The sequence below is a fragment of the Cololabis saira genome, chromosome 1 (assembly GCF_033807715.1).
Source record: "Cololabis saira isolate AMF1-May2022 chromosome 1, fColSai1.1, whole genome shotgun sequence".
Classification (NCBI taxonomy): Eukaryota; Metazoa; Chordata; class Actinopteri; order Beloniformes; family Belonidae; genus Cololabis; species Cololabis saira.
This window is the reverse complement of record NC_084587.1, coordinates 2,721,174-2,786,135: the sequence shown is the minus strand read 5'-3', so window position 1 is coordinate 2,786,135 and position 64,962 is coordinate 2,721,174. Positions and strand designations below refer to the sequence as shown.

General features: G+C 41.2%; 4 protein-coding genes across 8 annotated transcripts; 2 read left to right on the top strand and 2 right to left on the bottom strand.

The window, feature by feature from the left end:
• Positions 1-10,836: 10,836 nt before the first annotated feature.
• LOC133449686 (zinc finger protein 239-like) lies at positions 10,837-47,153 on the bottom strand. The gene is made up of 5 exons (XM_061728786.1): positions 47,081-47,153; positions 44,233-44,342; positions 31,210-31,332; positions 14,595-15,168; positions 10,837-11,039 (listed from the first exon to the last, which is right to left on the bottom strand). The coding sequence occupies exons 1-5, from the start codon at positions 47,151-47,153 to the stop codon at positions 11,026-11,028; spliced, it is 894 nt and encodes a 297-aa protein (XP_061584770.1). The 3' UTR covers positions 10,837-11,025.
• On the top strand, positions 33,383-39,320 carry LOC133447318 (uncharacterized). 5 transcript variants are annotated; one of them, XM_061726218.1, is made up of 16 exons: positions 33,384-33,634; positions 33,873-33,979; positions 34,025-34,096; positions 34,351-34,567; positions 34,655-34,730; positions 34,961-35,220; positions 35,300-35,389; positions 35,708-35,778; positions 36,261-36,346; positions 36,562-36,765; positions 36,956-37,042; positions 37,278-37,537; positions 37,761-37,886; positions 38,026-38,166; positions 38,289-38,412; positions 38,772-39,320. In XM_061726218.1, exons 1-16 carry the CDS (start codon positions 33,587-33,589, stop codon positions 38,987-38,989), a joined length of 2,187 nt encoding a protein of 728 aa, XP_061582202.1. In that variant the 5' UTR covers positions 33,384-33,586; the 3' UTR covers positions 38,990-39,320. The 5 variants fall into 5 exon arrangements, with proteins under 5 accessions (XP_061582057.1, XP_061581999.1, XP_061582274.1 ...); XM_061726073.1 differs by having other exon boundaries at positions 33,383-33,634; positions 33,873-34,096; XM_061726149.1 differs by having other exon boundaries at positions 33,384-33,979.
• Positions 38,767-42,205, bottom strand: LOC133447738 (uncharacterized). The gene is made up of 6 exons (XM_061726499.1): positions 42,053-42,205; positions 41,768-41,813; positions 41,175-41,266; positions 40,665-40,775; positions 39,972-40,245; positions 38,767-39,278 (listed from the first exon to the last, which is right to left on the bottom strand). Exons 1-6 carry the CDS (start codon positions 42,178-42,180, stop codon positions 39,063-39,065), a joined length of 867 nt encoding a protein of 288 aa, XP_061582483.1. The 5' UTR covers positions 42,181-42,205; the 3' UTR covers positions 38,767-39,062.
• A 3,075-nt stretch (positions 47,154-50,228) lies between the features above and the next one.
• On the top strand, positions 50,229-63,063 carry LOC133449670 (zinc finger protein 665-like). Its single transcript, XM_061728785.1, has 3 exons — positions 50,229-50,242; positions 50,627-50,726; positions 61,562-63,063. The coding sequence occupies exons 1-3, from the start codon at positions 50,229-50,231 to the stop codon at positions 62,912-62,914; spliced, it is 1,467 nt and encodes a 488-aa protein (XP_061584769.1). The 3' UTR covers positions 62,915-63,063.
• The last annotated feature ends 1,899 nt before the right edge of the window (positions 63,064-64,962 follow it).

Genomic DNA, 64,962 nt, shown 5'->3' with positions numbered 1-64,962 from the left:
CCCAAAAAAAACAAAAACAAAAAAAAACTCACTGGGTTTGTATGTGTATATATATGTATGTGTATGCGTATGTATGCGTATATATGTATATATATTAAATATAGTAATAATGCACATATATGCCTTAGGTTTTTACTGGCATGGTATCAACCATTAATATGTGTGCAGACAAGGTAAAAAAAAAAAAGGTATGGACACACTGCTGGGTGCTGCTGTATGTAATACACTGCTGTATTTATGTCGAGCTTGAGTTTGGTTGCCATAGTTACTCATGTATTGTGGTTAATGTGCAGGGGCAGCAGTAGCTCAGGTTGTAGAGCGGGTCGTCCAATGATCGGAAGGTTGGCGGTTCAAATCCCGCTCCGTACCAGTTTGCTGTCGTAGTGTCCTTGAGCAAGACACCTTACCCACCTTGCCCCGTGTGAATGTATGAATGTTGGTGGTGGTCAGAGGGGCCGTTTGGCGCGATATGGCAGCCATGCTTCCGTCAGGTAGCCAACCGAGCAGCTGTGTCGGTCTGTATTTAAGTTAAATGAAACTTGTATGAATGTAGAAAGACTAACTCTATTTTATTTTATTTGATTCCTACATAGCTCTTATGGTGTGTTTGCCGTGTATTTACTGTACATCCAAGGAATAAAAACATTGTGAACCATCAGTTTGAGAGTCAACCAATATCAGTCGGGGATGCTACTGAAATAATTTTTTCTCTTTGTGCGGCCCGGTACCGAATGACCCACGGCCCGGTACCGGGCCGGGGACCGGGGGTTGGAGACCACTGACGTAGACTGGTATAAAATCCATGCAGGCACAGTTTTGTTTTTATTTAAATCTCATTATACGGCCCCTTCAAGTGGTACCAATCAATCACATTAATTTTGTGACACAGACGGCGTCGGCACTCGTCCTCTCCCGCCCTCACTCTCCCTCTAATCCCTTGCACGGATCCACGGATGAGGGCACAAAATGTCGGCGAGTTCGTCAGTGGTTAGATTTGGTTTTACAGACAACACAGAGTTCTTTTGCCACACAAATAAAAAGAAGAAGCATGGCGTGGCTGCACAGTCTGTCTATCATCAGTTTTTTAAGGAAAGGTTTATTTACTGCAACTTTAAAAACATGAGATACATATCCTAAGTTAAGGGATAAGTTGATCTGGTCCAGTATTGTCGTACCAATAGGAGAAAAAAATATGTACATCATTCTGTGCAAAACATCTTTAGATAAATGTAAATTACCTTTTATGTTGCATGTGCTTGGCAAACATCAGAATGTAACATGTACACTACTGGGTATTGGTCTGATGTCAAAGGTCTGAATAAAAAAATCTGAACAGAAAAAGTTTCATTTTTGTAACATCAAAGATGAAAATGTCACATCTTATCTGCCTAAAGTGGCACACACATACGAAGAAACTAACTGTCCTGATGTGCAGGTGTGAGGCTTGTGACTTCCTTCTGACTAGAAAACACAGTCTCTAGAGTGATGACACTTGCTGGCTGGAAAATCCCTCCTGTACTCACAGCTGATGAAAGTAGGGTGTCTTGGGCAGGATGTGCAGAAACATCTGCCTGGAGATGGTGGCGGTTCCACCTCAACGCTGCTCCTTGATGGTTAATGACCTTGGAGTCACACACTCTTCTGAATCCACTGCTGGTGTCACCCGGGCCTTTTCCTGATCCAGCTTGATGAGGACTGTTTCTGCGGGTCGTAGTGGTGGAAGAGGTCTGGCTCCATGTCTGCCATTATAGTAGAAAGCTTGTCTTGTCTTCTCACCAGCATCTTTCTGTTTAACAGTCTTTCTGTTGGGCCACTTAGCTCAAACACTCTTCTCTGATGTGGGGAGTGTTGTTCTGATTTTTCTCCTGAAAGGAGAGGGATTTCCAACTACAGACCTGTATCCTTGCTTCCACAATTTTCAAAAATATTAGAGAAATTATTTGTAGTTATGTTAGATAAATTTATAGACAGATACAATATTTTAAACAATGGTCAGTATGGATTTAGAACCAATCACTCCACATCAATGGTACTTATGGAATTAACTGAAGAAATTTGCACTGCAATTGATAAGAGACATTTTTTTTTTGATACCATAAATCATACCATACTTCTAAAAAAATTGAGCAAATACGGTATCAGAGGGGTGGCACATCAATGGGTCTCAAGCTACTTAGAGAATAGAAATCAGTATGTGCAGATAAATAATGTCAAACCTGAATCACAATTTATTAAGTGTGGCGTACCTCAGGGGTCGGTTCTTAATAATAATAATAATAATAATGCATTTAACTTGTAACGCACTTTCCATTCAATGAATCTCAAAGTGCTACACTTAGACCATTATTCATTCATACACATTCTCACTGGTGGTGGTAAGCTACATTTGTAGCCACAGCTGCCCTGGGGCAGACTGACGGAAGCGTGGCTGCCATTCCGCGCCAAACGGCCACCCCGACCACCACCAACATTCATACACATTCACACGGGACAAGCTGGGTAAGGTGTCTTGCCCAAGGACACTACGACAGTAGCTGGGATGGAGCGGGATTCGAACCGCCGACCTTCGGATCATTGGACGACCTGCTCTACCACCTGAGCTACTGCCGCCCCGGTTCTTGTGCCAAAACTGTTTATTTTGTATATTAATGATTTTGTTTATGTTTCCAATCTGCTCAAATGTATTTTGTTTGCGGACGACACTACTTTATGTTATTCTGGGGAAGATTTAACATATGTGTTGAATGTGGTTAAAAAGGAATTTAAAAAAATAAAAACATGGTTTGAGGTAAATAAATGATCAGTGAATCTTGAAAAAACAAACTTCATGATATTTAGTAACAGAAAAAGAGAAACGGACACTTCAATTAATATAGATGGTATTGAAATTAATAGAGTAAGAGAAACCAAGTTTTTGGGTGTCATGCTGGATGAGAATTTGAATTGGAAATCACATATCAATTATACAAAGATAAAAATATCAAAAACAATTGCTCTGTTACACAAAGTTAAGGATTTATTGGACAACAAAGCATTGTACATTTTATATAACACTCTGATTGTTCCATATCTGACCTACTGTGTTGAAGTTTGGGGAAATGCCTGTAAAACATATATTCAATCAATTTTCATTCTGCAAAAAAGAGCCATAAGGATAATTAGTAGAAAACGATATAGAGATCCAACAAATCCATTATTCCTTCAGTTAAATTTGTTGAAATTTCATGAACTAGTAGACCATAGTATTCTGCAAATTATGTTTAAAGCTCATAAAAAAACTTTACCAATCAACATTCAGAAAAGATTTGAAAAAAGAAAAAGCAAGTATAACTTAAAGGAGCTTGAGGCCGGATTGTGGCAAGATTTATGAAAAAAATCCATATACATTTTAAGTTTTCTAGTAATAATGTCAGATGAAGCATTCCAAACCCAAAAGAAAGAGCCCTCTAGTGCAGGGGTTCCCAACCTTTTTGTGCCGAGGACCAGCAGAAGTATAAACAAAAAGCTCAGGGACCGGTTGACAATTTATGTCAATTTTAATAAAAATTTTAGAAAAAAACAATGCATTTTAAAATGCAGGCTATCATTGTTTTACTAACTTTACAATGGTTTCAGGTGCATATATTTATCCACCAACAGGTGGCGACTCATTTTACAAAAATAACAGCCTATTTCAATTGCCAGACCGCTGCGACACTTTGCCAGCTGCTTTTTCCCCCAAAAGTTCGAGGCAGATGTCTTTTGCAGCGGGCAGTATTAGCTCCTCTCCAATTGTAAAGGGCTTTTTAGCTTTTGCAATCCGGTGAGCAACGAGATATGAAGCCCTCGTTGCAGCGACGTTAGCTGATGTTGTGGCCTTTAAAACTTGCTTCTGCAAATCTAACTCACGTTTTTTCCTTTCGAAAAAATCCTCTGGTTTGTCTTTGAGAGAAGGATGTTTTGTATTTAAGTGTCTTTGAAGCTTGGATGGCTTCATTGCTTCGTTGCCGAGCGTTTCTCCACATAAAATACATAGTGGGTTTGGCGCCTCCAAATCGCCAATTGCAACAAATCCATATTTTATATACATAATGTCGTACTTGCGATTAAAGCTTTTGCTTTTCTTTTTGGTAGGATTTTCCACTTGTTCATGACTATTTCTTTTACTCGAACAACCAGTAAAGAAACGGCTCATGGAGGTTTGCTGAGGTCCGCTCATCTCTGCAGCTGACTGTACCTAACCTGCATACAGCACCTGTGCATGGCGCTGTTCAGTCCAGTCAGGTACCAGAACGTATTGTCCGCCAAGCCATGACAGGGCTGCCACTCAAAGAAACACATTTCGATTTATACAAGTTTTGGATGAAATTATACAGTATGACAAAAAAATGCTTCAGGTGAAGAATATGGTGTAAAAGTTAACTTATTTCAATAATTCAACTAGAATATGGTGTAAAAGTTAATCTATTTCAATAATTCAACTAGAATTTGGTGTAAAAGTTAATCTATTTCAATAATTCAACTTAAAAGGTGAAACTAATATATTACATGCAAAGTATGATATTTTGAACCTTTGTTATAATTTTGATGATGGAATTGTTTATTGATTTCATAAAATATTCTCTAATTTATTTTTTATTTGGGGTTTTCAAACTGTGAGCCATAATCAGAGAGCAGCGTCTTGCTGCTGCAGGTAACTGCTGCACAGAGATGAGTGACGGACACTAGTTGATTTATGGTTCGGCGTTGCACCAACGCAGAGTTTACGGGGTAGGATACGTGGGGACGCGAACGTACGGTGCGCGTCGCACGCGTACCCATCGCCGTAGCCATGCCGTCGATTTAACGCGGAACCATAAATCAGGCTTAACGCGGGCGCATTGTCAGTTTTCTTTTCGTCTTTTCAACTGAGCACTCAAACACAAACTGAGGGTGCAATGCTTGCTTATGCACCATCGTAGAACCGGGCCTGGCATAATATATGTCCGTATTGGTTCAATACGGAACTTTTAATTCCCAATTCCCAACTCCTACCTGGAAGTGAAGCCCAGGTCCTCCCCGCAGCGCTGTCACATAGAAAGATCTGGGCACAGACGCAGCAGGTCCTGTTGTCCCGCTGTCATAACCCTGGCTCAAAGGCCATGACAAAAGAAGGGGAAAGGACGCAACCTACTAGTAAATTAAGATATTTATTAAGGTAAATCAATAATCACAAATAAGATAAGGAATGGGATGTGTAAAGTCAGTAAAATCAGTAGTATGCATGTGGATGTGTGTAAATGTGCTGTATGGTGTTGTGTGTGCAAAAGGCTCAACAAAACCAAAAGGAGTGCTGCCAGGATGAAGAGAGAGAGAGAAAGACTGAAGCCCCAGCCTTTTCTCTTTCTGAGGTGCACCCAGCCCAGGTGCTCCAGATCTAACAATCAGCTGGCTCCACCTCGAAGAGGAAAACAGAGAGAGAGGGACTGAGACACAATATAACATAGGCCATCACACCCCCACCCCCATAAAGTCAATGTTTCCCATGGAACCATTGGCCCCCACCCACAACCAAAGAACAAATCACACTAATGACAAAACATAAGCCTATCACCGTCATCCTGCCTGCAGCCCACCACTGTGCCCCATCTCAGCAACCCTGGTACCACACCCTGGTTTCCCCCCTGCAGCAGGACGGCACCTGCTCCCACCTGGCTGGCGTCCACTTGGAGCATAAATACCTGGTCAAAACATGGAGCTGCTAATACAGGAGAAGAACACAGTAAAGATTTTACATTATCAAAAGCTTGCTGGCATTCAGCTGACCAGACAAATTTAGCCTTGGCCTTTAACAATTCAGTCAATGGGAACACAACAGTGGAGACATTTTTGCAAAAACACCTATAATAACCCACTAAACCCAGGAACCTTTGCAGTTCTTTTTTCGTAGTGGGTTGTGGATATTTGGCCACAGCCACGACCTTGGCCTGGACTGGGGCCACACAGCCCTGTCCCACCACCCGGCCAAGGTACGTCACTGTAGCTCGCGCAAAGACGCACTTGGCAAGGTTGACAGTAAGGCGCGCTTCAGCCAACCGGTCAAACAGCGCCCGAATACGCTGAAGATGCGAGTGCCACGTATGGCTATAAATAATCAGATCATCGAGATAGACTGAGCAACCCTGCAAACCAGACACTATCCGGTTCATTAGTCGGAACATCGCAGGGGCATTTTTAAGCCCAAAAGGCATAACCTTATAACTGTACAGGCCAGACGGAGTGATGAATGCACAGACCTCTTGCGCACACTTAGACAGAGGCACCTGCCAATAACCCTTAAGCAGATCGAACTTGCTAACAAATTTGGCCGAGCCTACCTGGTCAATCCAATCGTCTATTCGTGGCAATGGAAATGAATCAGACTTTGTAACAGCATTTACTTTGCGGAAGTCTGTACAAAATCGAGGTGTGCCATCATGCTTGGGCACCAAAATACAAGGCGAAGACCAACTAGATGGCGACGGAGCAGCTATATTATTTTGGAGCATATACTCAATCTCCGCATCTAAATGCTCACGTTTACCCGGCGCCACCCGGTAAAACTGTTGTTTAATGGGCTGAGCATCTCCAACATCCACCTCATGCTCAATCCAGTCGGTCTGCGTGGGAATGTCACTGAACAAACAGGGATACTTACGCACCAAACATGTCAGTTCACTGCGCTGCGACGCGGACAGGTGACCCAACAACTGGTCCAAATTATCAAGCAATTCCGAATTTCTTAACCGCCCGCACAGCAAGCTTTCATCCGGCTCTGGCACACCGTCACATTCATCCGCCACCGAAGCCACAGCAAGAGCCGGGCGCACCCCGTCACTCAGCTCCTGACTCAAACTCGGCTCAGCACGGGTGTAATACGGCTTCAAAAGATTTATATGACAAAGACGTTTAGCTTTCCGCCGACCGGGTGTTGCTATAATATAGTTCAAATCAGAGACCTTTTCAACCACACTGTATGGACCTGTATATTTTGCTTGGAAAGGCGAACCAACGATAGGGAAAAGCGCCAGAACCTGGTCGCCTGGACTGTAGTCATGACGCACGGAACGACGGTCATACAACTTTTTAATTTTTTCTTGGGACACAGACAATTTTTCCCGTGCCATACAACCAGCAACAAACAATCGATGACGGAACCCGTTTACATAATCCAACAAACTGCTAGGTGGGTCAGTATCAACGCAGTCCCCCTTCAGCACTGCTAACGGACCCCGCACAACATGTCCAAAGACCAACTCATTTGGGCTAAATCCTGTGCTTTCTTGCACTGCCTCTCGCGCAGCCAACATGAGCCACGGGAGCCCCTCTTCCCAGTCTCTATCCATCTCCGTGCAATAGGCACGTAGGAGAGACTTAAGCGTCTGATGGAACCGCTCGAGGGCCCCCTGGCTCTGCGCATGATAAGCTGTCGATTGGTTCTGTCTAATACGCAGCAGCCTCAACACTTGCCCAAACAAGTTAGACGAAAAGTTTGACCCTTGGTCACTCTGAACCACTTTGGGGATACCAAACACTGAAAAAAACTGTGACAATGCCTTAACCACAGCCTTAGTTGTAATCGACCTCAAAGGATATGCCGCCGGATAGCGGGTGCTCTGACAGATCACCGTCAGCAGATATTTACAGCCAGACTTGGACGGCGGCAACGGACCCACACAGTCCACAATGAGGTGCGTAAAAGGTTCACTCGCAACCGGGATGGGTTGCAGCGGCGCCGGCTTGAGACTCTGATTAGGCTTTCCAGTTAGCTGACAAACATGGCAGGTTTTAATGTACGCGGACACATCACGCTTAACGCGCGGCCAAAAGAAGTGTTTCAAAATGTTCAAATACGTTTTGCGCACACCAAAGTGTCCACACTCATCATGTGCCACCTTCAAGACAAGAGGACGAAACTTCACTGGCACTACCAACTGGAAAACGTCACCCTTCACACACTCATTAACAACAGGGACCCACTTCCTGAAAAGCACGTCATTATGCACCAAGTAACCATTTGCAGCACTAGATATTTCCGAAGCAGACAAGGCACGCTCAAACACCTCTTTCAATGACAAATCATCACGCTGCTCCTGTACAACTTCCCCGTGTGACAAGGATAAAGGCAGTTCAGATAACAAAGGAACCTCTAGAGCTACATCACTGTTACTGTCAGGCCCTACCGGATCAGCTTTGCTCATAGCTCGCGTAATTACGCATGATGACGAAACGTCTGGCAACCCACCGGAGCTCTCCTCAGACACAAACTCAGACTGACAAGATGCAACCACAGGCGATGGAGGCAGGTCGGCGAGAGGTGTGGACGGAGTATCAGACCAAACCCGTCTACCAGCAAGGCCGTTGCCCAAAATCAAATGCACACCATCAATAGGCAACGCCGGCCGCACCCCAACAGCCACCTCGCCTTTAACCAGCTCACAGTCAAGGAACATTTTATGCAACGGAACAGGGAGAATTTTTAACCCCATCCCCCGACAGAACACGGTCACCAGTGTCAGACTCTTCAGACAAAGGTAAAACGGAGTCAACAATGTAGGAATCATACGCCCCAGTATCCCTCAGAATTTTTATGGGGACCATCACATCACTCCCTACAAGTGACACAAAACCATCACGAACGAAATGAGCATAAGCTGCCAACACATCTGGTTCACAGGAGTGAGGAACAAACACCTCCGACACACAGCAACTCTTAACAGGTGCAGCAAAGGCAGCAGGCCTAACACCAGATCTCCTTCCCCCGGCTTTAGATTTTAACACAGGACAATCTGCCTTCCAGTGCCCTTTCTCATGGCAATAGTTACAAACATTGCCACTGTCAAAACTGCCACCTGCCTTGGAGTCAAACCTCCCAAAACCAGCTTTCTTTGAACGCTGCCTCTCAAACGTGTCATCAGCCCCAGTTCCACGCCCCCCAACATCACGAGCAACAGGGCGCTCCCTGAAACTGCTTTTATGAAGCAACATATACTCATCCGCTGATACAGCAGCATCAGCAGCAGTAGTGACTTTCTGCTCTACGTGGCTATGCGTTCTGGCAAATAATTTTTCAACTGCTCCAGAATCATCAGATCACACAAACTGTTAAACTCAGTGACGTCAAGCGCAGCTAACCACCGCTTAAAGTGAGTGGACAGGTCCCTAGTGAACTCCACATATGTCTGACCATTTTTCCTCTCCCAGTACCTAAATCGCTGGCGATATGCCTCCGGCACGAGTTCGTATACTTTAAGCACCGCCGCTTTTATCTTAACGTAAATAGAGCTGTCCTCAAGGCTCAAAGACGAATAAGCCTCCTGCGCTTTCCCTGAGAGGACACACTGTAACATCAGGGCGCAGTCTGCATCAGACCAATTTCTAGCCTTGGACACACGCTCAAACAGTAGAAAAAAAGTATCTGGATCCCTTTCATTAAACTGTGGCAGCCAACGCAAATTGTTTATATCAAAGCGATCCACAGAAGACTTAGACCCCTGCTCGCCCTTAACAGACATATGCTTCTGCAACTCCAACTTTGCCATCTCTGACTCATGGCGGAATCTCGCTATTTCAATCTGTGTTTTACTTTCCAATTCATGTTTTCTAAGTTGTAACAACAAAATCTCCCTCTGCTGCTCAAAAGTTAACCCGTGTGCAGGCACAGCCACCGTAGGTGCAACAGAAGCAGTGGCCTCACCAAAATCTAAATCAAAAACCACTTCTTCCTCGCCTGACATGAGCTCAAGCGACACCAACTTAGATTTTATAGCAGTTTTAATATTATCCTTGAGACGCCTGTCTCCCACAACCTCCACTGAAAAATGACCTGCAACCGCGAGCAACTGCTCCTTTGAAAGCGCATCCAAAGCCTCCTGAGACGGATTGGCAATAAATGCGTCCACCACAGACATGATAAATACTTAGACCGAACAACAAGAACAAACTTTACGCACACAACCGGACCCGACAAGCAACTGTGCGCACCAAAGAGGAATAATCCTCCGCTCGGCTTGGAGTTCCCCCCGCTATCTACCTAACAAAAAACTTACTAAACTCAACCCTAGTCTTCATGCATGACACGACGGGCATTTTAAACACAAAACCCGGTGACGCAGTAGAGCCCAAACTGAACTCGCCTGACGCCACGGACGTGTACCCCCAGACCCCAATGTCCAATCGCGTTTATGCACAAAAATAACAAACTAAAACAAAAAAAGGTCAACACGCCTCCATGGAAACAGTGTTGCTACAGCCTACAAGGGAAAAACGCTGCACCAATTCACAGACAACTACGCACAGCCACCCTGTCCGGTCAAGCTGAAAATAGCGCAAACAGGACAGACAAGCCAAAAAGCTCCCTCAAAAGAAACAGGTAAGTAACCCAAAACTTCGTGCAAAGCCACAAACAAACTTAGTTACTTACCCTGCAAAAGCACTCCAAACTTAAAGTCCGTTCCCTTAAACAAACAAACAACCGTGCAGCCGCCTGCACTAACAAACAAAACTGTAGGCGCGCACTCCAAACTAATTACGCACACCTGTGCCAAACCAGACTGCAGCTCAAAACAGGCCCTTAACAAGCTGCTACAACTTTATCAAACCTAAAGCTGCAAGCACTAAACTGCACAACCAGGTATTAAACAAAACAATGGCGCACACTTCACTCATTAAAGCTTACCTATACGCAAAATAACCGTGAAAAACACGGCACGAGCCCCCATTTGTCATAACCCTGGCTCAAAGGCCATGACAAAAGAAGGGGAAAGGACGCAACGTACTAGTAAATTAAGATATTTATTAAGGTAAATCAATAATCACAAATAACATAAGGAATGGGATGTGTAAAGTCAGTAAAATCAGTAGTATGGATGTGGATGTGTGTAAATGTGCTGTATGGTGTTGTGTGTGCAAAAGGCTCAACAAAACCAAAAGGAGTGCTGCCAGGATGAAGAGAGAGAGAGAAAGACTGAAGCCCCAGCCTTTTCTCTTCCTGAGGAGCACCCAGCCCAGGTGCTCCAGATCTAACAATCAGCTGGCTCCACCTCGAAGAGGAAAACAGAGAGAGAGGGACTGAGACACAATATAACATAGGCCATCACACCGCCACAAAGATTTTGCTGGCCTTAATGTTTCCTGTGTTTTATTTTGTTATTATTGATCAATTTAGTGTTGATGTGTGTGTGACAGACGTGTGTTTGGGGCGTTAATGAAAATACGGGACAAATCGCGTCCCGTTTTAGTTCAACACGGGACGCAACATTTTTTTCTCAAATAAAAGGACAATTCCGTATTTTACGGGACGGGTGGCAACCCTACTTGCAAGTCTTCTTTTATTCGCCGTATCCAGGCTAAAATGCTCCCGAACATTTGAAGTTTTGTTACCCGCAGCTGCGCTGGGACGCAAAAAAAAAAGGCTGCGCTGAGACGTCCTGCAGCGCGGCTGTCAGCAGAGATTGTATGAGGTGAAGTGAAGTGAGATGCCTCACTCCATTGGGAAAAAAAAACCTCTGGTGACAATTGCCGACAATTTTGATTAACGCAAATCGTTGCAGCCCTAATTATGATCGGAACACAAGCCATTCCACGGCCCGGTAGTAACGGCTCTACGGACCGGTACCGGTCCAGGGACCGGGGGTTAGGAATCACGGCTCTAGTGTATCTCTCCTTTGCCTTTAACAGGCTGTGTGCTGCAATTCGGTCCCGATTTTCCCGCGCTGGGCTGCGGATGTGACGGCACGACGCTGCATGCACGTTCTCCCCGTTCTCCCGTGCCGGCTTCACTGTTGGCTGCAGTACCCCCAACGGCCGACGTGGTGAAGGGTGGCGCTAGAGAGTCTCATTTCTTAAAAGGAGCCTCAAGCTCCTTTAAAAGGAACAGAGATTTTTATAAAACCAAGATGCAGGACAAAATTGATGGAACGTTGTGTTTCTGTGAAAGGAATCAATTTATGGAACAATCTGAACAAAGAAAACAAAGAATCCAAATCAAACATTACATTCAAAAGAACAATTAAAACCTGTATGTTAAGGAAATATAACGAAAAATGTTGAGTTTGATTGACATACCCGTAGGCGGTGGTAATTTTATTTAATGTTATTTTAATTTTATTTTAGTTGTTTTTATTCACTTAGTTTTTTTTTAATTATTATTATTAATTTATGTTATTTGTGAAAGGGGCAGATAAGATAAGATTCTTCTTCTTTCTGCTCCCTTTTCATTCATAAGTTAGGAACATTTGTATTTGTGTTTGTATTAAATTGTTTTGTTTTTTGAATGAAATAAAGAATAAAATGAAATGAAATGAAATGGAGTAGATCTGTAGGACATGAGGATCTATTACTCGGTCTTCTTGTTGGAGAATTTTCTTTGTCAGTCTGTACTGCTCTCTCCGCATGACCATTTCCTTGATGATGGTGAGGACTAGATGTGGTGTTCTTAAATTCTTGCTATCTCGCCAGGGCCTGGAACTCTGCACTGGAGAAGTGAGGACCATTGTTGCTCACCACCTCATCCAGGATCCCAAACTTTGCACAGGTTTCTTTGAGTCTCTGAATGACTTTACTGCTTGTTGTGGATGTTACTGTACGTGCAGCACCTGGAGGAGCCGTGAGTAATAATCTGATATTACTAGGTAACTGTTCTTGTTGTGTTCACAGAGGTCAACAGCTATTCTGTTCCATGGATGGTCAGGCAGAGGTGAGTTGTGCCACAGAGGGTGCTGGTACAGTTATCAAAGAGTTAATAATAACCGAAGGATAATCATTAATCATTTTTAAAGTAGATTATTTATCAAATTGAATTATCAAAATGAATTAATCCAAACAGGGCACCACCTGATGTAATCAGGAAAATGATAACTAAACAGCAAAAATCAGTCTCAAGGTATATTATTCTACAGAATAATAGCGAAGTAAGGAGTCCACCTTTGCAACCAGCAGTTGTGACAAATATGTGCAAAATAATCACAAACAACTTTTCTCATTCAAATTAATCAGAATTTATTTTCACAAGTGTCAAAAAGATGATAAAACACTGAGGGTAAATTCTGATGCCTAAACTACACATAAAATCAACAACTAACAGTAAACACAAACTTCAGATTACGTGTTTGTGTGTGTGTGTGTGTGTGTGTGTGTGTGTGTGTGTGTGTGTGTGTGTGTGTGTGTGTGTGTGTGTGTGTGTGTGTGTATATGCATGTACATGAATGTGTATTATTAGGGCCTGAGCGCTGACAGTGCGAAGGCCCTATTGTATCTGCAGGAATTGTTCTCGTTCTTCTTCCGACGAAATTAGGACCTTTTTGCCCCCCTAAACGTGCCCCAAAAGTCACCAAATTCTGCACGCAAGCAAAGCCTGGCGAAAAATTGGATATTTAATGGTTTGCATTAATTGGCGTGGCCTAACGGCTCAACGGAAATCCAGATCAGCAGAATAACGAGAGGACACGTGGCCGCATCCTGCAGTAAAAAAAAACAAAAAAAACCCACAATACAGCTTTTTTATCTTTCCTCAAAGTCAAAGCATCGCAAAACATATAGGGCTTCATCGGAAGCTCTGATTACATTTACCATTAAGTTTACCGTTAGCGAAAAACACACTACTGTATGATTCTTTTCTAATATTCTGACACAGATGTCTTGTTGTGTTTGCAATGAGCAGGAAACTGAAATTCAGCAGGGAAAGAAAGAACTTTTTTATTTAAATGATGGAACAATGGAACATAAACTGGTGAAAAATCTAATTTAAGATAAACACATTTTTGAGTTGAAACTGAAAACAAAACTCCTGATTTCTTTTTTCCTCAGAACATAACATAGCATGTCTAAATTGGTACCTGTAACTGATCTCTCAGAGTAAAAACTGCCCCACACTGATCCGACATTTTTTTATCCGGTGTGAATTCGCTGATGACGCCTTAGATTACCTTGTTCGGTAAAAGCTGCCCCACATTGATCACATCTGTAAGGCTTATCCCCAGTGTGAATACGCTGATGACGCCTTAGATGACCTTGTTCGGTAAAAGCTGCCTCACACTGATCACATCTGTAAGGCTTAAATCCAGTGTGAATACGCTGATGACTCCTTAGACTACCTTGTCGGGTAAAAACTGCCCCACACTGATCACATCTGTAAGGCTTAAATCCAGTGTGAATACGCTGATGACTCCTTAGACTACATTGTCGGGTAAAAGCTGCCCCACACTGATCACATCTGTAAGGCTTATCCCCAGTGTGAATTCGCTGATGACGCCTTAGACTACCTTGATGGGTAAAAGCTGCCCCACACTGATCACATCTGTAAGGCTTATCCCCAGTGTGAATACGCTGATGACGCCTTAGACTACCTTGTTCGGTGAAAGCTGCCCCACACTGATCACATCTGTAAGGCTTATTTCCAGTGTGAATACGCAGATGACACCTTAGATTACCTTGTTCGGTAAAAGCTGCCCCACACTGATCACATCTGTAAGGCTTTTCTCCAGTGTGAATACGCTGATGACACCTTAGATTACCTTGTTCGGTAAAAGCTGCCCCACACTGATCACATCTGTAAGGCTTATCCCCAGTGTGAATACATTGATGACGCCTTAGATGACCTTGTTGGGTAAAAGCTGCCCCACACTGATCACATCTGTACGGCTTAAATCCAGTGTGAATACGCTGATGACTCATTAGACTACCTTGTCGGGTAAAAGCTGCCCCACACTGATCACATCTGTAAGGCTTTTCTCCAGTGTGAATACGCTGATGACTCCTTAGATGACCTGACATGGTAAAATCTGCCCCACACTGATCACATCTGTAAGGCTTTTCTCCAGTGTGAATACGCTGATGACTGCTTAGACTACCTTGTTCAGTAAAAGCTGCCCCACACTGATCACATCTGTAAGGCTTATGCCCAGTGTGAATACGCTGATGACGCTTTAGATCACCTGACATGGAAAAAGCTGCCCCACACTGTTCACATTTGTACGGCTTTTCTCCAGTGTGAATACGCTGATGACTCCTTAGATGACTTTGTTGAGTAAAAGCTGACCCACACTGATCACAGGTGTACAGCTTCTCTTCAGTATGAATCCTCTTTCGGACCTTCAGACCTGGTGAAGTGGTGAGGACTTTATCCCTCCTATCACAGCAGTAACTCTTGGTTCTCTCTTTGGCTTTATGTTTCTGTAAGGAAAGGGAAAAAGACTTAGATCCTGTTGTTGGTTGACCTGACAAATCCTTTTTCAATTCAAGTCAAGGGCTGTCTGTCATGTTCGCAGTGAAACAAAGAAGAGTTTTATCTCTGAGTGCTATGTTAAGCATGTTCTGTTATCAGGAACCACCCAACTCTTCCCCTGAGGGCAGAATAGTCTTTATTACAGTCGGGACTTAAAAATTTAATTTAAACATTTCAGTTTCACTGGGCCCTCGATAGCTCAGCAGGCCCCATTTACAAGGCTATTGCCCTCATGCAGGGAGCGCAGGTTTGAATCCTGGGGCCTCATGTACAAAGAGTGCGTAGATTTCAATGTGAATCCGTGCGTGGAATTCTTGCGTACGCAAAAGAAAAAATGAAGCGGCGCCGCCAGCCGGAATCCTGTACGCACTGTGCGTACAATTTTTTTGAAGGATTAATTTTTGGTACGTGCTGGGTCCACCGTTTGATGACAGACAAGAGGCGACTGGCCCGGGAGTTTGACGAAACGGGAGGCGCAGACCGCTTCAAATAGGCAAGAACATCATTATTTAATTTAATGACTATTCTGATAATTTTGGTGGAGCCACATCTGGCTGGGATTTTTATTGTAGCATCGGCTATCTGCTAGTTGAAACGTGTGGTCAGTTAGCCTATTTGAGTTTTATGGTGCTTTTATGATGTTCTTATAGTTCATGCGTGCTGTCCTTTTTTTTTTTTTTACTTTTTTATAGGTGCGCCGTCACCTTAATGTTTAGCTGTGTTTTCATCTGTGTTTCTGATGCGCTGACACCTTAATGTTTCTGTTTGCATCTGTGTTTCTGGTGAGCATAATAATGTCACCATGTGTAGTGCGCTGTGCGCACGTTATCCAATTTGTCACTGCAAAGTTTTGTTTGAGGAAAAAAGATCTTTGAAATACTTATTGAACTCTGAATAGCCAACCAACCTATCCTCTAACTAATGGATAGTGTAATATTCAGGCCGAGTGAGACTCTGAAATTAGCCGTATAGAGCAGTGGACGGACTGTTTCTGTGCCTATTACGAAATTGAATCCTGGCGGCGCCACTGTCCTAATGATTTATAAAGGGACAGCGGTGGATGCTATTAATCTCCAACATTATTGATATTGGAATACGTTTTATCACACAATAGTTTACCGTGAACAGCTGCTGACAAAAACACGAGCTCTTGACAGCAAACGCTCTCTTTTTCTGTTGGCATCGAGATGCAGTTGCTGCACAGACACCATTGATTTTGTCCAACTCTCGCCTCATCCCGTCTTTCTTGGTCTTCATTTGGCTCGTTTTGATATGGGTTTTCAATGTTGTCCTCCTCCTCGACCCTGCGCTCGGGTTCAAATTGAAACGGCTGAACAGATGAAATGATTAGCGTCTGGATTATCTGGTTGAACAGTCACAACAGTGTTCGGGGGCCAGCAGGTGCAGCCGTGTGACGTCACTGCCCAGAGTGTATTGCGGTGTAAACAACAATGGCGACCTACGAGTTAAATTATATTTTCAAATTTTATAAAAACGAAGATATCAAAAAGGTTTTTTATATCACATTGTTATAATTGATACCAACATTTATCTTTTAAGACCTATATGTCTTAATAGCCAGGGTTCCCTTTAAAACTGTGCATACGCCCAAATCCACGTATGTTTCTTTGAACATCACAATCAACGTGGATTTGAGCGCTCATGCTTGAGCACAACACTCCGGCCTGTCTCCTCCCTCAATAGATATATTTGAATATGATAATGAGGATAATTATCCATTAAAACCTGCTCCTCTTAACAAGAAACTTGCAAAAACAAGTAAAACAAATAAAATAAACACTCCTGTCAGAAGTTGAGGCCTGGAAAAAATAATTTATTTGGGGGCATTTCTTCCGATTTAAGCTGCATTGCATTATGGGTATTGTTGTTCTTTGCTTTGTGTTGCCTTCCGTGAAGAGTTGTTTTATTATTGTAGCGACTAAATCCAATATTTCGGCGTTACTGGCTGCTGATTGTTTGTTTTGACGTGTTCTCCGCTAAATAAGATCAACAGGATCCTTTGATGGTAAGATGACAAGCCACTTTTTATAAACAGTCTTTATAAACGTAAAAATATGTGTGAATAAAGCAGAAAAAACGTAACTTAACGCAGAGCACAGTCGAAAACTGTTTGCTTCCCCTTTCCACAGTAACACCTGTGTCAAATACCAATCCCCACGACTTTATCAACAGAAAAGGTTCCAACTCTAATTATTTCTCAAAATTATTTGTTGTCCTCCAGACAGTCAAAATTGTTATGCCAGACATTAACAGACAGCTCAGAGCACAAAACACAAACCTCCTTCACCTGTCCTAGAATTTATAAGGCATTCCAAGTCGCCCCCAGACCCAGCCTGGTAACTCCGAATTCCCCGAATTCCGAGCCCTCAAGTCCCGGACTTGAAGTAGTCTGCCACTCTCAAACTCACGGCCTCCGCTCGGGGTAGTCACATGGTCCGGCAGGAATCACCCCCCCGGCACAATACCGACTCAATAGGTAGAGAGGAGACTGTCGCGCGCAGCTTATTTCGGCCGTTTTCTTTCCAAAAAACTCACCCGAAAGAACAGCGAGGTGTTTCTGAAGCCACAGAGTTCGCTTGATGCCAATCCGTGGGGGGATCCTCTTACCCCTCCGGACATCTGGCCCTCTTCTCGACCTTCACTTGATAGGGGAGTACAAGGTTGTTTCGTGCACTTAAATCACCTTCCGACCCGGAAGAGAGAAGAAAAAAAATCCGCCCACACAATTGAGGTCCCTTCGTGGTCGACAAATTGTGGTGGCAAAAATTGTTGTTTAAAAATGAATGTCAGGACACCTCAGCTGTCTTTCTGATGCTTTAATGAAAAGAAGAAAATTCATGAACGGAGCCACACGGTCCAACAGTCAGTCCCGAGTGAGCTGAACATGTTTTGAGACAAGTTATCTTATAGTTGAGAAGCTGGGAAACTAGACAAAATATCAAAATATTCCCAAGTGAATCTTTGAAAGTTTGCATCTCTTTCTGTACATTCAATGCTGGTGCTCCATTAGCACTTGCGTCTAGGAGTTGCAACTCCTTTCGTTTTTTACTTAGTCTCAGCAAAGCTCCTTTCAGCTTGGTCATCCAAGCAACTGCAACCTTTAATCTTTGCCAGTCTGAGAAAGAAGTGATTAGTTGAGAGGTGGCATTTGTGTTGACAATCGTTGCATTGATCCTGAGATTCCCTTTCATCTCCGGGTCGTCAGCAGTCACACTGAAATCCATAGGAGTCTTTGGCCACTTCTCAAGTTCCCACAGAAATTTAGGGCCTTCCATCCATCTTTGTCCTGGTTTCAAAAGCCTTTCTTTTTTTTTACCATATCTGGGTTACTTTCATGCCCCTCTGCTACATCAACTTCAGACTCTGCATCTTCATCATTTGCCTTGGTTGTTCAAGAGTTCCTCAATTCTGTCAACTGCAATTCTGTTGGCATGAACTAAAGGGTAGCCACTCACCCAGGCTCTGTGTCAAAGGAACATGACCTCGGCATAGGAATGTTCACTTGAAAACAGGCAACAGACAGTGTTATACCAAAATCTCCCATTACACAACTTAAATACCATGGCATGACTCTGCTGTCAGTGTCAGCCTCAGGTCTCATAAATAGATACGTACAGCCCTCTAGCTGTTTGGAAGAAGAACTTACCAAACAATAAAAATATAATATGGCTCATACATGCCAGCCCCTAATTGCGTCTTGCAGAAGACAAAGCAATTAACAAATTTATATTCAAGGAGCCACAATGATGCAAACCAACCTCAAAATACACCAATATGCATAAGAGCCAAATCCATGTTTCCCATAACTTATACCAGTGGTTCCCAACCTTTTTTCCTTGGAGCCCCCCCTACTTGTGTCTAAGACCAGCCAGGCCCCGCGACCCGTACGTACTAGCACCAAAATAGTCTTTAATTGAAAAAATGAACATTAATTATGTTTTTTTGACACATTTCTCATTGTTTTACATTGTTTTACTTTATGTATACATATGACTTTGTTATTCTCCAATGTCACCAATGTATAAAATACGCACAAAAGGACATAAAAGGACGTAAAAATATTTCTGAAAAATGTCTCTTAATATTTTAACATTTTTCTTTAACAACATGTCGGAGTAAATTAAATGTTGAGTAATTATATAATAATAAGGCATGAAATTATTTCCTGGGTTTGTCACCAGTGTATAAAAAACAAAAAATATTCAAGACATTCATAAATTATTCCTAAAAATGTCTTATGAATGACTCATTCGCAAATGTAATTTTACAACTGCATAATTTCAAAGCAGACAAAGTTTTGCGCCCCCCCAGGGGGTGCCCGGACCCTAGGTTGGGAGACACTGACTTATACAATAAACCCAATAAATCACACTGCTTCACATAACAGACATATCTTTTTTTACAGGTCTTTCAATCACATTTGTCTTGGTTTGGAGACGAACCAGTTCTGTGATGGGGCGATCATTGTGCATTGCCTCAGAATCACATAGCACCTTATGAAATCCTTCATCATCTAATGTTTGCTGACAAAGCACAGACCTCAGAATCTTTCTGATCATTCTTATGAGACGCTCCCAGGTGCCACCATGATGTGATCAGATGGTGGGTTAAAACTCCACTTGATTCCTCTTTGTGACAAAGCCTTTTCAATTTGGTTATGATTTAAAGAGGCTAAGGCTTCTTGCAGCTCTCTTTCTGCTCCCACAAAATTGGTGCCATTGATCTCATGTGTGAAACCTGTCCTCTTCGACAGATGAATCTTCTCAGAGCGTTAATGCATGAGTCGGTATCTAGCGAGTAGGCCACTTCCAGGTGCACGGCCCTACTTGTCATGCAGGTGAACACCACTCATTACCGTTTCACCATGTTACGACCTCTTCTCACATCCACTGGCTCGAAATAATCTACACCAAAGTAAGTGAATGGTGGTAGATCAGGGACACTCTCTCTCCAGGCAGGTCTGCCATTTTTTGTTCACCAGTCTTAGCTCCATACCGCTTACAGAACAGGCATCTGGCTATGACCATTCTCACTGGTGAAATACCGTTTGTGATCCAAAATGTTCTCCTGACAGTGGAAAGGACATGCTTTCTGCCTCCATGACGAAGCTGTTAATGGAAATGACTGACAATAAGGTAGGATATGTGTTGGTCCTTTGATAGAATGAGGGGATGTTTTACGTCCTCAGGGATAGCTGCTTTGCTCAGCCGTCCTCCAACACGCAGAAGCCCATCTTCTAAGATAGGATCCAGCTTGTAGATGCTGCTACATCTGGGTATTTCTGGATTGCTGGAGTTTAGTGCTGCAATTTCATCAGGGAATCTCTCAAGCTGACAAAAGGCAACTATGGCTGTCTCAGCTTCAGTTATATTTTCCAGCGACATCCGTTGATTCCCAAGTGAATCTTTGAAAGTTTGCATCTCTTTCTGTACATTCAATGCTGGTGCTCCATTAGCACTTGCGTCTAGGAGTTGCAACTCCTTTCGTTTTTTACTTAGTCTCAGCAAAGCTCCTTTCAGCTTGGTCATCCAAGCAACTGCAACCTTTAATCTTTGCCAGTCTGAGAAAGAAGTGATTAGTTGAGAGGTGGCATTTGTGTTGACAATCGTTGCATTGATCCTGAGATTCCCTTTTATCTCCGGGTCGTCAGCAGTCACACTGAAATCCATAGGAGTCTTTGGCCACTTCTCAAGTTCCCACAGAAATTTAGGGCCTTCCATCCATCTTTGTCCTGGTTTCAAAAGCCTTTCTTTTTTTTTACCATATCTGGGTTACTTTCATGCCCCTCTGCTACATCAACTTCAGACTCTGCATCTTCATCATTTGCCTTGGTTGTTCAAGAGTTCCTCAATTCTGTCAACTGCAATTCTGTTGGCATGAACTAAAGGGTAGCCACTCTCACTGTTGCCATATACTTGCGATGAACCGTTTATTACCCACTCCAGTAAGGTTCTGATCGCATAGGGTCCTTCAGCCTGACTGTTGATCACTTCCCAGGGTTCCATCAGCTTGGATGCATTGGTGCCAACTAACAAGTCCATCCATCCATCCATTATCTATACCCGCTTTATCCTTTGCAGGGTCACGGGGGTCTGCTGGAGACTACCCAAGCTATTTTCAGGCAAGAACAACTAACAAGTCAACATCAGCATTTATGTGAGGAATTTTAAGATCTTTCAGATAAGGCCATTTAGCCAGCTGCTCATCACTGATGATGTTGTCGGTAGAGACAGGCATGTCTTTCTGGGTAAACACATTAGGAAGTTGATAGAAATGTTTGCCAGATAATTCTGAAATCTCCAAGCCATTAATGGAACTTGTCACTGTCTTATTATTACTCATGGTGCGGAGATGAATCTTGGCATTTCGTCCTTGAGTGTTCAGCTTATGAAGGAGTTTTTCCAGAGCAGAAAGTACCTGTGCTCCCTGCGTCCAGAAATGCATATGTTTCAACAAGCTTAGTTCCCTTTGAACTCTTCACTTGAACAGGCAAGATGGGAAGAATACCATTACGGTGGCCAGCCCCTGTATGGCCACAAGTTGAGGAAGTTGTGCAGCTTTCAAAGGCCTTCTTTAGCTGCTCTGTATCATTCCGGTTAACTCTTTCCTTTTGTCCAATGTGCAAAATACTGGGATGCATTTGGCTGCACTGTTTGCAAGTGATGCGCCTATCCCAACTCTTACTTAAGTGTCCTGTGTTCAAGCGGCCAAAACATAAACATTTCTCCTTTAGAAAGTCATATTTTTTCCGGTGTGACCTTTTTTCCAGTTGTTGACATTGTTCCAGTACATGACCATCATGTGCACAATACAAGCAAAAAGAATGGCTTGTGTTGGCGAGGGAAATATCTTTGGTCTGAGCCTCTCCAGTTTTGTAAGCAATTGGTTTACATTTATCCTTAATAGAAACATGAGTTGCAAACCTGTTTCTTTTCAGTTGTGATTTAATTTGAGGCTTACTTGGTCTTGTTATTCCTTCAACAGGTTGAATGTCCTGTATGTCGCCAAAGACTGGATCTGAGATTATTCTGACTTGCTTCTCAACGAAGGAAACAATGTCTGGGAAACATGCTCTTTGACCAGTTTTCTCAAAAATGTCACTTGCCTTTGTTCTCCATTTTTCTCTGAGTTTGCATTCTTTACAGCGGACACGTGTGGGTGAAGAAGACACAGGGGAACTTGTTCCAAAAAGAGGAGCTGTGTCGGCGGTGTGGAAATTCTTTGGTTTCAAAAAAGACGACGTCCAACAAAAGTCAATCGGATGCAAGTGTTGTAGGGCTAAAGTTGTAGCCGCGGGAAGCAACACCAGCAACTTGCTCCACCACCTCAGCCGCAAACATGTAATGGAATACCAAGAATGCATGAAGCTGAGGTCTGCGCCCACCACGTCAGGTAACACTAGACGTGCGGGAGAAAATCCCAGTCAGACAACAATTAAAGACGCCTTTGCTAGGGGGACTGCATATGAAAAAAAGAGCAAACGGTGGATTGATATAACAAACGCGATCACGGTCCACCTCGCCAAAGACATGGTACCACTAAGTACCGTGGAAAAACACGGCTTCGGGGAGTTGATAAAAACTCTGGATCCAAGGTATGAGATACCAAGTAGAAAATATTTTAGTCAAACAGCACTCCCAAATTTATATGAAAAGCACAGAGTTAAGCTACAAGCAGACGTAGCTACCGCTCCCCACTTCTCCGCAACGACTGATTTGTGGTCCAGTCGCAGCATGGAGCCATACTTAAGTCTGACTGTTCACTTTATAAGTGACGACTGGATGTTGAGAAGCCATTGTCTGCAAACGAGTTATTTTCCTGAAGACCACACCGGGGAGTTACTCGAAACAGGCCTGAAAGAGGCACTTGATTCCTGGGGGCTTTCAGAGCAGAGGCTAGTGGCCATCACAACTGACAGTGGAGCCAACATCATTAAGGCTGTCGAGTTAAACAATTGGACAAGACTCCAGTGCTTTGGACACAGGCTTCATCTTGCCATAGGTAAGCAATAGTTATTTCATTAATATCAAACTATAATAATTAATAGCTGTCAAATTATATTAATAAATATAATGTGGTCGCCTCTTCCCAGTTTTCTGTTATCTATATTATTATTATCAATGCATGACTTTTCATGATGGGGGGGGGGGGGGGGGGGGGGGGGGGGGGGGGCGTTAAAGATTAGTATTTTGGGGTTATACATTAATCTGTTGTAATCGATTTAACATGATTATTACCAAACAAATAACGTTGTTTTTACAGAGAGGGGTGTGAAAGATGACCGCATTCAACGCTCAGCTGGAGTCTGCAAAAAAATTTTGGCAGCCTTTTCATATTCTTGGAAAAAAAGGAGGGACCTGGCCATTGCTCAGGATGAACTGGGTCTTCCAAAGCACATGCTCACTACTGAGACTCCCACCAGGTGGGGGTCACGTCAGAAGATGATTCAGAGAGTACTTGAGCAGGAGAGAGCCATCAGTCAGGTTCTAAGAGCTGACAAAAAATCAAGACACTTGGTCCTCAGTTGGCAAGATGTGGATGTCTTGGAGGCTGTCAACAAGGTGTGTGGATGTTTTTTTTCTTTTATTATGTGCTCTTCATTTTTACAGATATAGCTATGTTCAACACAGCTCTTTTTTCTCTTGCTTATTTACTCTGCAGAGGATTCACGTTTTTAATTTTCATGTTATGGATATGACAATCTCTCTTTCTCTCTCTCAGGTGTTGAGCCCACTCCAGGACTTCACAGATGCCTTGTCTGGAGAGCAATATGTCAGCGTGTCATACGTCAAGCCGGTAATTCATCTCTTCAACACAACCATTCTTGCTGAGGAAGACAACAATCCTCAACTGACCAAGGATGTCAAGAGAAACATTCTCACCTACTTGAATGAGAAATTCTCAGATCCAGACACAGATGACCTGCTCGATATTGCATCAATCCATGATTCAGAACCACCTACATCAGGAAAGAAAAGGTGGAACATGTCATTTCCAGAGCAGTGGAAGAAATCAAGGCACTAAAGGATCAACAGCAAGACCCTCTCCCAGGGCCTTCTGGTGCAGCAGCAGCAGGGCCTGCTCCGCCTGAGGAAAAAAGACTTTGTCCAGCTTTTTCAAAAAGCAGAGCACCATCGGCATGGGCTGCAGCAGAGACCCACTCTCAGAGGAGGAAAGCATCAAGATGGAGCTGAGAGCCTACTTGCAGACCACAGAGGTTGACAGTGATGCAGACCCTTTGGAGTGGTGGAGATGCCATCAGGCACATTTCCCCTGTGTTGCAAAGCTAGCTCGACAGTATTTGTGCATACCTGCCACCAGTGCTCCATCTGAGAGAGTATTCAGCACTGGTGGCAACATTGTCATGTGCCACAGGGCTGCACTCAAACCCGATGCTGTGGACCGTCTGGTTTACCTCGCACAAAATTTGTAGTGGTTGCCAGAGATGCCTTATTTATGGAGCTTGTCCATAAAGTTGAAACATGTCAATATTGTTGTTTCTATGCTACAGGATAATGCTGCAAGCCAAATTGCACTTTTTTAATTTAAAACTTGAATATTGTGCCTGGGCTTGAACAATATTATTATTAATGCAAGTTGCATATTTTTAGTTTACCATTTATTTGTTTACCTCAACATTAATGTTCACTGGTTGTTTACATTGTGTAGTTCATTTTTACAAAATGTTTTTTTCAAGTTGTTTGCAAATTTTGTTAAATAAAGGGTTCTGTATTTTGACTACAACTGTCATGTATTCTGATTCCTTCACTTCATTAGAATCATAAGTGCCGCCACCTCATTGTAAACGGCATCATTTTGTGAGGCCATGCAAACCTGTATTTATACTAGTGTGGACATTAATGTTTTTCTACAATATTTCCTCCTCATGACAGTAAAATAGGCCATTCTAAGCCAATTTACTGCAGCAATTCCTTTCCAAATCATTAGAAAATGTGGTTACCACCCAGTTGTGCATGAAAAAAAAAGATACCGTGATATACCGTGAAACCCCTATAATTTTGAAAAATACCGTGATATAAATTTTTGGTCATACCGCCCAGCACTAAGTAGACGCCCCATCGAGCGCTGAGCCGTAAGTCAACGTCGCCGCCATATTGGATGTGGCAAGACTGCGCTGTAAACTAATAAAAGTAAATTGACTTATTTTCATAAAGCTCCTTTCTAGAAAGAAATTTACGTTTTACGTCTCATGTATTCGTTCACACACGCACCAATATACTTGGGAATGACGTCATGAGTTCAGAGGTCTTGTTTACAAACTGATTTATTTGTTACACACACAGCCCCGGATGTAGACAACAGGTCCTGGAAGCAGATCTAGTGATTCATAAAAGAAATGAAGGAGTTTCGCAGCAATCATGTGTTATTTAGACGCTGCATCGTCTGTGTCCCGCTGTGCCCCATCCGCTACCGTTATATAGAGAAGCGGCTCGCACAAAACCCCCTAATATCTTCCGAAGGACTCCAAATGACACCAAACTTGCCTGGGTGAGTATACGACCAAAAAAAATGCCAGAAATAAGGTCCAGGTTGTAAAAAACCGAACTTTCCCTTTAAGGGAGGAGGAATAGAGCATGAGCTGACAGGTTGTGACACAAGCGGCTTTGTTATAGTGTCGACTGTACGAGCTGTGGGGTCCAACTGCTGGCTACTGTAAGCTGCATTTAGATCAGATGCAACTTTATTTTTCAACAATGGCTCAGCATAGTCTTGCAGTGAATGAAGAGACACGTGCTGTTGTGAGGGCCGAGGCTCAAAATGTGTAGGTTGTGGAGTGGGAGGAGTAGGCTTGATCTTGGGCTTTGCCCCTTTTTTAAAATACGACTCCATTCCGTCAGAGTGCTTAAATCCAACGCTGCCTTTACTACTGCCACTGGCCTGTAGTACCGCCAGCTTATCACTAGTGGCAGCTATTTCAGTGTCCAAGTCAAGCTGTTCCTTTTGTCTTCTCAAAAGGTATTCCTGCTCCTCCAAAGCATGCTTATTCTTTAAAGCGGCAGCACGAGCCATGAGTGGAGCCCTTTCTGCCTCCGCTCTAATTTGTGCAGAGGCTGTGGAGGATCTGCTACTAGAGAAGGAGCTGGAAGTTGAATCTTTATGACGTGATGGCTTCCTGGAGTATCTTGAAGCAACATTTGAAATGCTGTCATCAGGTTCAATCTGGATCTCCTCTTCCTCCTGCCTCCTCCAGAGGCAGCTTTATTTTGAGCCTCCTCTCCATTTTGATTTTCATCATCTTTTTGATGATGAGCAGCAGCTTTATTGCCTACAGCAAGAGTTTCACTTTTCACTCCATTGTCAACCATTTCATCTTGAACCTGTTAATTTTGTTCAGTGTCATCAAGCACAACACTTTGACCTTCAGTCAACCACTTTGTTGTATCAGCAATGAAATCACAGACATTCAACATTTTACCCTGATACCATATATTAGGGCTGGGCGATATGGCAAAAAAAGTTATCACGATTTTTTTTCCCATATTGAACGATCTCGATTTTTAATCACGATTTTTAAAATCAGAAGATCCCCCGTCCCTTCTGGAATAAAATAGAAAGAAACCAGAGATTAGTTTTTTTTCTATTAACAAATAAAGCAAATAGCATGTTTTAACAAGAGCCATATAGAAAATGGCACAACAAACAGGTAGTTTTAAGCAGTTTAAAAAAGTTTCAAGTAGTTTTAGCAGACAAAAAATTTTTTTATGATCATTTAAAATGTAAACCAATCAAAACATGCGGTTGTTCACAGTTTTTCATTTATTTTGCCATTTTTTTTTCACAATTGCATAGATAAAATTGCAATGACATTTTTAACAACAAAACCAGTAAACTAATATGAGTTGAGCCACTGTCAAGCAGCTGGCGACGCGGTTGCTTAAATTGACCAAAAGGTGGCTCTCTAACATCAGTTTGTGTACTGTGCGTGACTCTGACGCTGGTTAGTAATTAAGGAGTTAAAACTCACTCGCCACTTAGGGGACTCAGTAGCCAGCAGAAACGGCAGTAGGAGCATTTATTACATTTATTAACTGTAGTACCGCTATTATGAGAGGTTATTTCTCACAGTATTAGCCTAAAGGGCTGATTTATGGTCCCGCGTTGCACCAACGCAGAGCCTACGGCGTAGGGTACGCGGCGACACGCACCGTACGGCGCGCGTCGCAACGCGGTTAGGCTTTCTTTTTAATACGAACTGATTAAACTGATTAAATTCTGTAGTGGATAGCCTGAGTAATAAGGACGTACCGTTTTTATGGTGACAAAAAAATCATCATGCTGAGCTCTGCTTGTTGCCTCCGACACATTCACTCCGCTGAGCGCGCACACACACACGCACACACATGCACGCACACACACACCCATGTCGGGGCCGCGGAGTTTCTCCCGGTGATCAGTAATTTGTGTACAAGCAGAGCGAATCACAACTTTAATGAGTGCGGTTCAGTTTGACATTATTGTCAGTCTATGAGAAAAACATTTAATTTTATTAAAATCTAAAAATAATATTTATAGGCTAAAAAAATAAACGTCATTAAAGTAGCCGGCTGGACCTAATCGAGTAGTCGGCTATATGGCCGGCGCTTGTGGAAAGCCCTGCTTTAAGGAACGGACCAGAATTATGCATGGAATGATGAATAAACGTAAAACACAGAGCTACGTACGTCTCCCGTCTGGATCCTTACCGACTGCCTCATGATCAATTAATGCAGACAGCGCGGTGCCAGGAAAGCGGGTTGTGATTGGTTGTCGTGCACTTTGCTGCAGCATGTTTTGCACGTGATCGAGAAAGTATACCCACAGCTGATCACCGTGATCGAACTTAATTTGATCGCGATCACAAATCGAGATCGTATAATCACCCAGCCCTACCATATATCATGCTTTTGTGCTTCATCATCAGGCAATAAACCCAACAAAACCTTATGCACTTGATGTGTTTCTTCAGACAAACCCAAATACTTGTTAAATTCACTTTTAACCTCATTTACCTGCTTTTTATCACTCATCAATACAATAATAGCTTGTTTTAGTTTAGACAGTTTATTTATTTTAGTCTTTCTTTCCTTTTCCAACTTATCTATTTTTTCCCAATAAAGCCTTGGCTGTTAATTTCACCTCACGCCTTTTCTCTTTCTCAGTATGTGTTTTCAACTCTCCACCCACATTAATATCAGTTTCACTGTCAAAATGTTTGTCGGTCCGTGTATTTCGCGGGCATCCGTTTTTTGTTTTGAAATGACAAAATAAAAATAGAGAAATAATCCAAAATAATCTGTTTCCCATCTTTTGTTTTGATAATAAAAAACCCTTATCCGATTTCATTGATGTGTTTGAAAATCGAAATTGGGAAGTAAAACAATTGGGGGGGACATTGCTGCCTTGGTCCTCCGTCGCTGGGCAGGGGCCGAGTGCCCCTGCGGATGTGGGGACTCCGTGACCCTTGGGGTGTCCGCCGGGGTGGCCTCGGGGGGGGGGGGTGGGGCCGGGTCCGGGGATCGGGCCTCCCCTGACCGGGGGGTGCACGGGCGGGCGCGGCGGCGGGGTGGCACCATTCCCAGGTGTCTATGTCTTATGTTGTCAGTATGAATGGGAGGATGTTGGACCGTTTCCCCCTCCGCCTGGGGGCTCCGGCGGCGCCGGGGGTGCCCGTGGAGGTACGGTGGGGCCCTGGCCCGGCTCGGAGGGCCGGCCCCCGTCTACTGGATGGCCGGTGGGGGGACGCGGGTGTCTTATCAGGGCCGGCTTTGCTGGTCCTGCTTCCTGGCTTCGGCCTCCGCTCCCCCTCCTTCCCCCCCAACACGATTCATACGCACATAGGCGAAGGGCGGGGGGTCCGGGTCGTGGGGGGCACCGTCCCGCGTGGCCCGGCACTACCCGCCTCACGGTTTTAACAGCAAAATAGACACTGCACATTCAACACTTAATAAATACATTTGATAAGGACACGTAGTTCGGGAGGGGGGGGGTCGGTGTCAATCGCTACTTGGCCCTCCCCCTCCCCGTTTTTATGGCATTAATCACATGCACTCACATGCCTCCCTCCTACTTCTCCCCTTTGTGGGGTTGCCGGTGGCCTGGGTTCCGGGCTCTTCCGTGCCGGCCTCTGGTCTCGCGGGTGGCGGGGTTGCTCCCCCCCCTCCCCCACTATAGATACACTTCAGGTGGAGCTTTGTTTGGTTTATTACACACACACACACACACACACACACACACACACACACACACACACACACACACACACACACACACACACACACACACACACACACACACGCATGATCATATACATACACACACACACACACATAGACATACACACTGGCTTGTTCACCTGCAAGCTGGCTCTCTAGTTTTTGGGTTTAGGTAGCGATAGCTTAGCTCAGACTGCGATCAGATTTCAAGATTTAGGTCGATTGATTTAGGTCGATTGTTGTTATTGTTTTGGTTGGCTCCGTGCCGGTTTCGTGCTTTGTTTGTGGTTTTTTGTTGCAGATTTCCAGTGCTTGACGTGTGTTTCCGAGTGTTCCTGCTTCCTGGATTGGCAGTGGATGTCGTCACCCCCCCCCCCCCAAAAAAATAAAAAAAAAAAAAAATCACTGGGTTTGTATGTGTATATTTATGTATGTGTACGCATATGTATGCGTATATATATGTATATATATATTAAATATAGTAATAATGCACATATATATACTTCTGGTTTCTACCGTCATGGTATCAATCATTAATATGTGTGCAGACAAGGGGAAAAAAAAAAAAAACAGCGAGTGGAAAACTCTTTTCTCTATTTCCTATTCGTTTCCAACGCGGGGGGGGGGGGGGTACTATGTTTGGTTTATTACACACACACACACACACACACACACACACACACACACACACACACACACACACACACACACACACACACACACACACACACACACACACACACACACACACACACACACGCATGATCATATACATACACACACACACACACATAGACATACACACTGGCTTGTTCACCTGCAAGCTGGCTCTCTAGTTTTTGGGTTTAGGTAGCGATAGCTTAGCTCAGACTGCGATCAGATTTCAAGATTTAGGTCGATTGATTTAGGTCGATTGTTGTTATTGTTTTGGTTGGCTCCGTGCCGGTTTCGTGCTTTGTTTGTGGTTTTTTGTTGCAGATTTCCAGTGCTTGACGTGTGTTTCCGAGTGTTCCTGCTTCCTGGATTGGCAGTGGATGTCGTCACCCCCCCCCCCCAAAAAAAAAAAAAAAAAAAAAATCACTGGGTTTGTATGTGTATATTTATGTATGTGTACGCATATGTATGCGTATATATATGTATATATATATTAAATATAGTAATAATGCACATATATATACTTCTGGTTTCTACCGTCATGGTATCAATCATTAATATGTGTGCAGACAAGGGGAAAAAAAAAAAAAACAGCGAGTGGAAAACTCTTTTCTCTATTTCCTATTCGTTTCCAACGCGGGGGGGGGGGGGGGGGGGGGGGGGGGGGGGCAGTATGTTAGAGTTCAGTTTATATTATTGATTGGACGCTGCTTTTTTTTGGATGCTGCAGCTGAACGGACTGTCACAACAGTTTATTATCACAACAGTTTATTATCAAAACAAAAGATGGGAAACTGATTATTTTTGATTATTTCTCTATTTTTATTTTGTCATTTCAAAACAAAAAACGGATGGCCGCGAAGTACACGGACCTTTGTCCATATTTTTCTCTTCCGTCATGTTGGCCGAACCAGAAGTTAATGGTTTATTAATAAACCCGTAAAAAAAAGTTGCATGAGCGCAACAGCACCTCATGACGTGCAAAGTTTATTCAAGGTAGTTGCGAGTCTGCTACCAATGCATTGGATTTACGCATGCCATACCATTATGTGTGCACACAATATAATGGCCATTCATAGACGTCAGCGCTGAACCACATACCCCAATGGTGCGTTGGCCGGCTTTGATGATCTGACGTCCAGATGTCGATGCTAGGTGTCCCGGTAGCTCCAGTCGCCTGCTCTGGCGCACCTCCAATCCAGATGCTTGACGTCCCGGTGGCTCCTAGAGCCGCAAAAGACAGGTGAGCTTTTAAATGTTCATGGACACGCAGCGTTTACTTACCACCTGTCTGCTGAATCCCACTGCAACAGGTCTGATTCCTTTCTTTCCAACAAAGTAGTTTTTGACCTAAATGTAGCGAATAAATCCAATATTTCGGCGCTACTGGCTGCTGATTGTTTGTTTTGACGTGTTCTCCGATGAAGCAAGCCCACTCACATCACTGGAAACATGTGGGGATTAAAGGTGTAATTTTTGTAGAGCAAATGTTCAGATTTTGGCTCCTCTTTGTATTGTTGTCGTCGTTTCAATCTCTTCGCACATATGTTCCATATATGAAATAAGTTGCAGTCACATTTGAATGCAAAAGATGTGTGTCTGTGTTGGGGTCGGGCTCGAAAATTCTGTTACGTACAAAAGGGGGGCCTGGCAAAAAAAGTTTGGGAACCACTGCTCTAACTCCTTGATATTTAACTTCATATGGAGAAACAAAACCCATTATCTACGTAAATCGCAACTAGTCAGAGAATATGAAAATAGTGGTTTAAGAGCCATGGAATTTGAATCGGTTGTTGCAGCTTTTAGAGTGAAATGGTTGAAAGAATGCATCTCTCATCCTCAATCTATATGGTACCATATTCCTAACACACTATTTAATAAAATTGGAGGGATTACTCTATTGCTTAAATGTGATTTTGAAGTATCTATGCTTCCTGTGAAGTTATCTCCCATTACGCCCATAATTTCTTACCTCACAATTCCATAATATGGAATAACAGGGTTATTACCATTAATAGAAAACATTTGTTTAAGACTGACTGATACAACAATGGTCTCACTTTTGTTCATGAATTACTGAACTCTGATGAATTATTGTTGTCCTTTGAAAGTTTTAAAAGGAAATTTAACACATCTACTTCAAGAAAAGGATATGATAAGATCTGCAAGGCAATTCCCATTCCTTTACTTCGCTTAATACAGAATAGCATGCAATATTCTTTTGTCTCTCCTTTGTTGCCATCCTTAAAGTGGGGGCTATAAATCTGTTAGATAAAAAATGTGACAACAAAACAATCAGCTTGGTTTTTAAGCTGAAAAACTGGGGAGATTTTAACTCTTGCTATGTCTGCGATAATATAGAAATCCCCTTAAGAAAATGTTCCTTCTCTTTTTACGTATCGTTACCAATTGCCCCTAAAATTAAGGAAACCCACTTTAAAATAGAATCAGCTATTTATCCTGTTAATGTTTTGTTACACAGAAGGTTTAAATTGGAAGTTGATCCTTCTGAGGCCGAGACCATTGAACATCTTTTTTCAATTGCTCTTTTACAAAGTCCTTTTGGTCTGACATTCATAATTGGTTATCTTTAAAAATTGATGAAATTCCTGTTTTTTCTTACAATGATGTTATCTATTATATGGATAACTTGGATTCTAAATATTCAAACATTATCAACCTGGTGATTATTTTGGGTAAATATCATATTCACACTTGTAAGTGGAGTGGAAATACTCCCTCCTTAACTATTTTTTTACAAACTATTTTAAATCTATGAAAAAGATTAATAAAAATAGGGTTGCCATGAAACTGTATTCATCTAAAACTCAGTCCTTACTCTTTTGATTTTATTGTATCTTGCTGTCCTTGTGCGTTTTGTTTGTTTTTGTTTCTTGTGTGAATCTGTTATCTTCACCATTGTTGCTGTAATTATTTCCTAATTTTATACCTTTTTCACCCTGCCTTGATGGACAGAACTCCTCCTATGGAGCTAGAACAGTCTCATAATTCACAAATGCACAGGACAAGTTTTACAAATGCACAGACCGATTTACAAATACACACACCGTTTCACACGTGCACAGGACAAGTTTTACAAATGCACAGACCGATTTACAAATGCAGAGGACACGTTTTACAAATGCACAGACCGATTTGCAAATGCACACACCGTTTCACACATGCACAGAACAATTCACACGTGCGTAGCACAAGATACACAAATGTATTTTTGATGCACACACAAATAAAACCTGATTTACACATGTTTTTTTGTCTATGAGCTGCGCTGGATTTGCGTGTGACTTTTGAGACTCCCCTGACGTCCCTCGATCCACAAATAACTTTTTTTTAACACCGAAGGATCTGCAACCAATCAGATGTCTCCCTTTATTTCAGCCAATCATAAGAGCGCACCCCACGTGGGGGACGACTTACTCGTAAACCAATCAGATTAAACCTTTCAAACCGCGCTGATATGAATTTCAGTCAAATCAACATGGCTTCCAGCAATGACAGCGGTCCGGTAAGTGAAACTTATAATTCAACATGTTTGGATAGTTAATCGCCTTTTTGTGAGGAGTTTTTGTTATCAATATTAATTGGTTTGATTGTGCTATTACCAATACAAGCCAGCCAGCTAAGCGAGTGAGCTCCGACAGTAAGCTCCGATAGTAATGCTGGTGCTTCTGCAGGCCAGCAGGTTCAGGCTCGTATCTTTCCATAAAGTCCAGTTTCTTTTGAATGAAATGACTGTTTTTCAGGGTCTGTGGCCCCGAGCCGAGGTAGCAGCTCGGTCGTTGGTGCAGTTATTGGCCCGGGAGATGTCCTCGGCCCCAAGTACAGCAGGACAGAGTACAGCAGGACAGAGTACAGCAGGACAGAGCACAGCAGGACAGAGCACAGCAGGACAGAGCACAGCAGTCAGGGCTGAAGGCAGGGCCTCTTTGTCTGGTAGCGATGGTAGCGTGAGACAGGCCATGAGAAGGTGATACCTTTAACTTACTTTTTCTACATTTGTTAATAAAGTATAAAGAGATGACGAAAAATTCCATATAACTATAAAGTAAAACACTTTACTCAGTAATATTATTCTGAAACATCTATTAATGTTGTCTGGAACAGAAATGAATATTGTTACTGTACTCTATACCTTTTTATTACATTTATAAATTAAATTATTGAAAAATAAGTAAAGATCTTTTGTTTTCCATACAACTTTTTTTTTCTTTTCCACATCAGGCAGTTCCCGAGTATGTTTAATAATCGGGATCAGCCTAGAGGAAAACGGCGATTTTCAACCCCTGCCCCTTGCATTGTGAAAAGGACAGACTTTTATGTTTATGTCCTTTCGGAACCCAGTAAGCTCACACCAAAAGGCTCAGAAGAGCTGGAACTTGCACATGCTGGCCTTGGGAAGAGGATGTTAAGTATGCCAGACCAGCTGACACACAACGAGGTAATCGTATATAATATTGTATAATGGTCAATTATTAAAAATGTTAATCATTTGCAGAATCGTGAAAAAAATATTTTTTTGTTAAAGATTGTGGCTCTACTTGAAGATGAATTTCCAAAACTCAGGACCTTACAAGGAGGTTGGATGTTTTACAAGGGTTCAGGTAAATTATTTTGAAATCTCCAGTTATGAAAAATTTAGCTTTTAAGGTTTTGATATTTAAAACCTCAAATGTGTATGGTAATATTAGGTTTAGAATTATCAGTCAGAGCCCCAATAAATTAGTAGATGACACTACTGTGATTTGTTTCCCTGCCATTATAAAACTTTAAAATATAATGATTGTGAAACTTCAAGATTTTACAGAATGTACTTCTTTTCATTTTAAAATAGGTGGTAGCGGACGTCGCAAGCTTACCATAATTCCAACTGACGCTGAGGGTTACTCCACCAGGCTTCTTAAATCGGCATCTAACAATGGGAAAAACATACTATTTGTTGTTCCACTACAGGAGAAGCTTTCTACAGAACCACTTGCCTATGATTCAGTAGAGTTTTCCAAGATGCCACAATCAAAATGCATTGCATGTGGTAGTCAAATGCCTTTGCAACTCTTGCCATTGCATGTGGAGGGATGTGATGGCTCATCAGCTGTAAGCTGTATTATGTCATGTCTCTTATCTCTAAGTATTTGTTTATTATATGCTTTTCAAAATGTGTTTTATCTTTTAGGAGAATGAATCTGGGACATGTATGGATGAGGATTCTTCCGTTCATGAGAACCCAGTCCCATCTACCATGGGCATTAATGAAATCTTGAGGGTAATATGTTTTATCTTCTATTTTGCTTTGCAGTTTAGTAAGAAAGTATTAATGAATCCTAACATAAAGTAAGCAGAGGTTTTAGTTCAGAATGATTTAATGCTTCCAGAAATATAAATGAATTTTCCATAACACATCTCAAACTGATTTTTTTTTTTTAACTGTTACACATATTTACAAACTTGAGGATTGTATCATATTTCCTTTCACGAGTGAACATAACTTGTCTGCAAGATGTGCTTAACACATTTCAATATTAGTATAGTAATTTTATGTATGACAAGTTTTTACAGATGTTTTTTTTCTTCTCTCTTGCAGATTTGCCCAATCTGTCATGTATCATACCCAGCTGAAATCATATCATTTCATGCAAGTACATGTGGTGAGAGGTAAGATGGTTATGTGTAATAGATTCAGGTAACTATTAGAAGAAAGTTTTGCATATTCTGAATCAGTTATACGGACAATACTAAAGAATGTCATTTTTCATGAGGGTATCACTTAAATAATGATCAGATTAACACCTTTCTGCATAAATGGATAAAACACAACATGTCATGTGTTGAAGTGTCTGAGGAGCTTCATTTCAGGAAACTTTAGCTTGTTAATAGTCACTATCCGATGATGATGATGATATTCAGAATTGGTTAGTAAAATGGTGCACCTCAGTTTGTAATTTTTTTTTCATGTTAATTCTGAATCGCATTTAGTTAACCTAGTCTAGTATATTAACTACAGTACAGGTTCTTAAATTTCATATAAACTTATGGTACCTTTGGCAAACTAGATGTAAATAGTCATCACTCATGATTTGGTTGTTACCTATTCTTCCAAGCACTGTTTTAATTTAATATTTTTTGTCTTTTCTAAGAATGAATTGTGCTCAACAAAACGTTGTAGCCAGTCCCCCAAGGGAAGAAGAATTGCCAGGACCCTCAGTTCCACAATTGTCAGCAGGTAATTTCTGTAAAATCACTGCTATGATGTTAAATTGTTGAAACAGTGTTGTGAAAGGAACTTTTGTGAAATGATTAATAAAAAAAAAAAATTTATATATATAAATAAATATCATATCAAAGCGATGGTGAAACTTGTGTAGTTTTGCTGGGAAAACTTAGGAAATTACATCTGCAAAGGTCCTTTGCATTAACACACTCTTTGTTAAATTACAGCTTCAACCTGGGCCAATGAAGTTGACCCCCAAAAAGCATGCCAGTTATTCAGAGAAGAGTTACTGAACCGTTTCTCTGAAAGTCCACGCCTTTCTCTGTCACTCGACATGTTTGATGCAGAAGAAGAACAGGACAGTGCAATCATTGCATTTTATAAGCTAAAGAATATTCACTGGGCAGCACCCTTCCAGTGCAGGCTGAGAGGTATTATTGAACTGTGTAACTTTTTCCACTATAGGTAGTTATAACTTGAACTGAATTGTTGCTGTAATTTAACAGTTGAATCTTTTTACACCCATTTTTTTGCTTTAGACACTACATAGTTTGCACAATAGCCATTCTCTGTTTATTTAACATTATCTTTTTGATTGTCCTGCTAATCAACCCTCCCAAGGAGATGCAGCAGTGGGTGATGGTGTCAACAGACATGTTTTGTCAATGGCCATGCAGAAATTGAAGACTGGCTTCATACTGAATTTAGGTGAGTCTGTTTGACGGACTGTGTCTTTTAACTTTACATTTTTAATTGCGCATTTCTTTGGACACTTATTTCATAGAATGAGGGAATAGTACTTGCAAACTCTACATTAAATAAATAGTATTTTATAGTGTAATATAAATAAACCTACAAAGACAGATTTGGGTGCAACTGTGGGCTAGCATGATTTTAAAAACAAAAGCTTAATAGTCTTGCCTTTTTTTTTTCTTTTCTTAAGGCTCTGCTGCACCCACAACCCTATTTGACGGGGAAAAAGAACACCGTGTTCCTTCTGCGGCTGCTGTCTTGCGGGACAGCAACCTATTTGAGATGGCAGGTCATATGATTGGTCATTCTTTCCTGCATGGTGGAATAGGCTTCTCAGGACTCAGTTTACCTGTGGTGACGGTATTGACTGGTGGGAGCAGTGAGACTGCAGCATCAGTTCTGACCCTGGAGGACTGTCCTGATATTGACCATCGTCAAACTATTGGTTTAGTGAGTAACTTGGTTACAAACTGCACATTTCTATGAATTACTATATTTTTGTTCATGTCTGTGCTGGGACACTTTTTTAATTTGTCATTTCCAAAGCTTTTGGTGTTTAATTACAATTGTTAGGGTTTTTTTGTAACTCTTAACTTTCCGTGCACTACCTGGTGACAACTTCTCATCTAAGTATTTAACTCATTTCACCTGTTTGTGAATATAACTACTTTAGCTGAAGAATGATGAACTTACTGCAGAAGAAAATACCAAAGTGACTGATCTTTGCCTGTCCTGGGATTTTCCATTTCCAACCTCCACCAATCGTGTTTGGCTTTTTCAGGAACTGCTTTCACATGCTGTAATTATTTTCTATATTATTTCGTTCGTATGTTGTTGTTTTTTAAGATTGCTGTGTAACTTGTTTAATTTGTGCCTACAGTCTTTCATATCAAATTATGTGTAAATGTTACCTTTTTTCCTGCCAATTATGTCTGCAGGTACTCCACCGTGTTAAACAGCAAATTAAGCAAATCCGTAAAGGTCTGAAGGAAACAGGAATCTGGCCAATTATTTCAGATAGGCCAGATGTCCACCCCTTAATTTTTCCAAGGGAGTCAAGCGAGAAGCTCAACCCACAGGTAAACTGCTTTTTAAGTCATATTTGGAGACATCTTTTTGCAAAGACATTTAAGAATTGTTTGGTTGAACATTGAATAAGTTTGGATCCTGGCATAAAACATGTTAATATTTGATCCCTTAGTCTTTGATCCAGGGCATTACCTGGCCACAACCAAGCTGTGACAGCGACGAGGATGAGGATGACACTGTCCCACTAGAGAAAATCGCTCTAGTCACTGGATATCTTCGAAAATTCATAGAGGAAGGTAATAAATTGTCTTACTTTGCTTATTTTTCATTCCCATCTTAATTCACACCTAATAGTTTCCTCATAACAATCCCAGTTGCTAAAATAAAATGGTTATTCATGTTAAGCACATCGATGTGCACTCGTTTCATTTCATGAAGTGGGAGATGGGCTTTACTGTTGTGAAACGGTCCTGTTTCTATCCCGGCTTCACAACAGCACAGCAAAAGAGTACAGATTAATGTGAATTTGACAAATGGTAAAGCCCATTTCACATTGAGAAAGGGAAAAACACAAACTAACAGAAAGGCTTTTATATTAGGTCATACTTTTTTTATATATTTCACAGAATCACAAGTACAATTTCCTTTTCCACAGCAACTCCAGATGTGCTGCGTGACCTGACCAAGTTTTGGGTTGGGTGGGAACGCCCAACTGGAAACATGAATGTGGAAGTTGTAACTTCTACCTATCCAGTGGCTCTCACTTGCTTCATGAAGTTGAAGCTCCCCAGCCACTACCAGAGCTATACAAGTTTTCAGCAGGACTTAATGATGGCCCTGACCTCCATAGATTCTGGCTTTGGACTTGTGTAGGGGCAAATGTGTCACTATGGGGAATTGTGGGCACAATAATTAATGTTCTACTTTAGTTCGGCCCCATGTTCTTTTATCTGGCCTCAAGAAAGTGCTGCATGTATTGGAGAGTGTTAATATAGATGTCCGCTCCAAAACAGTCAGATTGCTGCAATGGATCTATGTTGTCTTGCATAGCCATGGTTTCCAGCTCCGAAAGAGGACTGTCCAGTTCAGGGATAGTAACACCAGGACGAGGTTCATTTGTGTAGCCACTATCCTCCCATTGAATCTCTGTGATGGGTATTACCTAAAAGTTATTGTGTGAAAAAGAAATATGCATAATAAATATTTTTGAACAAATTTACAGTTGTACATTTTTTTCTAATACCACTACTAAAAAAAAAGGTTAACTGGTAATGGTGTTGGTCAATTTAATTTATAAAATGTATAAAAATAAAATGTATAATTTATAAAAACAGTGTTACAACATTAAGGTTTACTAACTTATTAAAGACCAAGTTTTATTAAAACCAGTATCTTCAACAGGCTTATTTTCAGAGGAACATCTGAAACCCTGGGACAATGAACCAAACCTCTTCAGGAGGAGGTTTACTTCCTTATTTATACTGTGGTCAAAGAACAAAGCTGAACTAATTTATATCTCAAAACACATCACATTCCAGTGACTATTTCCTACCCAAAAATGATATTGATCAATGACAGAATTATTTCCACAGAGGTCTTAAAGTCGGCATAGAATAAAAGCTAAAGACTACACTACTTTTTATAAACAGTGACTATGTGGATATTAGGCAGCTGTCAGTTGCAGTGAAAAATTGAGTCAAATTATTGTAGTAGCACTGTTTAAACTAATTGTATCAAACTGATCAATAAATAGTAATATTTCACATTTTAGTCACAATAATTGGAACATCCATATGGTAGTTAAAGTGTGTAGTTTTAATAAATTGAAGATCAATAATACTAATGCATTAGTAACCTCAGGATCCGGATCTACAACAGGGTGAAGAGCCTGGCCCACTTGCCACAACTGATTTGGGGTCAGGTTCTGCTCAGTCCTGATGGGATGGTTGTTCCACGCATCGCTGAAGACATCTAGGCTGGCCTGAATGCGCGGTAGGAAGACATAGTGGCAGCAGAAAAGGTTAAGGACGTCGCTGATGTCTAGGAAGTGTCCGTCTTCAAGAGAGTGCAGGATATTGTAATACACTCCTGTCACACTCATGAACAAATCCCGCCAGAGGCGCTCAATCCTTTAAAAACACAAAAGCAAATACATTTTATAAATAAATGTCCTTTTAAGACCCTTTGAAAACATTTAATTTCCCTCAGCCATTAAATACCGGTAAGTGGCAATGTTTGTAATTAAATCAACGACATAGGAGTGAATGAAATTGTAAAAACTTTTATAATTGTTTCATTCTTTTCATTGTGGTAAGTAGAATTTTTGGTGAAGATATTGGCCCGGTTTCCCAGATCAGTTAAGTAGCTCTTAACAGCGAAAGACTTCTTTCACAGGCTCCTTAAGATGGTTTGAAAGAAGTCTTTCGCTGTTAAGAGCTACTTAACTGATCTGGGAAACTGGGCCATTGTCTGTTATAACAATAGCTTATGGTAGGTATTTCAAGGAAAAAACTAATTATTTTAGCTTTCACAATGAAGTCTTACTCACCGCTGATTGTGTACGCTTTTCCCCGCAATGAAGCTGTTAATGTCAGTTCCACGAACTGAGAACATTAATTCAGCTATCCCCACATTTTCTCCTCCGTGATCTCCTCTCACTCTGACAATAAAACATGATTGTACAAGTTATATAATGGAACAATTGATAATTGTAGCTTTTCTTACACCTGATTTAAGAAACAAAAGATACAATATTCAATTTTGTGTGATAAATAAAATGAAACCAGAGCAAAGCAGTTTTGTTCTACTAACTGGTTTAAAAAATAAAAACATCTTAATTGACCTGTATTTGTCATGATACAATTGTACACTTCTTGCCTGCAATCTCTCCTCTCCTCAGCTGAAGCAGAGTCCAATAAAGTTGAATGACCACCAACCAAGGGCAGGTGAGGAGAGATTGCAGGCCTTGCTTTGAAAGGTCAATCAGCAGCCAACTCGAGGCATATTTAAATCAGTAAAAATATAAATAGATAAATAAATCACAATGAAATATCACAACCTCAGAGGAAATCCATGCTCATGCACAGCTTCATTGAAGAATTTCAGGTGGGTATCGGATCTGTTGTTGTCTGCTACCTTAAGATACATCATCTAAAACATACAGGAACAAATACAATGAACATTAATACAGTCCAGAATTAATTTCCCCTTGTAAAGTAAGTCAACTAACAAAGTTCTATATGGGTAAAAAATAAATGCCTAAATGACAGGTGGAAAAGTAAGTACTATTTCATCCTTAAATTCACGAAATGTCAAGGCTTGAGAGATCATGGTAACAGCTCATTTTCGACAATCACAACTTAATCTTTATTTTGAGTAAAGCTATATCAGTTCTAAAAGTCCAGTGTATTCAGATTCTTATTGAATTACTGTGAAAACCTATTACATTAATTAGCAGGATTCGGGCGAGTTGGTATGGATTGACCCAAAGCGTAGGCTCCACTACTGGGTGACAGAAAACCATAAAAGACAATTACACTTGTTTTTAAAAAACACCACCTGTTTTTACACAAAATAAAATCAAACTTATAAGAAGTCAACCTCCCTGCTTCAGTTGGGTCAGTCGGTTACATTTTGCAGTAACATTCTTACCTTTCTGGAGTACCCATCTATACCCCCAAAGATAACAAAGTTGTATCTAGGTTAAAAAAAAACAGACGAGAAGTAAGTCCAAAACACAAAACATAACATCTTCAACAGCCAAGGTCTCACAATACAAAATCTCAGAATGTAAGCAGAACAAAAACCAGTTCATGGGACTCTAATTCAATCAAGTTCAGTGTGCTCTACTATTCTGATGTGACACAATACACACAAGGGCAGATTCTTTGCTAAAAACAATTTTAAGGACTTAAGAAAGATAGTTTGCAGACATACCGGATGAGCTTATGATTGGTGTCAATGTGCACCATGTATTTTGGGTAAGGAACCGCGTACGTCCTTCTCACCACGCATCCCAGACGAGTCATCCTGGAGAGCACACCTACACTATCCACACGATGCATGGACGCATACACTCTGTCCCATTGCACTCTGTGTCCCTGTGCAAGTAGAGCACCTTTGACTACTCTGCATCCAGCATCTGGCATTGTGCTCTTAATCCCTGTGACTAATGAGTCCAATTCATCATCACTGCAGCCACTGTATGAGGCAGATATTGAAATATCATTTTCTTTCATCCTCCTGAAAAGTGTAGCTCTTGAAACTCCAAGGAGTCTGGCGATACATTTGGACGGCAATCCAAGTTCAACCTGATATGTGAGGGTCTCTACTGACACAGACAATCGTGGACGCCCAAAAAAGCCTCTTTGCAATTCAAGTGTTGCAGATGTCTGTTCATTCTCTCTCGCCTGCTGGATAACTGCACTTAAATCTGTAAGAGCAGACAGTATATGTTCTCCTACATTAACAGTCTCACCTAGAGCACATAATAAAACTAAATTCTGCTGACAAACAAAATGTAGCCCTTCCATGTCAACAGGTTGCCTCTCCAAGATGTTTAGCAGTCGGTCATGCAGTCTCTGAAGAATTTCACGCCTCAGTGATTCCTAAGGGATAGAGAGAAATAAATAATATTTAACTTTATTTAGTTGCTCACAGTTATTATTAAGTTTCACTTTAAATATATAATGAGAATATGTGAATTGGAAACCAGCTTCAGATTTGTCCTATACCGGTTTTATATTCAAGGGAAATTTCATACCCGCACCAGTGTTCACGTGCTATTATTCAAGTATTTTTTTCATTCAATTTAACTGTCTGTGTAAGAAAAGTCTGAATTAAATTCATTAATAAATGATTCCATTATTTCTAAGGACCAGGTGTTCAGAATGATTCATATATACAGTATATATACAAGGGCTATCATTAAAAAAAAAATGTATGGATTACGAAAAGAAAACTAGTCAACAATGGCCCTGCCTTCAGCCCTGACTGCTGTTATTATGTTATACATTATGTTATATTATTATGTTATTACTGCTATACTTGGGGCCGAGGACATCTCCCGGGCCAATAACTGCACCAACGACCGAGCTGCTACCTCGGCTCGGGGCCACAGACCCTGAAAAACAGTCATTTCATTCAAAAGAAACTGGACTTTATGGAAAGATACGAGCCTGAACCTGCTGGCCTGCAGAAGCACCAGCATTACTATCGGAGCTTACTGTCGGAGCTCACTCGCTTAGCTGGCTGGCTTGTATTGGTAATAGCACAATCAAACCAATTAATATTGATAACAAAAACTCCTCACAAAAAGGCGATTAACTATCCAAACATGTTGAATTATAAGTTTCACTTACCGGACCGCTGTCATTGCTGGAAGCCATGTTGATTTGACTGAAATTCATATCAGCGCGGTTTGAAAGGTTTAATCTGATTGGTTTACGAGTAAGTCGTCCCCCACGTGGGGTGCGCTCTTATGATTGGCTGAAATAAAGGGAGACATCTGATTGGTTGCAGATCCTTCGGTGTTAAAAAAAAGTTATTTGTGGATCGAGGGACGTCAGGGGAGTCTCAAAAGTCACACGCAAATCCAGCGCAGCTCACAGACAAAAAAAACATGTGTAAATCAGGTTTTATTTGTGTGTGCATCAAAAATACATTTGTGTATCTTGTGCTACGCACGTGTGAATTGTTCTGTGCATGTGTGAAACGGTGTGTGCATTTGCAAATCGGTCTGTGCATTTGTAAAACGTGTCCTCTGCATTTGTAAATCGGTCTGTGCATTTGTAAAACTTGTCCTGTGCACGTGTGAAACGGTGTGTGTATTTGTAAATCGGTCTGTGCATTTGTAAAACTTGTCCTGTGCATTTGTGAATTATGAGACTGTTCTAGCTCCATATCCTCCAGACTGCTGCGTCCGTGCGCACCACCACATTCATCATTATATATATTATATATTCAGACGTAGACAGGTTTAAAAGTCTCTTGGGAAGGTCACGTGTTTGTGTTTTCTGCTGCTCAGTTCAAACTACTGACAATGAACTAAAGTGTTTGGATGATCAGCAGCAACAGAAAGAGCGAGGAGGAGCGGGAACGTGGACCTGAACACTGACCTGCAGACCAGCGGAGGAAGAGTCCGCTTTGGTCCTGCTGCTGGACTCCTGGTCCTGGATCTGGTTCTGGTCCTGGTCCTGGTCCTGGTCCTGGACCTGATCCTGGTTCTGATCCTGGATCTGGTCCTGGTCCTGGATCTGATCCTGGTCCTGGTCCTGGTCCTGGATCTGATCCTGGTCCTGGATCTGGTCCTCGATCTGATCTTGGTTCTGGATCTGATCCTGGTTCTGATCCTGGTTCTGGTCCATCTCCTCCAAACTCGTGTCCACTACTCGAGTGTTTCCTGCTGGTAAATGTAGGATTATCGTCCCGGAGACATAGCCTATGCTGCGTTCCATTTACCTCGGAAGTCGGAATTCGCAACCGGGAGTGACGTCACAGCCGAGTTATCAGCGTTCCAGTTACAAAGTAGGTAAACAAGTTTGTAGTTCGCATATACCACATGAAACATGTAAATTACACTATAGCAGCATATATATGCCGAACAATACTTGTATACGACTGATTTAGTGTGACCAAAACTAGAATGAAGTGCTACGATTTTTTACAGAGCTCTCTTCTACTGTTTACAACCGGGGCAGCCATCTTGGAATGTGAACTCGGGGGTGGTGAAGCTTCTCCCACTTTCCCAGTGGGAAATCCCACTTCGAGGGGCGTTCCAGTTGAAAAATCCTACTGGGAACTAGGAAATCCCCACTTCCGAGGACAAATGGAACGCGGCAATAAATGTTGTATTTAGAGGTGAATGTTCTCCCCCCGACAGCGCTGTATTCACTCTAGTGTTTAATAGAGTCGAACACAAACTCACCTCTTGGTAGAGTCGGTTCGGACTGGATTCACGAAACCACGGCAGCTTCTTTTACTTTTCTTCCTCTTCTTTGGAGTTTTACAGCAGCTTGCATCCAATTAGTTGCACTGCTGCCATCTTCTGGATCTTTCAAAAGCTCACACTATATTCTCCTCATCAGCCCAGAATCAGACAAATATGTAAAGAAACTCCGCCTCCCCTTTCCTATAGATCCCACTTCCAAAATACTTCTGACTGTTATTCCTTTCATGGCCATTTCTTGCAGCTCTGCCACTAGTTCAGTTCTTTCTCTGTGGTTCCTCCTGCAGCCAGAGGTTCTTCAGTATTCACATCCATTACTCAGGTAGAAGCAGTACGCGAGTTGTAAAATAAAATCAGGGGGGATGGTGGATTTTATCATACGGGGACAGATAATTTGTGCTGATTACAAATAATATAATATATTACAAATAATAGCAGTGACCAAAACAGCTGCAGAAATACTGCAGGAATGACATAGCAGCAGTTAAATGCAGCCTTCTGTAAGCTTTAAATATCCACTGGGCTTACATCAAATACATCAAAACACAACAATAAAAAACACTTTTCTGAACTTATCAATATGACTCTGTCCTTCACAGGATAAGTAACATGGATCACTGCAAAAACTCAAAATCTTAACAAGAATATTTGTCTTATTTCTAGTTAAAATGTCTCATTTTAGTAAAAAAATCTCATTACACTTAAAACAAGACTCATCACTGGAAAAAAACAACAATTTTTACTTGTTTCAAGTAGATTTTCACTTAAAATAAGTAGAAAAATCTGCCAGTGGAACAAGATTTTATTGCTTGTATGAGAAGATAAATCTTGTCCCATTGGCAGATTTTTCCTACTTTTTGTCAAATTGTCAAATTGTCAAATTGTCAAATAAGTTATTTTTCTGGTGTTATTTTTCTGGTGATGACTCTAAATGTTGAAATAGCAGTAAAACCAAAATCATTGATGAAATGACATAATGGATGGAAAGGGGGGGTGGCAGTTTTACAGGGGGGGTGATTTTTACCGTTTTTATTTCAGGGGGGATGCCATCCCCCCTCATCCCCCCTCAACTCCAGTACTGGGTAGAAGTATAGATTCTAGAGTTTAAAAATACTCCTGCAGAAGTTGAAGTATCATCTCAAGTTTTTTACTCCAGTAAAAGTATAAAAGTACTGGTTTCAAAACTACTTAAAGTATAAAAGTAAAAGTAATGTAAGGGGGAAAAAAGCCATTAAGGACAAAAGCCATTGAAAATGAATGTATCTTAGTATAATGCAAATATATTAAAGAAGCATATATGTGTACTATTGAGCATTAACATGTGTTTCAGAGAGCAGGAGATATGATGACTAGTTACTATAAGTATTGTAATGGTGCAAAAAGTCAAACTTCATGTTCATGTTATCATTTATCCTAACCTTTATTGGAATGTACATCCAAGTTTAGTTGCAGGAATCTGAGGGAACGGATGTAAGAACAAAACTGGACAAGAACATCTGAAACAACCACAACCACATTCACTCTATCCGGATGGAGCAATTTAACTGGATAGTTTTTATTTAAAGGCCGAAATGAAATAGAGTAACGAGGCTGTTTTTGAAATGTAAGGAGTAAAAAGTACAGATAATTATGTGAAAATGGAAGGAGTAAAAGTAAAAAGTCGTCTGAAAAATAATGACTCCAGTGAAGTATAGATACCCAACATTTCTACTTCAGTAAGGTAACAAAGTATTTGTACTTTGTTACTTGACACCTCTGCCTACAGTAAATCAGTACATGTCTCACTGTCTCAGGCGGCTGACGCTCAGAACACACTCCATCTTGATGCTTAGCTATAATATAAAGAGTACTATTAAGAGCAGTATGCCCAATCCTTAACCTGGAAATAATGACATCTTCCTTTCCCCTCCCTCCTCCTCCGGTGTTTACTGATTCTGTCACTTTCCCAGTTATTGAAAACAGATGCCTCCCTTTATTTCCTTCCTCTCACTCCAGAATGATCTGTTTCCACACAATACTTTCCCCTTCACCCTTAGATAAGCTTATGTTGAGATCCACTCTCTCCTTTTCCACTGCTTTCTTGGCCAACATGTCTGCTCTTTCATTATTCCGGATACCTGAATGCATTGGAACCCACATCAGCACCACTTCATCACCTCCTTTTCACCATCTGATTCAGATCAGAATCTCATACACCAGATCGTTTTGCTCCTTGGACATCCATCCCCATCCCAACACTCTTCACCGCAGACACAGAATCACAACAGATCAGCACTCCACCATTCACCAGCTGTTCTGCCCACCTCACTGCCATTAAAATCATATAACTCAACCGTATATACATTCAAAAAATTACAAGTTAGAAATTAGAAGTTCTCTTATAAAAAATACAAATTGTGTTTTCCAATCCTTTTTTTTTTTTTTAACATTTGCAAACAGTACAATGATAACAAAACTTCACATTATGCAATTTCACGTTGAATTATAACATATAAAGAGTATAACTCAAATAAAAAAACAAAACAATAAGCACAACACAATATAACCAGCCAGGGGGGATGAAATTATAACAGAAAGCCAAAACATTTACATACATTTATGGTTTTGATTGCTTTTGAATTAGTAGAAAACTTAATAAAGTCCAGATACTGATTTAATTCACAATGAAAAGTAAAAAAATAGGGTTTTTTGTGTAAGAATTTGGATTTGTGGATGTGGAATTTTGGCAATGATAATCAACAAATTGTGTTTTCCAATCCTGCTTTTCTATCAATGCGTCGATGCGTTTTCTCAAAACAACGACTCTGATTGGCTGAAATGAAACAACGACTCTGATTGGCTGAAACGAAACGCTCCTCCCGAGAGATGCGGAAGTAAAAGAAGCTGCCGTGGTTCCGTCAGAGACGTTCTATAAAGTGTATACCATTCCATACCCTTGGCAGTAACGGTAATGCGCTATCTTGTGTATAGAGGATCTTTGGTTCCGTGAATCCAGTCCGAACCGACGCTACCAAGAGGTGAGTTTGTGTTCGACTCTATTAAACACTAGAGTGAATACAGCGCTGTCGGGGGGAGAACATTTACCTCTAAATACAACATTTATGTCTCCGGTACAGCGGCGTCAGTTCAGTCAGAGCTAAGGTGTGTTGAGGTTACGAGTCCCAGAACTGAACTACAGTATCAACCAACATGCCCGGAAAATACTAACACAGAATCTGCTATGTAGCTGATCTGTGAGCTCAAGAACATGTGAACTTTTTCAAACGCAGTCTCGCTCACATCCTGCTAACGTAACTATGAACACTGCACTTTAACAACGTGTTGATTACAAAATACACATCCGTTTTCTGCACCACGGACAGCAAGCGCCAGAACTGGAGTTGTAAAATAAAATCAGGGGGGATGGTGGATTTTATCATATGGGGACAGATAATTTGTGCTGATTATAAATAATATAATATATTACAAATAATAGCAGTGACCAAAACAGCTGCAGAAATACTGCAGGAATGACATAGCAGCAGTTAAATGCAGCCTTCTGTAAGCTTTAAATATCCACTGGGCTTACATCAAATACATCAAAACACAACAATAAAAAACACTTTTCTGAACTTATCAATATAACTCTGTCCTTCACAGGATAAGTAAAATGGATCACTGCAAAAACTCAAAATCTTAACAAGAATATTTGTCTTATTTCTAGTTAAAGTGTATCATTTTAGTAAAAAAAAATCTCATTACACTTAAAACAAGACTCATCACTGGAAAAAACAACAGTTTTCACCTGTTTCAAGTAGATTTTCACTTGAAATAAGTAGAAAAATCTGCCAGTGGAACAATATTTGTTTGCTTGTAATAAGAAGATAAATCTTGTCCCACTGGCAGATTTTCCTACTTATTTCAAGTGAAAATTTACTTAAAACAGGTGAAAATTGTCAAATAAGTTATTTTTCTGGTGTTATTTTTCTGGTGATGACTCTAAATGTTGAAATAGCAGTAAAACCACATTCATTGATGAAATGACATAAGCGATGGAAAGGGGGGATGGAGGTTTTACAGGGGGGATGATTTTGACCATTTTTATTTCAGGGGGGGATGATTTTGACCGTTTTTATTTCAGGGGAGGATGCCATCCCCCCTCATCCCCCCTCATCCCCCTCAACTCCAGTACTGGCAAGCAGCAGAGTTAGAGAGCAGAAAAAGCGGATCTGAAAACGCAATTTAACTCATTCTGTTCACTTCATTCACTATGTCAGTGCAACAATATCAACATGGACATCCCAGTTTAACTCAAAACAGTTAAAGTCCAAATGCAAAAAGGAGAGGGAGGGAGCAGGAGAGAGAAAGAGAGTAAAAAAAGTCAAATATTTCCCTTAAACAGATTTATATGAGGGTAGGGTGATTTGATATCTTACCTTAAGATGAACTTGCATAATTAATCCATCAGTGGCTAACAGCCTCGTTAATAGCCTGACTGGGGCAACATTGGACCATCACTTGCCTTCTTTTTTTGAAAAAAAAAAAAATTGCGGGGTTGCCTGCATTCTTTTCATTTTTGTAAGTTTGTGACACTGCAGAGCGTGCTAAAAACAAGATTGATAGAAACGCTGGGACATACTGTATCCCATTTCCAGATATGAGGGGGATACAAGTGTTGGGAAAGATAACAGCTAGGGAAATCCATCATGTTGTTCTGACTTGCATTTGTAGTTATTTTATAGCTATTAAATAATAGAATAATCGTCAAAATAGACACAGAGTAATTCCATAAATGTATTTAAAAAACAGACATTTACATTTTCCCCTGAAGCCGAGGTGTGGCGGCTGCCGTACCTTCATACCCAATTGTCCCCTGTCGTGCCAAAAAGTGATTGCCTGCCAGAATCTGATTTCTCCCCTGAAAATGGGTCTTTTTACCTTCAAAAATTGATTGAAGTCCAAATACAGTTAATGAAAGGTTGTTTCTGCCTAAATATGACTTGATCTCATTCTTGAGCTTCATAATCTGAAAATCTGACGTTTTAGCGCTATCGCTCAACGGGCTGCTGTGCGCGCTCCCGCGGCGAAGGGAGAAAAATACATTTTGTGTCCTGAAATGCCCTGGATTCCCAAAACACAGCTTTAATCAGCCATGCACCTGCTGTTTATTATAACAAATGGTAACAAATGCTTGTTTTTCTGTGAGAGAGGAGCTAGTTCACACGGGACCTAGCAAAGAAGAGTAATTGTGTGGGTGTCTTCTATGCAAATGCTTGCTTTTCTGGCTGGTAATAAAGGTTCATATATCATTATAGCAAAAGCGAGTGTGTGTGTGTGTGTGTGTGTGTGATTCATTTTGGTGCAGCCGACCACTTCTAGAACCTTAAAGGGAGATTTCTACCAAAACACGCGGCCAGAAATCAGATTCTGGCAGGCAATCACTTTTCTGGCACGACGCCCCTGCTCCGGTACGATAATCCTACATTTCCCACCAGGCAAGGAGTGGTGACCACGTGTTTGGAGGAGATGGACCGAGATCAGATCCAGGACCGGGATCAGATCCAGGACCAGGAGATGGACCGGGATCAGATCCAGAACCAGGACCAGGACCAGGACCAGGATCAGATCCAGGACCAGGAGTCCAGCAGCAGGACCAAAGCGGACTCTTCCTCCGCTGGTCTGCAGGTCAGTGTTCAGGTCCACGTTCCCGCTCCTCCTCGCTCTTTCTGTTGCTGCTGATCATCCAAACACTTTATTTTATTGTCAGTAGTTTTAACTGAGCAGCAGAAAACACAAACACGTGACCTTCCCAAGAGACTTTTAAACCTGTCCACGCCTGAATATATAATATATATATAATAATATATAATCTGAATATATATAATATATATAATGATGAATGTGGCGGCGCGCACGGACGCAGCAGTCTGGAGGAGTTCTGTCCATCAAGGCAGGGGGAAAAAGGTAAAAAATTAGGAAATAATTACAGCAACAATGGTGAAGATAACATTCACACAAGAAACAAAAAGCACAAGGACAGCAAGGTACAATAAAATCAAAAGAGCAAGGACTGAGTTATGGATAAGTACAGTTTCATGGCAACCCTATTTTTATTATCAATCTTTTTCACAGATTTAAAATAGTTGGTAAAAAAATAGTTAAGGAGGGAGTATTTCCACTCCACTTACAAGTGTGAATATGATATTTACCCCAAATAATCACCAGGTTGATAATGTTTGAATATTTAGAATCCAAGTTATCCATATAATAGATAACATCATTGTAAGAAAAAACAGGAATTTCATCAATTTTTAAAGATAACCAATTATGAATGTCAGACCAAAAGGACTTTGTAAAAGAGCAATTGAAATAAAGATGTTCAATGGTCTCGGCCTCAGAAGGATCAACTTCCAATTTAAACCTTCTGTGAAACAAATCATAACAGGATAAATAGCTGATGCTATTTTAAAGTGGGTTTCCTTAATTTTAGGGGCAATTGGTAACGATACGTAAAAAGAGAAGGAACATTTTCTTAAGGGGATTTCTATATTATCGCAGACATAGCAAGAGTTAAAATCTCCCCAGTTTTTCAGCTTAAAAACCAAGCTGATGGTTTTGATGTCACATTTTTTATCTAACAGATTTATAGCCCCCACTTTTAAAGATGGCAACAAAGGAGAGACAAGAATATTGCATGCTATTCTGTATTAAGCGAAGTAAAGGAATGGGAATTGCCTTGCAGATCTTGTCATATCCTTTTCTTGAAGTAGATTTCTGTTTAAAACATTCAAAGGACAACAATAATTCATCAGAGTTCAGTAATTCATGAACAAAAGTGAGACCATTGTTGTATCAGTCAGTCTTAAACAAAGATTTTCTATTAATGGTAATACCCCTGTTATTCCATATTATGGACTTGTGAGGTGAGAAATTATGGGAGTAATGGGAGATAACTTCACAGGAAGCATAGATACTTCAAAATCACATTTAAGCAATAGAGTAATCCCTCCAATTTTATTAAATAGTGTGTTAGGAATATGGTACCATATAGATTGAGGATGAGAGATGCATTCTTTCAACCATTTCACTCTAAAAGCTGCAATAACTAATTCAAATTCCATGGCTCTTAAACCACCATTTTCATATTCTCTGACTACCGGTAGTTGCGATTTACGTAGATAATGGGTTTTGTTTCTCCATATGAAGTTAAATATCAAGGAGTTAGAGCAGTGGTTCCCAAACTTTCTTTGCCAGGCCCCCCTTTTGTATGTAACAGAATTTTCGAGCCCGACCCCAACACAGACACACACATCTCTTGCATTCAAATGTGACTGCAACTTATTTCATGTATTGAACATATGTGCGAAAATCTGTCCATCTCTGTAAAAATAGATTTTCAACCTGACCAGCTCACAGAGATTGAAACGACAACAATACAAACAGGAGCCAAAATCTGAACATTTGCTCTACAAAAATGACACCTTTAATCCCCACATCCTCTCAGTGATGTGAGTGGGCTTGCTTCATGTGTGCAACACATTTCTTTTTTTTCCTTTTTACTGTACAATACAGTATGCATTACTTTCAACATATTTTTTTCCAAAAATAACCTGCTCCCTGAGGAAAAAACCCCAGCAGCAACAGCTAAACAAATAATCAAAATTTCAGCAATTGCTCTGCAAAAATGTCAGCTTTAATCCCCACACCTTTTTAGTGAGTGTGGTGGGCTTGTTTATGTTACAGATCCCCCCTATTTCCTGTCTCTCTCACTGCACATATGTATTGAAGGAAAAATCTTAAAGAAATAAAAAAATCTTAATTTTCTTTTTTCTTTTTAAATTAATCTACCTTCCAACTTCGTCGCGCCCCCCCTGCAATAGCGCCCCCCAGTTTGGGAACCACTGAGTTAGAGGATTTTATTGCTTTTGGAGAGGTGTATAGAGAATGGCAAGTCTTGGAAACCCTTCTGTTTTGGCTAAAAGGATTCGACCCAATACAGATAAGTCTCGTGAGAGCCAATGATTAAAAGAATTTTGAATAGCTATCAATCTGGGAGTAATATTAAAATCATTTCTAATAGATAAATCTTTTGTTATTACTTAACCGAGGTATTTGACCTAATTTTTAACCGGGATATTAGCTATGTTGTTTAGATCGCTGTCATGGAGAGCCAGAAGTTAACATTTATTTAAGTTTAAAGTCCGGCCAGATGCTTTTGAGAAAAGATGTATTTTGTCGATTGCTTTAAAGACCATATTTTTATTCTTTAAAAAAAAACTGCCGTATCATCAGCAAATTGGCTGATCAAGAATTCCTTCTCCAGAATAACAATGCCTCAAGTGTATAGCCAATTAATAGCTAATAGCTAAAATGAATAATAACGGGCTAATCGGGCATCCCTGACGAATCCCCCGTTTAATCAGGAACCTTCTTGAATAGCCACGGCAGAGGGAAATACTACTGTTAATATTTCTGTAAAGCATTTGAATAACATTGCAAAAGTTTGAACCAAAACCAAAGTTTCCAAAGTCGTAAAATAAGAAGGGGTGCTCTAATGTATCGAAAGCTTTAAAGAAATCTAAAAATAAAAAGAAACTATCATGTGAGATCAATGAATTATAATCAAGCATATCTAGGATTAAGCGAGTGTGATTGTGAATATGTCTCCCTTTAATAAATGCAGATTGGATTTCATCACTTATTTTTTTATCAATTTTTTAAGTCTATTAGCATAGACATGTGATAAAAGCTTGTAATCCACACAGAGAAGAGTAATAGGCCTCCAATTATCTAAAGAGAGTTTGTCTTTGTTAGGTTTGGGAATAAGTGTGATTATGCCCCGTTTCATAGTTGGAGACATAGTCGAGTTGCTTGGACATTCCTTAAAGGCATCATGAATCAAATCTCTAATTTCAGTCCAAAAATGTTTTAAAAATTCTGTTGTAAGACCATCTGGGCCCGGTGACTTTCCAACAGGACAGGTGAGATAGCTGCGTCTAGCTCTGCTAAAGGGATTCAGCTTCTGTTATCACTTTAAAGTTATCGTCAATTTTTGGGGTCCAGCCTTTTATCAAGTCCAAGAAAGTGTTTGAATCTTGATCAGAAAACTTAGAGCTATATACATTTTCATAAAACATAGATATGTGATTATCAATCACGTCCTGGTCTACACAAAAACTGCCATTCACGTATAATTTATTTATGAACTTTTTAGCCTGTCTGTTTTTTGTATGAATAATTTTTTTCTGCGTCTTCGATCCATTTTGCCCTGGAACGGATGAAAGCTCCTTTTGTCTTATCTGTATAAAAATCATCAAATTTTTACTGCAACTGATGTAATTCAAGATTGTCTTCATCATTCAAATGAGTCTTGACTACATAAGTGGTTTATTTTAACTATAATGTCTAGCTGTTTTTTGCTCTTTGAAAAAGCCTGCTTTTTACCTTCGTGGATACTAATTTTTCTAATGTTTGAGCCATTCCCATTTATTTATCTTTAATTTTTTATGTATTTTTATTTACAGGGGTTAAGTCTTTTTGTTGCTTGATGTCACTGATCAGGGATTTAAAGGGGAAATATTATGAAAAACACGGTTTTTCTTGTTTTAACATATATAAAGTGGTCTCCCCTCACCCTGCCAGCACAGGGGAGACAAAATACCATGAATTTCTGCAAGGTCTTTGACCCCCGCCTTACAGAATCCCCCAGTGTCACGTGATTTTTTTTTTTTTTTTGAGCCGATGAAAATCTGCGCCTAGGGTGACGTCACCCGCGGCGCAGAGGTTCGGCCTCCGCTGCTGAAACCACGCCCACAACCAGCTCTCTACGCCGGCTGGAGCGGTCCTTCCTTGAGCCAGTCGGACGCGGCGCCGCGGCGGAACGGATCCGGGTTAAATCATCCAGGTTCCCGGGTGGTTTGGGAGCTGGGTCCTCGGAGGTCCGTCCCAGGTCGGACCAGCTTCACCCTCCGAGATTTTCAGCCAAATCTGTCGGTTTGATCCCCGGTAACCGACGATGCGCAGAGGATGCACCCCGGAGCCGATCTGTGCGCCGGGCGCCCGCCGTGGGGTTGCGGTTGTATGATCTTTGCAAGGGCTAAGTATTTAGCTTAGCTCCGGAGCCCCGGCGCCGCATACGGAGCTGCGGGGGCTGCTCACGGACCGGACCGTCGAGGAGCCCCGGGCTCGGGGCTCTATTAGTACCGTAATACATTTTTCTTCTGTGGTTTCAGATCTTTCAAGCACCTGGAGCTGTTCACATTCAGTAGACCCGCGGTCCTTCCTTGAGCCAGCAATAGTGCATACATTTTATTTATATATTTTAACAATAAAGTTGCCATTTGTGAAAATTCAGTGTTGTGATTTCTTTGCAGTTAACATGATTCATTTGTCTTGTAACATAAGAAGTGAAATGATGAAGAATCGGAGTAAATAACTGTGGTGTAACTGTTTAGAATTAAATTAAATATTCCTGTTTTCAGACGAGGTGACTAAAGGCTGATTTATGGCTCTGCGTTACACCAACGCAGAGCCTACGGCGTAGGGTACGTGTCGATTTAACGCAGAACCGTGGACACGCTTTGCTACGCAGCCGCTGCTCTTCTGCCCGCCCGGAGCGACGCTTTGTCTCCTCCCCTGCTACACGTCATTCAAGCAGCCAATCAGCGCAGAGCCTCATTATCATAGCCCCCCCCCGCCCTGAAAATGAAGCACAAAAAAAGGCTTTATTATCTGTAAAACCATAGACATGGCCCAGAGGCTGAATTTCTGATTTAGGTAGAAAAAACAAGCTTTAGATTGTTTTTAAGACATTCAAGGCCTGTTTAAAATATACATTAAATGCCATAATATATACCCTTTAATGCTATTGCAGAATGAGGTATTTTTTAATAGAATACTGTTAAATTTCCATTGCAACATTTTAGTTTGTGGTAAGTGAACATTGGTTGAGATAGAAAGCGTAATAACACAATAGTCAGGACTAAGACTGGATCATCAGCTGGTTTAGCCTGGATCTGCTGGTCCAGGACTAAGACTGGACCATCAGCTGGTTTAGTCTGGATCTGCTGGTCCAGGACTAAGACTGGACCATCAGCTGGTTTAGTCTGGACCTGCTGGCCAGAACGCAGCTCCCGAGGCTCCAGCCTGCAAACATGCACAAAAGAGAAAAAAGGGGGGCCGGCACAAGAAACTACAGGAACGATGGACAAAAATGATAGCTATGAGATATTTATAATAAATAAAAATGGTAATGGAGAAGAGAGGCAGGGAAAAGGAGAGGAGAAGGAGGGTGAGAGGCACCGCCCAGTGGATCATGTCGGTGCCCACCTGCAGCATAAGCCTATAGCAGCATATCTACCACCAAGCTATATTTGAGACTAACTATTATAGTTTTGTTCTATAGCTGCAACTATGACTACTGACTCTAACACACTAGAGTTTACACTACCTAGAGATTTACCAACACCAGCTAGAGGTTTACTAAACACTAACTATAGGCTTTACTAAACAGAAAGGTTTTAAGTTTAGTTTTAAAGGTGGAGGTGGTGTCAGCCTCCTTACTACGACTAAGACTGGACTATCAGCTGGTTTAGTCAGCACCTGCTGGTCCAGGACTAAGACTGGACCATCAACTGGTTTAGGTACCAAGAGGATCTTCTGGATCTCTGTCCTGAACTGGACCAGCTGCTCCGGTTCAGACCAACATGATGCTTTCAGCTGGAGCTGCTACAGGTTGGACATCTTTGTCACCATGACGACCGTATGGGATGAGTAGTGTAGATAAAAGCCAGATCCTAAAACATCCCATAACTGTGTCTGGATAGAAAAACATTAAAATACATCTTGCAGCGAAAAACCGCTTCAGTAAAGTTGTCTTGTAAAATAAAACTAAGATGTCACAGAAAGGTTGGTTGGTACGAACTGATGTGTCTCAGCAATGACTGAATAAAGATGTTATTGAAAGTTTAGGTGACTTTTATAGTTTGATATCGAGTCGGCTGCAGGTTCTGCAGGATCCTGAAAGTGTTTCTCCAGTGATAGACCGGGATCTTGAGACGGTTTCTTCACACATTTGTTTTTTAATTTCTCATGTTTGCACCTCTATAATCCCGTCGGCACAAGTTGTCTTTATTTCTGCAGCAGAGGAATCAGATCGTGATGCTTCATGTTTTAAATATAAATGTATATTGTTCACATTGTTATACTTATGAGAGAGGTGATCGCGGACATCCACCATGTGTAAGACTCAATAAACGTGTACATTGGTCTTAATCCGTCAGCATATAATACGCCTGACAATAAAGCGGAACGAAGAGCCATTTTTCCCACCAACTTCAGTTCTGGTGTCGGTACTTAAAATACAAACAAGAAAAGGAGAGTGTAATAATGCACTAACGCTGCCCATAGTGCTGAGCGGTATGACCAAAAATTTATATCATGGTATTTTTCAAAATTATATTGGTTTCACGGTATATCACGGTATTTTTTTTTTTTTTCATGCACAACTGGGTGTTAACCACATTTTCTAATGATTTGGAAAGGAATTGCTGCAGTAAATTGGCTTAGAATGGCCTATTTTACTGTCATGAGGAGGAAATATTGTAGAAAAACATTAATGTCCACACTAGTATAAATACAGGTTTGCATGGACTCTCAAAATGATGCCGTTTACAATGAGGTGGCGGCACTTATGATTCTAATGAAGTGAGAGAATCAGTCAGACAACACTTAAAGACTTTAAGTGTTGTCTGACTTGACTTTTCTCCCGCACTTCTAGTGTTACCTGTAGACGTGGTGGACGCAGATCTCAGCTTCATGCATTCTTGATATTCTATCACATGTTTGCGGCTGAGGTGGTGGAGCAAGTTGCTAGTGTTGCCTCCCGCGGCTACAACTTTAGCTTTACAACACTTGCAGATGATTGTTGTTTGTTGGACGTCGTCTTTTTTAAAGCCAAAGAATTTCCACACAGCCGACACGGCTCCTCTTTTAGGAACAATTTCCCCTGTGTCATGTTCTGGAACAGTTGTGGGACTTTTGTTTTCAGCCATCTTCACCCACATATGTCCGCTGTAAACAATGCATCTGCTAAATAGTGATGCACCGAAATGAAAATTTGTGGCCGAAACCGAAAATAATAATAAACACTTGGCCGAATACCGAACAATACTGAACATGGTTCTTCGCAGTTTTTCATTTATTTTGCCAATCTTTTCACCATTGCATAAATCAAATACATTTGATTTAGGCATGCTTTTCAAAGAAAAAAATCTTTTACAAAATTACAAGGTAGAAAATATTTATTGAACATAAAAAACTGAACATGTTTTAATTTCCCAGCATTATGTTGTTTTGGTTCCACCTCCTGGTGAATGTTAGGTAAAATTCTCATGTGGTTACTTTTTGGTTGGCCAACGATTTATGTTTGTGGTGCGCAACCGCTACGGGAGCGGCCAGTCTATTTCCTTATATTACAACGCCGTTATTAATTGTTCGTTTTTTTTCCCACTTATTCCACCGAACACCGAAAGTGTTTTTTCGCCATTTTCGGCCGAGCAATCGGTGCATCACTACTGCTAAACAGTCCTCTTACAAACAGTGTCCAGCGGCGCTACGTTCCCAAGGTTGTGTACGCTACTGTACATACTCACCGGTATTACTAGGGGTGGGTTAAAAATATCGATATATCGATATTTTATCGATATGCATGTGTAGGAACGATTATCGATACATAAATCCAAGTATCGATTTAAAAAAAAAAAAAAATAAATAAATAATATATATATATTTTTTTTTTTTTTTTTTTTTTTTAAATCGCGATTTTTTCCCCCCATTTTATCACCCAGTGCTCATACCTAAGTCAGTCCTGGGCATTGCTCCATCTACCAACCCCGGGAGGCCCTGCACTGAGCTCAAGTCTCCTCCTTACTTGAGGAGTGAGCAGGCTGCTTCTTTTCACCAGGCAGGGTGGGGTTTCTCTGGCCGGACGTGGCGCATGGAAGGATCATGTTATTCCCTTATTGTAACCAGAATATCGATATCGTATCGAATCGTATCGTATCGGAAATCGTATCGTCTTGGGACCTAGTGTATCGGAATCGTATCGTATCGGGAGGTCAGTGATGATACCCAGCTCTAGGTATTACAGTATATGAAAAATTCATATCATAAGAAAAATAAACACCGGTATTCGGTATGAACCGGTATACCGCCCAGCACTACGTCTAATACAACAAAAGTTGTCTCTAGGCGCTTTCCAGAGACCCAGAACAGATTTACTCGCAGACAGTCTTCTTAAGTGTCCAAAGAGAAAGCTTTAAGAAGTGTGCTTTTTTTTGGGTAAATTTAAGTGATTAACGATGTCCAAGTGAAAATGTTTGGGTTGTTGCCAAAAAAAAAAAATATTTTCAAGGACTAATTAGTGCCTCTTAACGGAGCCTGCAAAAATGCTGCCACTCACTCCGCCATCTTAGATCCTCTTCATTGTCAGTAGCTTTGAACTGAGCAGCAGAAAACACAAACACGTGACCTTCCCAAGAGACTTTTAAACTTGTCTATGTCCGAATATATAATATAGATGTAGACTGTAGGGAGGGCATTAGTGAATGGGATTCAAATTCAAAAGTATTTTTATTCATGTAATGAGAGAACCTCTGAATGAACATTTCCATTTGGAGATTAATAACTTTATTCTTATGTTAATGTATTGAATGCAACACAATAGTTTTAACGGTCAAGGAATGAACAATAATAATCAGGGCTTAAAGTATTCCGGCACCGTGCCGGATCTCCGGCGTATGGAGTTTTTTTTTTTTTTTTTTTCTCAGCGTGCAGAGTTTGACTGATTAAAAAAAAATATGAAAAGATGAATAACTAAAGATCTGTTGATAGGCTGTCAGTTTGAGTCAACTGAGTTCGTCTACCAATGGAATGAGAGGAAAGCAGCTCTGGCGCTCAACCAAACCCCACCGGGTTTGTGATGCGAACACCCGTCTGTGCTCGTTCATTGCTGAACATGATGTATCCTTCTCTATTGCTCAACTGCTTGTAAATCTATGTAAAAAAAATAGCGGTTGATAAAAAAGCTTTGACGAACCTGACCATTTCTAATTAGCATGCCAGTTATATGAATACTCATGGCATACATACCTGTCAAGTTTTGGATTAAAAAAATGAGGGACATTTTCCGCCACCCGCTGTTCAACCAGCCCAACCGAGGTCCAGTATTAGATTTTAAGACAGGTTTACAAGATATTTAAAACATCTACCTGTCAATCATTTACAAACTACAATTATTTGCTCTTTATTTACCTTTGTTGACACTGAAATGGTGTTGACATATGTAGTTCCTATAATACCCTAAATGAAAACACAAAGGGGAATGACAGCACATTTATTTATTTTAAATATTTTCAGTTTATATACAAATTGATTTTCTTTTAATCTGTCCTTTACTGAATTAAATGGTTGCTAATCAATAATTCCACCAATTAATTAGCCTGCCTGAGTTTCACCTGCCCATATAACATTGTGAGCTTTAAAATATTCATATTTTAGATTGTAGGTCATCTTATACCCTTTCAAACACAATGACAACTAGCAAAACTTATAAAAAGCATCCATAGTGAAAAGGAAAATATTATTCAAATGATGTAATCTTTGTTGCTTGCCAAATTGCTGAGCGCATGTGCCCCCGCTCCCCGAAAAAAAGTTCAGGCTAAGGAATTTTTTTTAACTTTAAGCCCTGAATAATAATAATGTAGGCTCATCAGTAGTAGTAACAATTAACATATCATTTACAATTAACATAAAAACACCTCAAATTGGCTTCAAATCAGACAAAACCAAATAAACTTCACCTCAATAAATGAAAGTTCAAAAGGTACAAATTATCCGTGCTGGGTTCACTGAGTTAGTCCACAAGCCCTGAACAAAGGATGCAACACTTAAGACAGCCCAGTTTTCAGGCCGTGTCCTTGTGGTGCTGCAGTGGTTCCCCAACTTTTTTGCCAGGTCTTTTGTACATAACAAAATTTCCGAGCCCGCACGCACACACACATACACACACACACACACCTGCAATTTATTTCATATATTGAACATATGTGCTAAAAAATTGTCCATCTCTGTAAATATACATTTTCAACCTGACCAGCTCACAGAGATTGAAACAACAACAATACAAACAATGGCCAAAATCTGAACATTTGCTCTACAAAAATTACACCATTAATCCCCACATTTTATCAGTGGAATTTCTATAAACAATTTATGATTTTGTTCTGAGGGTGGGTAGCTTTAACCCTTCACACTTTTGTTTTGACATATTGAGATGTTTTATGTGAATATTTCTGGCTGTCAAGAGCCATTGATAACAGAACATGCTTAACATAGCACTCAGACATAAAACTCTTCATTGTTTCACTGCGATCATGACAGAAAGCACTTGATTTGAACTGAAAAAGGATTTGTCTGGTCAACCAACAACAGGATCTAAGTCTTTTTCTTTTTCCTTACAGAAACATAAAGCCAAAGAGAGAAAAAATAGGAGGGATAAAGTCCTCACCACTTCACCAGGTCTGAAGGTCCGAAAGAGGATTCAAACTGAAGAGAAGCTGTACACCTGTGAACAGTGTGGGCAAGCTTTTACCACGTCAAGTATTTTAAGGCGTCATCAGCGTATCCACACTGGAGAAAAGCCCCACGAATGTGATCAGTGTGGGGCAGCTTTTACCGAACAAGGTAGTCTAAGGAGTCATCAGCGTATTCACACGGGAGATAAGCCTTACAGCTGTAATCAGTGTGGGGCAGCTTTTACCCGACAATATCATCTGAGGAGTCATCAGCGTATCCACACTGGAGAAAAGCCGTACAAATGTGATCAGTGTGGGGCAGCTTTTACCGAACAAGGTAGTCTAAGGAGCCATCAGCGTATTCACACTGGAGAGAAGCCTTACAGATGTGAGCAGTGTGGGGCAGCTTTTACCATGTCAGGTAATCTAAGGCGTCATCAGCGTATTCACACTAGGGATAAGCCTTACAGATGTGATCAGTGTGGGGCAGCTTTTACAACGTCAGGTGTTCTAAGGAGTCATCAGTGTATTCACACTGGAGAGAAGCCTTACAGGTGTGATCAGTGTGGGGCAGCTTTTACCATGTCAGGTGTTCTAAGGAGTCATCAGCGTATTCACACTGGGGATAAGCCTTACAGATGTGATCAATGTGGGGCAGCTTTTACCCGACAAGGTAGTCTAAGGAGTCATCAGCGTATTCACACTGGATTTAAGCCTTACAGGTGTGATCAGTGTGGGGCAGCTTTTACCAATCAAGGTGATCTAAGGCGTCATCAGCATATTCACACTGGGGATAAGCCTTACAGATGTGATCAATGTGGGGCAGCTTTTACCCGACAAGGTAATCTAAGGAGTCATCAGCGTATTCACACTGGATTCGAGCCTTACAGATGTGATCAATGTGGGGCAGCTTTTACCCGACAAAGTAATCTAAGGAGTCATCAGCGTATTCATACTGGATTTAAGCCTTACAGATGTGATCAGTGTGGGGCAGCATTTACCCGACAAGGTGATCTAAGGAGTCATCAGCGTATTCATACTGGGTTTAAGCCTTACAGATGTGATCAGTGTGGGGCAGCTTTTACCGAACAAGGTAATCTAAGGCGTCATCAGCGAATTCACACTGGGGATAAGCCTTACAGATGTGATCAGTGTGGGGCAGCTTTTACCCAACAAGGTAGTCTAAGGAGTCATCAGCATATTCATACTGGATTTAAGCCTTACAGATGTGATCAGTGTGGGGCAGCTTTTACCCATCAAGGTAGTCTAAGGCGTCATCAGCGTATCCACACTGGATAAAAAATTGTCTGTGATCAGTGTGGGGAAGGTTTTACTCGAGAGCTCAGTTTTGTTTTCAGTTTCCACTGAAAAATGTGTTTAAATTTGATTTTTCACCCGTTTGTGTTCCATTGTTCCATCATTTAAATAAAAAAGTTCTTTGTTTGCCTACTGGATTTCAGTTTCGTGCTCACTGCAAACTCACAATAAGACATCAGTGTCAGAATATTAGAAAAGAGTCACACAGTAGTGCGTTTTTATGTGGTTTTTTTCACCATATACTATTCGTGCTGGATTGAAATTACCTCTGGACCTGCAATAATTCTAAAATGACACCATGACATCTGTATTTCATTCAGCCGGTTCACACTAGATAAGTGAAGTCTGTGTTGTACTGCCCTCATTCTTTTGAACAATTCCCTTTATTTAACACTACATTTTAATATTGAATCAAAAGCATCTGAGCAGACACTTAAAGGGGACATATTACTGCATTTAATGTATATTTTAAAAAGGCCTTGAATGTCTTAAAAACAATCTAAAGCTTGTTTTTTTCTACATACATCAGAAATTCAGCCTGTGAGCCATGTCTATAGTTTTTTTTTCTGTGCTTCATTCTAAGGGAAGGGGGGGGGGGGTATGATAATGAGGCTCTGTGCTGATTGGCTCCCTGAATGACGTGTAGCAGGGGAGGAGCATAAGCCTCGCATTCAGTTACACGGATCTTAAAGCCTGATTTACGGTTCTGCGTTAAATCGACGCGTACCCTACGCCGTAGGCTCTCCGTTGGTGAAACGCAGAACCATAAATCAGCCTTTAGTCACCTCATCTTCACACAGGAAGGCTAACAACCACACACACACACACACACACACACACACACACACACACACACACACACACACACACACACACACACACACACAAGCATACAAGTGTGGTATTTAAAAATAGAGCGGGAGCAAAACTTAGTTTGATTGTGCTTTATTTAAGTTATTACATTGATCAAACCCATCGAAATCTCCATCCTCCGTTTCAGCATTCATCCGAGCCTGATCAATGAGACCAGGAGAACTGCAGCTGCGACGGGCAGAGCCCGCAGCTCTCTGGCCGCGCTCCTTCAACAGTAAATGACGGAGCCCGCTGCCCGAGCGGCAGCCGACGCATCGGCTCCCGCTCGGGCGGCGGTTCCTCCCGGAGGAACCACCGCCCGGTCTTCGGGCAGAGACGGGTCTTCAGGCTCACCTCTGCGGAGCAGCTCCACGGGAGCAGTGTCTCCTTCTCCGCTCCAGGCGCCCCGCCACGGAGCCTACGCCGTAGGCTCTGCGTTGGTGTAACGCGGAACCATAAATCAGCCTTTTGCTTGGAAGATCTGAAATGAACAGAAGAAAAATATATTACGGTACCCGTCGGGGCTCCTCACTGGTCCGGTCCGTGAGCGGCCCCGGAGCTCCGAGCTAAGCTAAATACTTAGCCCATGCAAAGATCATACTTGTAGACAAATATAAATAACATAAAAAAATAACGTTCTTACCGCTGACTCGTGTGCAGTTGCCGGGTCCGTGCTGTTGGTACTGATCCTTTTTATAAGGGTAAGTGTCGATGCAAAACCTCATCTTAACTGTCCCTCGCTGCGGAAACAGCCACCGCTGCTGAACAATGGCTGGAGCTCCAGCCGGCGTAGAGAGCTGGTTGTGGGCGTGGTTTCAGCAGCGGGGGCCGACCTATGGAAATGAGCGCCTAGGGTGACGTCACCCTAGGCTAGATTCAGAATGGCTCAAAAAAAATCACGTGACACTGGAAGACTCAGTCAGGCGGGGGGAGCAGACCCTGCAGAATTCCATGGGGTTTTATCTTCCCTGTGCTGGCAGGGTGAGGGGAGACCACTTTATATATGTTAAAACAAGAAAAAACTTGTTTTTCATAATAGGTCCCCTTTAAAGGGGACCATTTATGGCGTCTAATACCTATTTTAAACAGGCCTTGAATGTCTTAAAAACAAGCTTTTGATTGTTTTTGCTAAATAAATTAGAAATTCAGCCTCTAAACCATGTCTTTATCTTCCCATT

Coding starts and splice junctions, on each gene's coding strand:
- LOC133447318 (XM_061726015.1), top strand. CDS start 33,786: ATGCTGGTGCTTCTGCAGGCCAGCAGGTTCAGGCTCGTATCTTTCCAT. Junction 34,097..34,350: donor GTGAGACAGGCCATGAGAAG/GTGATACCTTTA, acceptor TTTCCACATCAG/GCAGTTCCCGAGTATGTTTA. Junction 37,538..37,760: donor ATCGTCAAACTATTGGTTTA/GTGAGTAACTTG, acceptor TAACTACTTTAG/CTGAAGAATGATGAACTTAC.
- LOC133447738 (XM_061726499.1), bottom strand. CDS start 42,180: ATGCATCGTGTGGATAGTGTAGGTGTGCTCTCCAGGATGACTCGTCTG. Junction 41,814..42,052: donor ACCAATCATAAGCTCATCCG/GTATGTCTGCAA, acceptor TTTTTAACCTAG/ATACAACTTTGTTATCTTTG. Junction 40,246..40,664: donor AAAAGCGTACACAATCAGCG/GTGAGTAAGACT, acceptor GTGTTTTTAAAG/GATTGAGCGCCTCTGGCGGG.
- LOC133449670 (XM_061728785.1), top strand. Junction 50,727..61,561: donor CTTCCTCCGCTGGTCTGCAG/GTCAGTGTTCAG, acceptor TTTTCCTTACAG/AAACATAAAGCCAAAGAGAG.
- LOC133449686 (XM_061728786.1), bottom strand. CDS start 47,153: ATGTTGGCCAAGAAAGCAGTGGAAAAGGAGAGAGTGGATCTCAACATA. Junction 44,343..47,080: donor ATCTAAGGGTGAAGGGGAAA/GTATTGTGTGGA, acceptor AGATCCAGGATC/AGAACCAGGATCAGGTCCAG. Junction 15,169..31,209: donor CCGGCCAACGCACCATTGGG/GTATGTGGTTCA, acceptor CTTTCCTTACAG/AAACATAAAGCCAAAGAGAG.